Source organism: Aristolochia californica, unplaced genomic scaffold (assembly GCF_029961685.1).
Source record: "Aristolochia californica isolate CCGP_79_NKW_82.1479 unplaced genomic scaffold, dmAriCali1.0.hap1 SCAF_12, whole genome shotgun sequence".
Taxonomy (NCBI): domain Eukaryota; kingdom Viridiplantae; phylum Streptophyta; class Magnoliopsida; order Piperales; family Aristolochiaceae; genus Aristolochia; species Aristolochia californica.
In genome coordinates this window covers 17929469-17990416 of record NW_027181793.1, presented here as the reverse complement: position 1 = coordinate 17990416, position 60948 = coordinate 17929469, and the positions used below count along the sequence as shown (strand labels likewise).

General features: G+C 35.7%; 4 protein-coding genes across 9 annotated transcripts; 2 read left to right on the top strand and 2 right to left on the bottom strand.

The window, feature by feature from the left end:
- Positions 1-5762: 5762 nt before the first annotated feature.
- Positions 5763-6266, top strand: LOC137946632 (ferredoxin-thioredoxin reductase, variable chain-like). Its single transcript, XM_068792958.1, has one exon. The coding sequence runs from the start codon at positions 5763-5765 to the stop codon at positions 6264-6266; it is 504 nt and encodes a 167-aa protein (XP_068649059.1).
- Positions 6267-9952: 3686 nt separating this feature from the next.
- On the bottom strand, positions 9953-14770 carry LOC137945911 (putative methylesterase 14, chloroplastic). 3 transcript variants are annotated; one of them, XM_068792001.1, is made up of 6 exons: positions 14161-14770; positions 13741-14080; positions 12588-12827; positions 12362-12505; positions 11794-11928; positions 9953-10474 (listed from the first exon to the last, which is right to left on the bottom strand). In XM_068792001.1, exons 2-6 carry the CDS (start codon positions 13987-13989, stop codon positions 10202-10204), a joined length of 1041 nt encoding a protein of 346 aa, XP_068648102.1. In that variant the 5' UTR covers positions 13990-14080; positions 14161-14770; the 3' UTR covers positions 9953-10201. The 3 variants fall into 3 exon arrangements, with proteins under 3 accessions (XP_068648102.1, XP_068648103.1, XP_068648101.1); XM_068792002.1 differs by having other exon boundaries at positions 13741-13956; positions 14161-14175; XM_068792000.1 differs by having other exon boundaries at positions 13741-14770.
- Positions 14771-24194: 9424 nt separating this feature from the next.
- On the top strand, positions 24195-38081 carry LOC137946338 (pentatricopeptide repeat-containing protein At4g28010-like). 4 transcript variants are annotated; one of them, XM_068792596.1, is made up of 7 exons: positions 24195-24455; positions 27980-30390; positions 31603-31725; positions 32081-32158; positions 32855-32950; positions 36930-37001; positions 37222-38079. In XM_068792596.1, the coding sequence occupies exon 2, from the start codon at positions 28132-28134 to the stop codon at positions 30328-30330; it is 2199 nt and encodes a 732-aa protein (XP_068648697.1). In that variant the 5' UTR covers positions 24195-24455; positions 27980-28131; the 3' UTR covers positions 30331-30390; positions 31603-31725; positions 32081-32158; positions 32855-32950; positions 36930-37001; positions 37222-38079. The 4 variants fall into 4 exon arrangements, with proteins under 4 accessions (XP_068648697.1, XP_068648696.1, XP_068648698.1 ...); XM_068792595.1 differs by lacking the exon at positions 32855-32950 and having other exon boundaries at positions 37222-38077; XM_068792597.1 differs by lacking the exon at positions 32855-32950 and having other exon boundaries at positions 27977-30390; positions 37222-38077.
- Positions 34642-35773, bottom strand: LOC137946631 (uncharacterized). Its single transcript, XM_068792957.1, has 2 exons — positions 35410-35773; positions 34642-35006 (listed from the first exon to the last, which is right to left on the bottom strand). The coding sequence occupies exons 1-2, from the start codon at positions 35771-35773 to the stop codon at positions 34642-34644; spliced, it is 729 nt and encodes a 242-aa protein (XP_068649058.1).
- Positions 38082-60948: the final 22867 nt, after the last annotated feature.

The following is a 60948-nucleotide window of genomic DNA, read 5'->3' as shown; positions in this document are numbered from 1 at the left end:
GACTGACAAACTGATTAGCTCGGGCCAACCGTTCCTGGAAGGTCTTTTGATAGACCTCTAGTGATCCAGTCTACTTATAATTGATTAATTCGCCCAATGGATTGCTACTAGCTGGAGGACCAAACCTCATCATGCAAGATTGTCTAAAGGTTGCCCAATCCTTAACCAATTGGTCATTTCGGAATTGGTGGTACCATAGAAGTGCTTCATCGAGCATGTGGTAGGCGGCCAAATAAACTTTCTCATGCGTAGGTATTTTTTTATGATAAAAGAACTGATCACACTTGGTTAACCAAATCAAGGGGTTCTTAGACCCATCATATGTAGGAAAGTCTAGTTTTAAATACCTGGGAACCGTATTTGGTCCCTAAGCGGCAGGCCCCAGATGGGGATTGTGATGACGCATTGGTGGTGGTGGAGGAGGTGGTGGGTGGTATCGATGGTGGTCGGCCGGTGGAGAGTAGGCTGCCGGCGGTTGTGCTCGTGTAACACTGTCATCTTGTCGCCAGAGGAGAGCTTGGATGGCGGCATCCATGGATTTTATGGCCTCACGCAGGTCAGAGGTTGTCTGATGCACTTCTTCCCGGGATTGAGCCTAAAGGTCTGTCCTCTGGCGATTATCTTCAACTAATTGCCTCAAATCCTCGGGGGAAGAGGAATCCCCAAGGGTGGACCTGTCTGATACCAAGATTTTAGGTTCTTCCCATGGATAGAGTCACCCTTCTTTCCTCTCTTCCCTCCATATTGGTTCCTGACACTGGAAGAGGATTCTTGTTTCTTGAACGTGGAATGATGGAAATAGGAATGGAATGATTGAGCTTTGAAGGAAGTTCGACCTGGACCTCAGAGGGAGAATCCGACCTAGACCTCTGAGGGAGAATCTGACCTGTTTAATTCTAGTTTCTCAATACTTTATTTTCCTTCCCTTGACGTCCCCCTAAATAGGGTTGAGGACAGAATTACAAAATAGACCCATAGGTCAAGTGGTTCACGCCACATTACATCTAAACCAAACCAAACCAAATGAAATTACATTAAAAGTAAATTGACATAATTTAATTCTTATGCCTGTGGATAACTCGTGATGCTATGGAGTCCATAACACACTTCTATCAAGTTCTCTCGAGGGAGAGGTGGTGGCAACATTGTAAGAGGCAAGGAAGAGGGGGACGTGGTTGTAGTCATTGAAACCATAGTACAAGTGATTCAATAAATTTCAAAGGCAACACTAACACTAGTGATTCCATAAACTCAAAAATATGTATTTATTAAGAGTTGAACTATCATGTGATTCGAAGGTGTTAATGACTTCATAGTAAACTAGATTTTTTAAAGTCTAATCAAGTTAATGTCAAGAATGAGTATAAGGCTGCAGAATCCTCTGACTCCTCTCAGGGCAAGGTTGTTCTCGCAACTGAAGATTATGACACATTGTGAAAATTGAAAAGTATGTCGTTCACATCTTCCACTACTATTACTATGCTAGTCACTCCAAGTACATGTTCTTCTTTTTTTCATATTTCTATACTTCACAATGGATCATTGACTATGGATCTTCTGAACATCTCGCTAGTAAACTTGGGAACTATAGATAGATTTATTTCTATTGTTGTTGGTTCATAAACAATCTCAGTGGTGCTTGCACTGGCTATATGGTTGAATGGGAGAAGGTGTACCAATTTGCTAAGTCTATTTATAGGTTGAAGTAGTCACTTCATGACGGATCATTGACTATGAAACTTCTGAACATCTCGCTAGTAAACTTGGGAACTACAAATAGCTTTATTTTTATTGTTGTTGGTTCATAAACAATCTTAGTGGTACTTGTACTGGCTATATGGTTGAATGGGAGAAGGTGTACCAATTTGCTAAGTCTATCTATAGGTTGAAGTAGTCACTTCACGATGGATCATTGACTATGGAACTTCTGAACATCTCGCTAGTAAACTTGGGAACTACAAATAGCTTTATTTCTATTGTTGTTGGTTCATAAACAATCTTAGTGGTGCTTGCACTGGCTATGTGGTTGAATGGGAGAAGGTGTACCAATTTTCTAAGCCTATCCATAGGTTAAAATAGTCATCATGGGCCTAGTTTTGATAAACTCAGTAAAGTGGTTCTTCAATTTGGTTCAAGAGATGTGAAGTTGACCACTTTGTTTTTGTTAAACTTACTAATCAAGGTAACCTCTTATGACATTATATGTTGATAATATTATTATAACATAGAGTGATAAAAGTGGCATTCAAAAAAAAGGAAGGTCTAGCAAAGTAATTTCAAACCAAAGATCTCAAGCTATTGAAATACTTCCTTGAAATTGAAATGTTGTAGTCTTAGACATTATATAGTTCTATCTCAAAGAAAATATGTCATCAACCTCTTAAAAGAAATAGGTGCTTGGTTGTAGACCTACTGAGACTCCTATGGATCCTAATATTAGTTGCATGCTGATTTTGGAAATGAGGTAGATGTGGGCAGATTTCAGCAGCTAGTTGATAAGTTTATCTATTTAACTACCACAAGGCTAGATATCTCCTTTGTTGTTAGTATTATTAGCCAATTTTTGCATCAACCACAAATTCTCATTGAAAAACTTTGGAAAGAATCCTTTGGTATTTGAAGTAGAATCCAAAACAAGGATTGCTCTATAAATGTTGTCCTCATACTAATATTAAAAACTTTGTAAATGCTGATTGTGTTGCTTCTGTTGATGATAGAAAACCAACCTCTACCTACTATATAATGGTTGGAGAAAATTTAGTCACTTGACAAAGTAAGAAACAAAGTGTAGTAGCAACATCAAGTGTTGAAGCAGAATATCATGTCATGAGTCATGTTTTGAGTGCAATATTGTGGCTTAAATCATTATTAGTTGAACTTGGTTTTTCCATGACAAGAGTTTGATGTAGTTCTATTACGATAATCGACTAGCAATACACATGTAAATTTATTGTTGAGTAGGATGAAGGGTCTCCATACCTCCTTGGGTGGCCACCTCTATTTGTTCATGTAAAAAACAAAGGAGACAAACAAATTGAATTCTCAATAATCCCAAACAAGAGAATCAAAGGTGGAATCAAGTAGAGAAAAATTATTAAGAAAAAGTATTTTGATGTGGATAAGAATCCAACTAGTCAACTGAAAATTTCTCTACAATAGCAATAAAATCTTGGTAAAGTTCATCTTATTGCAAAGAACACCAACCAGTAAAAAGTTCATGTGGGCTTCAATTTAATGAAGACAAACTTATAATCCCCACTCAAGATATGCACATATAGAAATATGTCAAAATTAAAAATAAAAGTTTTTTAGGAACTCAAGATGAAAGTAGCAATTTTGGGGAACAAATCTAAAAATAAAGACACACACCAAGGTCCTCTAGTGTCCATGGTTCTCTTCTTCTAGTATTTCCATCCACCCCATTAGATTCATCTTTAGAATCACTTGGTCTCAGATCAAGATCAATACCTTTAACAATGGAAAGTATGAAGGCCTTCTTCAACACCTTTAACAATGGAAATAAAACTATTACGAAAAACTGACATAAAAGCATATTTAGGAAAAAAGAAGTTTAGTTGTTCCATTATCTTTGACATGCTCAAAAAGAACCACCTTTGTATGTAGGGGTGGCTTCGAACCAGCCGGCTCGCAAACGGCTCGAGCAGAGCTCAGTTCGATTCGGTATACCTAGATCTTGATCCGAGTTCGAGATCCGGGATCGACTCATTTAAATTAACGAGCCGAGCTAGACCGAATCAAGGTTTAGCACATAAAGCTCGTGAGACGGCTCGTTAATTTAACGAGCGGCGGGGGATTCAGGGGAGTCAGGACCGGGGAGCGGGAGTTGGATTGCCGAGCGGAGCGGGAGCGAGAGCCCCTCCCATCCATTGTTGTGGCCACCTCTGTCGTCGTTAATAGCTGTCTCACCGGCCGCCTTCTGCCTTTCCGTCGCTGCTCGATTTTTTCCCACTCATATGCCTTCACCTTTGTTTCAGTCATCGCCGCCTCCGTCGCAGCCGTTATCCCCGATGAAAGTTCCTCGCCGGCGCCGTTGGAAGCTTTTCCCACTGCGTTGTTCCTCGTCTCAGCGGAAACCAGAGGACCTAAGTTAGAAGGGAAAAATAATCTCACCCCCCCCCCCCTGCGAGAAGACTATTTCGCACATGCGATTTTGTACGTGCGATTTAATTATTTTGATAATTAAATTTGGAATTAATTAAATATCATATTAATTTACTTATGAGCGATTGCTTTTATATTTATCTTATTTTTCGTTTTCTATATTATTTGCTTCCCTTTATCTATTATGTTTAAACTTTTTATAAGATAAATTTAATTATTTACCTTGATAAATAAATTAATAATATATTTATTTTATTTTATTGTTTGTCGTATAGGAGTTTATTTTTGTGTTATTTTATTTTATTTATTTTCTTAAAGAATCCTTTCCTCATACCTATGTTGGTTAGTTGAAAGCTAGAAATTTTAAGTCATTGAAAATATGGAAGATAACCTATAATTCAAATTATTTTATTATTATATTTTGTTCTTTAGTTATTTAATTATATTTATTTATATTTATATTTAAAATTATTTTGTATTTGTATTTATTTTTATAATTCCTATTTTAATTTAAATTTTTATGTATTATTTTATTTTAAAATTTAGTTATATTTTTATTTTAAATTTATTTTACGAATTTTACCTTTCCTCTTTCAATTTTTATTTATTATTTTCTTAATTGTATTTTACTTTTTATGTGCATATTTTTAGTATTTGGTCTAATTTCTTTTTATTCTTTTAGTATCCAACCCCAAGCCTAAGATAATGCATATAGTGTTAATAAATTATTTTTTTAATTATATAATTTTCTCTTATTTCTGGCATGGGTTTCTGTAGCATGATGAGCTTCGAATGGAAGAAACTTAATATTTATTTTTATAGGAATGAAAAATAAATATCAAGTCAACAATGGTAATTTACTTATGAGCTCGATGTAGTCTACAGTGGTAAGTTCGAGATCGTTTCTATAGAATATAGGAATGAAGAATAATATTGTCGTGATTATTATTAATTTCATATACAAAAAAATTGAGGTGCAATAGAGAAAATAATTAACCGATGAGATCAAGGGAGAGGGGGAGGCCGAGCTGGAGTTGGACCACTGAGATAATTCATGTCAGGTCTTCTTCATAGAACCAACCCTCTCTCTTCTACTGTCAATATCATGTGGATTGTTTCTTTCTAATACTTATTGATATTTCATGTTGACAAATATTGTGGATAATCACTGTAGCTTATACTTTATCTGTTTAATTTTTTAGAACTTTTTTGAAAAAAAAAAGTCTGATAATAACCTAAACCTTTAATGAGTTAATCTTATAATCTCAACTGGGGTGCTTAAATTAATTAAGTTGATTTTAAATGCATTAGGAAAATCTATTTGATTTTTATTCAATTTTTTATAATGTTAATAGAGGCTTGATATTTTCAAGCAGGATTTGAAGATAAGGGTTCGTGTCACAACACACAAGGCCCAGGGTCCCAACCCAAAACTGGCAGACCTCCAGCCTCTCATCCCTCATCCACAAGCCGTGACGGCCACGAGTGAAGTCTTCTACCCGATTTTCTCAATCCTGGCTTCTGAGGAGGTGTATTTTACTGGTATTATTTTATCCCTTTCGTCTCCCCTCTCCTCTCCTCTCCTCCAGTAGGCCTTCACCATTACTCTCCCTCTCGGCTTCCCGAAGCACGACGTGAGGATGCCGATTACCTTTGTTTCAGCTTCTGCCTCTTCCTCCTCCTACTCTTTGTTTGATGTTCGCAATCACCGTCGCTTCCTTCCGTCCTGCAATTGTAGCAGAAGTGGCCGCCTTCCCGTTCCTTTCTCGATTACCTACAGCCCTCCGGACAGAAGCACCCGGAGGTGCACGACGAGGATCTCATGCGAGGTTGCGGAGTTAAAACCCACCGAAAACGAAATCTCCTCCTCCGAGTCGGATTTGGATTCCCCGGCTGCCAAGGTTGGGTCTAGGGTTCGGGTGAAGGTCCCTTTGAAAGTTTATCACGTGCCTAAGGTTTCGGAGATGGATCTTATGGGCATCGAAGGGGTGATCAAGCAATATGTGGTAGAATGGAAGGGGAAGCAAATTTCGGCCAATCTCCCCTTCAAGGTTGAGTTTCTCGCGCACAACGTCGCCGGTCGTCAGGGCCCTCTTAAGTTCTTTGCGCATCTCAGGGAGGATGAGTTCGAGTATGTCGATTGAAATAAGCATCCCTTGTGCTCTTCTTCCCCTACGGGCATATCAAATTGTCAACTCTGCCGCTGCTTGATGCCGAGTAAACCTTGTTACAATTGGCTCACGCTACTCGTGTAAGACTTGTTGTTTACGTGTATAGGTTAATTAGATACAAGGAAGGGAAGTCAAAGCTCATGTATATAGGAGAGTAAGTTTTTCTTCTTTGAGACTCACCTCAATTCTCTCTACCTCTCTGTCTTTTTCTTTCTCTTTTCTTCTCTTGAGAATCGTTGTCATGTTTTAATTCATATGGAACATCTGGGGATAAAGACGATGTATTAGGGAAGGAAAAAATTATTGGCCCGAGTTTCACACTTCCTCAGAACTTGGGACTCACTATTTTCTTTTGCTGTATTTTTCTTGAATCAAATACAAAACTCTTCGGCATATTCTCCACTGGATCTTGATTAGAACTAACAAATGAATACTATAGCTTTTATCCGCTAATTGTAATGTATTTATCTCACATGCTCTTTGCTTTTTCACCTGTTCTACTTCAGAGAACGCCTTTCAGTTGCATCACTTTAGTTATGTGTACTGGGAAATTCTTTTGTATATATGACAAGAATATCTACCTATAATCTGGCAACTCTTCATTGTGTACCTCTGACTAAAAAAGGAATTTCTTAAAACTTTGGGTTGCTTTAAGGTTGACATGTGTTTTGGATTGTCTTTATCCGGTTGAAATATCAGTTTAGCAGGGAGTTATGGCCATTATCAACCAGTAGAAGGATGGTAGTTGAGATCATGCTCATCTTCTGCTATGATTTATGTTTTTAGGACTCCAACATTTTGTCTAATATGTTTGAAAATCTACACATTTTTTCCCATATTCTCTAAATTCTCTGTGGTTTGTTTGTCTTAAGAGCAATGATAACAAGAGGAAATAGAGAGAGAGAGAGCATATGCCTATAACTAAGAATTTGATACTTTAAAGTTCTTTATGAATGTTGGAGTGCAAATTTCCACAGTTGCAGTTGAATAGAACAGACAGTTATAGTTATTAAAAAAATGAAGATTCAGTATGGACGACTTTGTGGGTCACTGCAGCTGGACTATTTCTACTTGTTGGTAGCTTTATAATTTGACAATATAATGTTTCTTTGTTACTGCAAAAATGTGATTTCATCATTGCTGGGAGGCAAATCAAGGATAAAGAATTGGCTGTGTAGTTGATTTCTGATGAAAGGCGTTGGACACTTGAACTTCCTTTTTGTTGGAGGGAAGACAATCTACTCAGATAGGTGTCAGTGGGTTTTTCTTAACAAGTTATATGCATATCAGATGACTAAATCTTTCTTTAGAAGTATATTTAAATGTCTAATTAGATATTCTTTTTGTGTAACAGCATAATATGCTGATGTTTCTCTTTATTGAACAGTCATAGCCTTGAAATCAGTTTTTGTAACATTGATTTCAATCTATTTAACCTTTGTCTCACCATTTCCAAGTCATGAATGAAGACCAAAGTGACTCAAGACTTGGTGGAGCACTAAGTGAAGAAGCAAAGGCTTAAAACACTCTCTATTCTGAAAAAATTAAGTACATTGGTTCCTGACTTGAAGCTCTCTGATTGTATGTAGTCTATATTATCTTATTATATTCGGTATTGGCGAGCAAATTTTTAATCCTCTTCTCATTTCAGTGGCTTGAAAAGTTGTTTTTAGTTTCAATCAGATCTGAGCTTCTTCAAAGGGCTTCATATTCTTAGAACAAGTTAAGTGGCATTAGTTTGAGCTTCTCCTCACTTTTATAGGCACATAGGATTGGGTATATTGGACACTTATTGCGAAATCATCCTATACAAGAAGCATTAAGTGTGTTTCTATTGTAAAGCTAATGTCCCTTGCATTGTACTTGACTAAGCCTTGTTACACTAGTCCAAGTCTGTTGAAGGCTAAGTGAGGTGGATACCCACTTTAAAAGGCATTGATCTCTGTAAGGTACTGTATATTTGTCTAGGGTAGTCAAAATTTGTGTTATGACTAGGATTGTGTAGCCTAATTTAGTTGTGGCAACTCTTGGGTATTGTTGTAATTGCCCTTTGTGGCCTTCTAATTGCAAATAAGAGGGGGGAGGGGTTTGTGAGCACTAATAGGAATTTTAAACTTTCTTCAAGTTAATTTACAACTTAATATGAAATTAAGACTTTGAGCAAATAAAGAATCAAGATACAAAAACAAGGGATCTTATAATGGTTCATAACACAAACTCAAGTCACTAATCCATTCCCTAGGCGCGCAATATATATGTTACTTTGCCACTTTGAGTTAAATTGACTATGTCAATAGTTATATGACATTTATATCAAAAAGTAGTAAAGACAATATTACATCAAATGTTCACAAAGGGAATTGCAACACCTCATTAAGCTACACAAGTTTAGACTCATAAAGGGATTTTTTTGCTAGAACAAGCAAAGTTAGTTTTCAAAGGAATTTTAAATTACTCAACTACAACTACTAAAATTCTTTTAAATGTAAAAAAGTTGAGAGTTTGATATAGCCTACACATGGGTTAACCAAACATAAAACAAGGGTTACTTGCTTACAATTTTCAACACATATTAAGCCTCTTTTATTTTCAAAATTCACGAGTACAATTATTTTTTATTTTTTGAAATATTGGTTCAATTGTACTCGATCCAGCTCAATCAAATGTCAAATTTGAAAATCAAAACCCAAATTCACTTGTTGGAAAATATAAAGTTGTTTAACACTATAGAGGATCAATTCCAACACAACTATAAGCTAAGACAATTCAAACCCCAAAGATGATCTCAAAGAGTGAGAATGCTTTTATTATGGTTGTTGCTAGTGTGGCAAACTTTGTCACACATGAATGAGATAAGAACTAGCATAAATAGATGAAATATGTTCTAAGAACTAGTTGTTAGAGCAAAAAAATGGACTTTTTCTCCTCTAGCAAAAAGATGAAAACCATATTAATTTTTTTATAAAATACTTAAAATTTTATCATTGAACTACTAGTTATAGTGGTAGGTCACTTACATCATTTTGTGACCTAACAAACCTAGATCAAAACTTGGAAGTACGCCTTTGTACTTTCAAGGCACTCTTTGTTCGAATAACAAATATTGTTAGATCAAAAAATTTCTTCTTCTATTGTTTCATTTTGATCAATCAAGGCAACTTGGTCGATCAAGTTAGGAAGTTTGAACTTTGGTCGATCAACATATATTGTTCAATCAAACTCTCATTTGAACAACTTCCTTCCAATATCTTTCTTTTGATCATTTCTTATTCGACTAATTTGTTCGTCTAAGGCCATACAATGATTTAAAATTTTATTCATCACCTTTCTTAAACACATAATAGTGTACTTCTTCTAGTTACTCGATATATTATGCTACCTTCTTCACCTTGAACAAGAAAGACGTGGTTCTTTACCCACTTGTTATTGGATTAATCATGTGTAATTACGTAAATGTAAAAAAGGTTACCAACAGGGGAACATCGGGAACAAAATTTTTGTGTTCTCTTCTAGCGTGTACTTTATTACTTGCATTAATTTTTTATTAAGCACCGACATTTTATTTTGTACATCTCAATTCACCCTCCTCTTGATAAATTACCTAGGCCAACAAATGGCTTAATTTTTTAAAATAGGAACATTAAATACAAGTAAATAAATAAATATTACTAAATTGTGTTAACTCCCATAAATCTGAGGTGTTTCTAGTCACATTTTTAAATATTTCACAACACATGAACAATATGAAACAAAGGAAAATACTCTACAAACCTCTCCTTATCTTATAAAGCTCGTCATTCCTGGAGCTCACCCCTTCTATCTAACTACATAAAACAACAATGCATAAAAACTAACACTTCTGTGGTCACTCCAAGCGTCTTTGAGCAAGGCCTGTATGGAATCATGTTTCATGGTGTCTGGGCAATTTCAAGCAAAATTTTGTGCAGGGACTGTGGCTTTGAAAAGAAGGGACAGTGATCACTGCCTTTGATCTTGAACACCCCCTGAGGTGGGTTTTCTCTCACTAGCTTCTCTTGAATGTCTGGGGAGAGAGTGTGGTCTTCCAGTGTCTGGATGTAGTAACGAGGTACACTACCATATTTCTCCTGTGAGAGAGAGAGTTTCTCCATGATGGGTCCCAGAGGGATTGGCCTAATGGAAACCATAGCCAATGCAACATCCTGCAAACAGACCTTCCAGTTAATGCAGAATAAATGCAGGTAATTTACTTATTAGCTGTTTAGAATCATTTTCTCTGGCTCTCTTTTCCTGCAACTTTTCTCTCTTTTTCCCTTTTTCTTTCTCCTATCAATCTTTTTTATTTCACCATTTTACACTTAACATACATCAGCACATCACTTACAAAAACTCTTTTAATCATATGAATGAAAACTTCACTTCCAAAAAGAATGAATGAGAACTTGTTTTTCAACACCAATAAATAACAGCATTACTGAAACCTGAGAAGGGGAAAACCAAGAATCTTTTACAACTAAAACCATTTTCAATTTTTTTTTCTCTTTTTATTTGACTTTATTTTATTTTTAAAAAGATGGATACCCAGGAATTGACATTTTGATTCGCTTGCCGTGAGCCATGTAGTGCCATGGTGGATGGAAAAGTAGATAGTCAAAACTCAAATGCCAGCCTTAATCTTTTCTATTAAAAAGTCAGATAGATATTTGGTCCTATTTACTGGGAAAGCTAGATGCTTCCTTGTTTCTTAGTTTTGTGTTGGTCTTCTAGTACATTTGCAAAATCAGTTGCTTGTCATATATGACTAGGCAATCCGGGCAGCTCAGACAAATAAGTCTAAAGCTAAAGGCTTATGCTTTCCAAATCAATCATCATAACTTCAAGAACCTTCTAATTGAATTTTTCTCTACCAATTCCTGTGCTGGTCAGAAATTATAGGACAAGACAGCTTTTTTTTGGGGGGGTCACAACAGAACTGTGAATGAGAGTTTCTGAGAAACGAAGTTCAAAGTGCGTGACATGCTGCTGCTTCAGCATAACATACAAATGGGAGTTCTGAACTTGGATTACTCGAACCTGTCAATTGCAATGCATGATCGTGTTGACTTGTGCTCAATCGAAGGTTTTCTTCATGTTTACCAGTTGTTTATTAGACCTACAGACTGGCTCTACACTTGGAATTTAGTGCTTAAGTGGACAACCTGTTGAGCAAGGTGGTGAAAGAGAGCATTTTATATATTTCAATCATCACTCAACATTAATTATTAACTGAAATATCAACGGAATTTGGGAAAGTTAAAAAAAAACTAGGCTGCAAAATGTTGAACCAAAATACCAATGGCTAAAAAGTGGTTAATAAACAAAACTGCAGCAGAGACTAGTAAAAATAGCTAAAATGGATTGTCAAATGATTCAGCTTAAAGCATTCAACAAATGTATGCAAAACATTCCAATCATCCCAAGAAGTTCTCTGCCCCTAAACTTTAAAGCTCAAGAAGGAAGAAAATTTTTCAAAAAATAATACCTTGGAGGAGCTCTGGCTGAAATATAGTCCTCTGATCTGTTGTTTGTCCAGCATGAGACTTGTAGGAGACTTGTCCTTACCATTACCATATTTTAGAGACTGTGACTCCTGCATAAATATTTCAGCTGATGCTAGCTGCAAAGTGCCAATTTTTACATCAGAAAATTATGATTTTAAAGATGATGTAGCAAAGCCTATAGGTATAATTGTTACCATCATCTGTAATCATGTTTTTTTAGTAATTTGTTATGTTAAATACAGTGGAATGAGCAGTGAAACTAATTCACATTTGAGAAACTTAAATTTTCAGAGATCTACTATAAGCAACATGCTAGATACAACTGCTCCAACCCTTTTATGTAATGGTCATCTGCCGGCATAAGCATTATGTCAACAGTTCACTTTGCAAGGATGTTACCTTAAAAATAAGTTTAATAAAGCAAAGGCATAAGACAGAGACCATAAGAAACAAGACAGCATGGTAACTTGAAAGGTAAGAGTTTGCAATGTAGCCCCTTCACGTGGTGAGTTGAACAGAGCAAAAATGCCTTGCATGAACATAACATACCTCTTCTGTGAATACATCGAAGGGTCTCTGCCCATCCGCCACCATTGTGGCACTTAAGTAAACTGCCTTTGAAATTTTCTCTGGACAGCACTCTAGAGCATAAGATATTGTCGCCCCTCCACAACTGTGACCAACCAAAATAACCTGTAGGTCTAAAAGGATCATGACCCTGTTCAAGAAAATAATCCAAAAAGATAGGGCTTAAAGGAGTTAACCCACTGAATACCTTCTCATCCTCAGGGAGTTTTCTTAGATAGTCAATTAGTGGCTTTGAATACTCTGCCAGAGTTGATACTGAATTTGGATCTGTGTGGTCAATCCCTGAACCTGTGAGATCTAAAGCAGTGGGAAACAATCCTGCTTCCTCTAACAGAGAAATCGTCTTGTACCAACACCATGCTCCAAATCCTTCTCCATGAATAAGAACAATTTTTTTTATCTTAATATTCTCCAAAATATCTTGATCCTGCACAAATGTGTTTCAGGATAAGAAATGCATGCTTTTTAACATGCCACAGAATCAATACCACGCATTCAATTTTATCAATGGCTGTAGGTATCCTGACATCACAAGACAGATCCACTAATGCATCTTAAACTGATTCATACAGCCTTATGGAACAGCAAGAGTTCAATCTATTTATGATCTTTGAAGTAACAAAATACAGAAAATGGGAACTACAATCCCCTGTTCTGGCCATACTTTTTGAACTCATACAGATCAAAGCATCAGTGCAGGGCACTTCTGTCCATTGTCAAATCCAATTGATTTCCAACTAAGTTGAAAGTGGAATTATAACCTTAAGAAAGAACAATAATAATATGTGCAACTTGAGATTTTACGACCTCATTTCTAAAAGGATGATGTGAAGGCTAAACACAAATGCTGCGACTAAGGTGGAGTTGTCAAATTAGCAGCCTACTTGATCTTTAACAGTTCTGAGGTACTCTACTGCTATCTCATTGTAGACTTCAACTCCCACAAACTGTTATCAACTTATCCTATCAAGCCAATGACCAAAACGGATGATGTTTAGCCCCTCTTTGTTTCACCAATCCCTCATAGTAAAATCACCACTTCTTTCATTGAATTATAGCCAAAAGAAGGCTTACAAGGTGATACATCTAGCTGAGTGATTAGTAAATGCAAAGCTACTTTTGCAGTGAGAGGGGGATTGGCCTACTAGTTTTCATCTACACCAGCAGAAGTCGGTCTTGCAAGTCTAAGTTATTTCCATGTTGCACACATTATCTCTAGTTTTTAGTCGAAATGCTTAAATTGGCAGCAGAATCACTTTTTTTTCTCGCAAGCAGAAACACGTTTAAAACAAGAACTGCGGAAACAAGACAATCAATAGAAGAAATCACGCAACACCAACCTGCTTCCCATTGGAGAATGTATCAGACATTGTCCTCCTTCGAGAGCTTGTAGATCCGATTCGGCGTGACATGGAGCCCTCAAACCTCTGAGAGAGCTGCTGCTGCTGAATTGCCATGGAAAGAGCTTGACGGTGCAATAGTTCTTCTTCCATGGCCATCTTTCTTTGTGATAGACGTCCGCTTCTCTTGCTCTTGGATCCAATATCTCTGCTTCCCTTCTTTGGCATGCAAATCAGTTTATTACCCATTTGTAAACGGGAGAAGAAGATCAAAACACAAAGGATCTTTACGTAAATAAATTGAACTGCGTTCCAGTGAACTCGGAGGAAGGATTCAAATCTGCTATAAAAAAAAAAATTAAAAAGGAACAAGTCGGCGGAAAATCGTTGCAGGAAAAAGGTCAAAATTCGTACGCATACCGGTTGGAAGAGGAAAACGAGTTCAGAAGAGGACCCACATGAGTGTTGTCATTATTAGCTTTTTCTTTTCTTTGCACACTATTCAGTTAGAATATCACTGGATTCAGCACAGAAGAAAAAAAAAATACCACAGGAAAAGCGAACGCAGACCCAAATATAAATCCCGTTTTTCTTGGATACAACAAGAAAGAGATCGAAACAGAGTGTCGCTGAACAAAAGCCAAAAAGTCAATCGATTCTGCGAACAGAGAATCGAGATGTTGAACAGACCAGACGAGAAAAGAACAAGTACTTAATACGAACTAAAGGAAAAAAAAAGTAGCGAGCATCACTGTGTCAACTCGAATTGCAAGAACACGAAAATAAAAAGAATACAACATATTATCTGTGAGACATTTCCACAATGTCACGGAACTCATCCACAATTCCGTTTCAAAAAGTCGCAGAAACGAAATTCAGCATCGACCCAGATGCGAACTATCTGTACACGAAAAAAATTTCGTGGGAATTCACAAAAAAATAGAAAGTCAACAAGGGTGATAGAAATCAGAGCGGAAAAAGAAAAAAAAAAAACCAGAGGAACTGAAGGAGATTTGCAGCGAGTGGAAGACGTTAGTCAACCGTAGATAGCTTCCAATGCTCTCATCTCTCACCAATTTTATCAGAAAATTTTTATTTAGTAGCATCTTCAATTATTCAATTACCGAAGCTGGAAATTTTTTTTCACAAATCTCGATTTTCCGGTCGTCCTCCCTCTTCCCTCCTGGCTTGCAGCTGTAGCTGTGCGCGTAAGCGACGTTTTTGGCTGCTTCTGTCCTCGCTGCTAAATTACACTGGGTACGTACCTGCTCCAGGGTCTGTCCCACGTGGACCCATGAAGGTTACAAGACACACTAATGTTAATTTAATGTAATATGTGATAGAAATCAATATTAATGTAATATAATATTATTAAAAGCTTATGATAAAGAGGGTTTTTTGGTTGCACCCTGTGGTACAATTTTAAGGCATAACTTACAACAATCAAATTTGTCATTTCTATAAGAATTTTAATGAGATTTTTAGCATATTATATATTAGGACCTCCTCTATTCATACTTGGAAAGGAAATCATGATTTTAATACATAATTTGGTAGAAAATTAGAAAAGAACAAAGATTAGGGGCGAACGAACTTATTAGATCAAACTTTGTTATGTGATGTCTAATGCTTAATTCGAGTATTTTTAAAGAGGTTTTCGGGCCAAAAATCTGATGTATCGATCGATACGCTTGTTTGACCATATGTAAATTGTAATGTCATGTTACTGGCAATTTTGAGATTTAATCTAAGTATATAAACATTAGTTGTCAATGACAGATACTTGTTAAAAAATTTAAATGTTCTTTATCGTAACTTCGCTCTCTACTCTATCATCCTTTCCCTTCATAAAACACATTTTCAAAATCAGATATTATCAAATATAGTCAAAATTAACAAAATATTTATTTTTTAAAATATTTTAAAATTATACTTGTAACCCTAAAATCTTCGCGAGACTTGAACCCAAGACCTTAACATTAGAAATCCCCATGTAACCATCATGATTTTAAAAATCGAAACATGTTAATGTATGTTGGCCGACACATTTTCATTTACAAGAATCAAATCACAGATGGATTTCGTTGAGTTTCTTGATTTACGAAGGAAACTCGTTGAAACTGTAGGTTTAAGAAACACCAATAGAAAAAGCTTGAAATGTTCGTTTCACAATGATATTCTAATTTCTTAGGCCTTGTTAATACATTTTTTAGGAAATATTGGAAATGCATTTCTAGGTAGAAATACGTTTTTAGAGACTATTAGTGTCCTCTTATAAAAAAATCATATATTAAAAAAAAAAAAAGGCTTCGACCTAATCTACGACCTCTTCGTCGTGTTCCTCATGCAACTTCTCTCTCTCTCTCCTCCCTCTTCTCCTCTCTCTTGTTATCTCTTTTCTCTCCTCTCACTACGAGAACTGACCTTGTAGCTAGAAAGTGATTTTGGCACAAATGTTCATGGAAGTGGAAGATCTCAAAGATTTTAGACTGAATTGAAACGTTCCCTATTGCCACCTTTCCATTTTGATGCATCATGACAATCTCTAATTAAGGCTAAATCCCAAACCCTAATCTTGGAATTAAAATTTAAGGCTGAATTGATGCACCATGATCAAACGGTGGCCCCACAAGACAAAGAAAAGAGACAATAATCGCATTAAAACGGGCCACCAAACCTGGAAATGAGATGCCCTAATATTTAAAATTGAAGTTTGGTGGTCCCTTCTCTATACTCTATTATTTGTGTCTCGGATTTGTTGAAACGCAGTAATGACGCCACCTGCACGTCCACTTGGTGCATGCCACGTAGATTTGACGTGGCAATGACTCACAAACACCGCCAATAGGAAACGGGCACGTGACATGTTTTAGCATGTGACTAAGCCAGATTTGATTTGCGATGTGTATTACTAACATATCTCCACAAACACAGCTGCTCCCATACGAAGAGTCATTTGGAGCGAAATATATATATGATCAGATGGTTGAGATAGTTGTTTTGCATATTTTGCACCAAATGACTTTTTGTATTGGATCAACCCTCTTTTCACATAATACTAACATATCTACTTTTTTTTTCCAACGGGGCAAGGGCTTTTAGGCCATAAACTCTTAGAGAGCTTGGGAAAGAACCTCTTTAGTGTCACTTGAGATCATTGGAACTGTAGTTAGTGTGTTTAGGGTTTAAGGAGATAGGAAGTAGGAATTGATCTCAGTTTAAGATCATTCTCATTAGAGGTGGCATCAAACCGAGCCGGTTGTTAAGAGGCTCAAACTCGGCTTGATTTAGTTTAACTCGATCTTGAACAGAATTTGAGATTGAGATCGAGCTCATTTAAGTTAACAAGCTGAGCTTGAGCGAACCATGGTTCAGTTCAGAAGCTCGCGAGCTGGCTCATTAACTTAATTAAGGCCCGAGCGACGAGCTAGCGTTGAGCGATGCTTCTCTTCTTCGACTTTTCGTGTTTCATTCTTCGGATTAGTATGGATTCGGCAGTGCAGCAGGGAGAGGAAATGGGGATTTGGGGCTTGGGAAGATAGGAAGAAATCGGAGTGCAATATGCTCCTTTAGGTAAATTTTAGTTTTTTATTCAATTTCATCTTCTTATTCTTTGTTTTTTCTCTTTGATTTTTTCCTCTTTGATCTTCTTTCTCGCCGAAGGAAGTGAAGGAACGGAGGTAAGTTCTTTCATTCTTTATCTTCTGGGTTTTTTTTTGTCGCCGGCGGAACAATGATTTTTTTTGCATTTTTATCTACTCTAGATATGTTGTATTCCATTATTTTTTCTTTGATCTCGCGTTAAAATTGCTATGGACGAATGCCTCATACTGTGTCAAGAGCTTCTTCCTACTCATTTCTCGAAGGTAACAGTTCTTACCATTCTATTGATTTTTTGTTTTTCCATTGTATTGTTTTGTTTTTATATATACGCTATTCACCGAAAATGGATGGGTTGGTTATTTCTATTTTCATCATGGGATATGCAGTGCCTTGTTATTTGATTTTTACAATGCTAGTATGAATTATTTGATTCTTTTGACTCTTTTGTTTGTATTACCCTCTTATACCTATTATTTGATTTCATAGTGCCAGTATGAATTTTTTTTTTTTTTACTCTTATGTTTGTATTGTGCCTTGTTATAATGTTATTTGATTTTCATAGCACTGGTATGAATTATTTGATTATTTTGACTCTTTTGTTTGTATCGTGCCTTATTATAAAGTTTTACAATACTTATAGAAATATGCTCCACAATTCTCTTGAATGAGACACTTTCAAAGTAAGAATGTTGGACTTGTATTGTTGTTTAACATTTTAATGAGTTGACAACAACAATTGGACATACAAAAGCTACTTTTACTGTATCATAATAATGAGACATGCATGTGATCCTGGTCTTGTGTTGACAATAGTAGGTGGACATGCAAAAACTACTTTATGTATCATAATAATTAGACGGTGATGGGATCTTGGTCTTGTGTTTTCTTTCTCTCCTTGTTGCTTGCTCAATACCTTCATATTTTTAATATTTTCTGCTAGTTAAAAGGTTTTATTTATTTTTATTTATTTTTTTAAAGTTAGTTTTGGAATGTGTAGTCAGCGGATAATTATCTACATGACCAGTACTCTATGCATGTTGTTATAATCCTGAGTTAAGTGTTTGGCTTTCCGCCACCTACCAGGCATGTCTTTTGGATAGTATTGGCTAGGTGCTTAACATTTGGTATCAGAGATATACCAATGTTGCGAGTTTGAATCCCGGAGGGGGCGACCTAGAGACCTGTGTAGTGCAAAAAGGCGATCTGGGTTCATGATAGTAAAAGAGGAGGGATTTAATTTTGTAATGAAGATGAAAAATGTGAATTATAAAAAAAATATCTCGTAAGACCATTAAGAAGGAGATTAAAAGAGATTAAAAATATTAATCTTACCACAGATCTTTGGACGTCCCAAAATCAAAAGATTGAATACATGGTTATTACTGGGTATTTTATTGACAGTAATTGGGAGCTACAAAAACGAGTCTTAAGTTTTGTGCATGTTCCTCCTCCTCACCATGGTGTTGATATAGCATATATTATTTACAAGTGTTTGAAAGATTAGGAAATCGAAAATAAAGTATTTTGTATCTCAATTGATAATGTTGCATATAATGATGTTTGGCAATCTTGCTTGATTAATGCAATTGATTTATCTTCCCTTGATTGATGTACTTAGGGATCCTAATTGATTGAGAAATTTCCCTAAATATGTAATAAAAATAGTATAAATAGGGGTCTTGGTTGAAGGATTCAATCAAGTTCTCCTCTTCTCAACTCGTGGAAGAATCTCTCTCTAGCCTAAAGTTTCTTTTCTCTTTTTTCTCTTCTCTCCTCTCTATCCGATCTCTCTCTCTCTCTCATCTTGCTCGAGATTTCAAGCATGGGGTCCTAAATTCAACAATATCCAGTAGTTTATGGACCACCTTATGATACTAGGCACATTGCTCTTTACAAAGAGCCCCACTCCACTGTTGTTATACTTCCATCTACTTCACACCCTATCTCTCATTATGTTTCTACTCACCGTTTGTCTCCAAATTGTATCTCTTTGTTGTCTGCAATATCTTCTTCCACCATTCTTAACTATTATGAAGAGGTTTTCATTGATCCAAAGTGGACATCTACCATGGATGAAGAGATTCAGGCTATGTACCACAATTACGCTTGGCATTTGGCCACACTTACACCAGGAAAAAAGGTAGTCGGGTGCAATGGGTATTCTCCCTATAGTATAATCCAGTTTTGGCTTCTCAAGAGATCCCAGGGAGGGGGGGGGGGGAATATTCAAATAAAAATGATTTGTGCATGTAATCAAAATATCATGCATAAAAGTAGTTCAATATAAGTATAGACATGCACACACCACAATGACAAAAAAACATTTCGTTCTCAATGTTGCCCTAGTGGTAGTCACTGCTTAAGAACCATTGTTTGGAAAAAAATTCGCTATTATGCTCTAATAGCTAGAAAAATACAAAGGGATTTCGGCTCGCTTTGGCCACATGTAGCACAATACATGATTTTTACACCAACCAATCTCCCCAAGAGATTGCTGCTAGATTCTAGTACTAGTAAACCTTTCTATCTAGATTATCAAGTTCTAGATCAACCTTTCACAAATACATAAAAGAAAGGGAAAATTTACACCCTTACTTGGAGAGATGTTTCTCCTTGAGAGATTCAAACTGCCTCCTTCTTTGTAGCATGTTGTGGAATAATCAAGGAGCTTGTACTATGATGCATGCAAGGATGATTGAAAGAGAGAGAAGATTTTCAAAGATATGGCTCTCTCTCTCTCTCTCTTTAAAGCACTTTTGGTGGGAATTTGCAAGGTAAATCTTTGTGGCTTGAGAATATGCCAATCAATGCTCATTTGCTTTTTTACTCATGATTTGGTGGGGGTATTTACAGCTTCCCCTACTCAAAGTAACCGTTATTTGCCTGTTGGCAAAAATTAGCATGTTGATTGATCAATCATGGTAAGTGATTGATCGATCAATCGATCATAACGACTACTTTTCTATTAGACAGTGATTTATTGATTGATGGATTGGTCAATCAATCTGTTACTGTTGGTCCAAAAAAGATAATTTGATCGATCATTGCCAGTGGTTAATCGGTCAATTGAGATTCCCTCTGACTATGCATAACAAGTATGATTGATCAATGTATTTTCATTTGATTGATCATGCTTGAAGTCCCTTTATGGCAAGGTTCTTACTGAACGATCGGTTTGGAGGGATGATCGATCATTCCATGTTAATTCAGCTTGCCTGGACAACTATGATACATCAATCTCTGAGGGATGATCGATCATACATTATAGCATGAAATGCCCATGTCATGGATGATCGATCAATTGACTATGGTTGATTGATCATGCTTCATATTTTTGGCCTGCACATTTTTTGATAATCAATCACAGTCAATGACTAATTGATCATTCCAATGCCAGATAAATATGTATATACTTATAATGCATTGAAACTTCTCTCTAAGTGCTTTAACATGTTTCTAACTGATATGTATGATGATTCTAAACATGTCTATGTATAAATTGTTCCCTAAAGCTCCGATCTCACAGGTACTTAAGGAATAGGAATTTAGAATACTCTCTTACAAATAATGACTGAATTTTAAATATATGTCTTTGATGTTTGAACTCGAATTTTCTTCCTTGTGGGTGCTTCTTCAAGAGATGTTCTTCAATTGTGTTTGAGGTCCTCATTTTGGCTTTGAAGCTTTAGACCATGAGATGCTCTTGAAGGTAAAGTATCTGAAATACTAGATTTGCAAGTTATTAGCTCAATTAAGTTTTGTTATCATCAAAATGAATGTGGGAGTCAACCGACTGTTAACATCCAAATGATTTTATTGCTAGGTATAAGGGTCGGTTCGTTGCTAAAGGTTATACTCAGTCCTACGGTGTTGATTATGATGAAAACTTTTTTTCCTGTTATCAAGATGAACTCGATTAGTGTTCTTATTTCTCTAGCAGCCAATTTTAAATGGGATTCACATTAGTTAAATGTCAAGAATTCTTTCTTGAATAATATACTCTCTGAGGAAGTCTACATGTACCAACCACTTGGTTATGTAGTTGAGGGGGAGAAAATATGTCGGTGCAAACTTGGTTTGATAAATTTACCATTATGGTTAAAAAACTTGGGTTCAAAAGGTGTGAAAGTGATCACTCAGTGTTAACCAGTGATAAAGGGCAACATTCCTTAGGCGGTATATGTGAATGACATTGTTATTATGAGCAGTGATCTTAGTAGTTCCAAACCAAGGACCTCGAGCTTCTCAAGTACTTCCTTGGGATTGAAGTTCTACAATCCAAACATGGTGTAATCTATCACAAAGGAAGTATGTAATTGATTTGTTGAAGGAGACCGGGATGTTTGGATGCAAACATGCGGATACACCTATAAAACCTAATGTTAAGTTGTGTGTAGGAACTGATAGTGATGTTGATGTTGGTCGGTTTCAATGGTTAGTTGGGAAGTTGATCTATTTCACAGTCACAAGACCTTTGATCTATCTCGCAGTCACAAGACCAAATATTTTCTTTTCAATTAGTGTTATGAGCCAGTATATGCATCAACCCCAATAATTACATTGGGAAGCATTGGAAAGAATCCTTTTGTATCTCAAGAAAAGTCCAGGTCAAGGACCGCTATATAAGTATCATGGTCATACAAAAATTGAAGGCTTTGTCGATGCTTATTGTACTGGGTCCCCTGATGACAAAAAATCCACTTCTAGTTATTGCACAACTATTGGGGGCAATCTAATCACCTAGAGTAGCAAAAAATAAAACGTAGTAGCTAGACGAGTGTGGAAGCCAAATATTAAGCTATGACACTTGTAGTAAGTGAATTGTTAAGGTTAAAATAATTCATGATTGAACTTGGGTTTTAGATAACCAAACCTATATAACTTCACCGTGACAATCTGGCTACTATCCATATTGTGACCAATCCTGTTTTTCATGAGAGAACCAAACACATTGAAATAGACTGTCATTTCATATGAAAAAAACTTCAAGCCAGAATAATATCTATGCAATATATCCCTTCAAAGAATCAAATGGTAGACATCTTCACAAAGGCTATTACTGTAAAGTTACTCACAAATACATGCTCCAAGTTGGGAATATTTGATGTTTTCTCCCTAACTTGAGGGAGGGTGTTGAAGTAGTTTGAGTGGTATTCTAAGTAATTATGAGAGTGAGTGGTATAAGAAAGAGAAGGGGAGGAGCTCATTCACATGCTCTCTCTTAACCCCTAAAGTTTTTCTCCTCAACTTGTGTTTTTCCCTTCTCCTTCTCATTTTCTTTTCTTCTTATTCCTCTTCTTCTCAAACCAAGTTGTCAATGGATTAAACCCTTGAATTCAACATAATGCAATTGAACTAGACACATTATGATAGGATCTACCTCTTATGTGGCTGAGACCTACATTTTCACTTGGTCATATGGTCCAATCATGTCATGCACACTATGGGGGGGTTAGTGCACATGACTCAGGACATGATCTTCATGCGCATTACGCAGTTCATGTCCTGAGGTCGTTAGGAAACGCCGAAATTCATGTCATGTACATGAACATCCATGACTCAGGAGTTCATGTGTCAAGAGTAAATGGCGAAAAGTGATTTCCGCCCGATTTTGAGAATCATCTACATGACTCATGCGCGGGGCTATCTCTCGGCGAGCGGGGTTGTCTCTCGGGGCTCTCTCTACCGCACACCCTCTCTGCCATTTCATTCCCGCAACCCTCTCTCATTCCGCAGCCCTCTCTCGATGTTGCCGCAGCCATCTCTCGTTCCGCAGCGCTCTCTCGGTGTTGCCCGCCGCCGTCGCCGTTGCCTACTAGCCCGTCCTCGTCGCCATCGTCGTTGCCCTCTAGCTCGCAGCTGAAGAAGACGACGATGGTTTAATTTTTCCTAAGTTAGGAAAAATTAAACTATTTTCATAAAAATCATTAATTTATAATTTTTATTTATAAAATAATTATTTTTATTTATAAAATAATTATTTTTATTTATTTAATATATTTATTTTACAATTACTATATTAAAATAGTGATTTAATAGTCATAATTAAAATTTTGTTAAAATAAATATTTAATAAATTATTTTTGGCATAATTATCTGATTGCTATAGTTAATTAAACCAATAATTTTAAATTTTGTGATAATATATTATTAATTAATAATACATAAAATATATTATGTATAAATATATAGTGTGTTAAAGTTATGATTAGATCAATTTTTTCTCTTAAATTATTCATTTTTAGGTTAAAGTATATCATATGTTATTAATAAATTAATAACTCAACGTATTACTTTCGTTTTTGTTATTTATAATGTTATTTATTTATTATTTGTAATTAATCATGTAGGTATTTCATTGGCTCATGTAATTACCATATTAATGTAAAATAAAATATCTAATTCAATTAATAAATATATTAGTATATTTAATTATACATTAAATAACTTATTCGTGTAGTAATAATGGTTGTTTTACCTAATTTGGAGTTTAAGGATTATGTTGTAATTAAGTGCACTGTAAAGGTTTAGAGATTCTCTTGTTTTTTATGTTTTTCTCATGTTGGGGCACTAACACTGGAAACTGTTTTCCAGTGCACATGAAGTCGTCAACACTAATACCAAGTGCAATGATGATCTTCATGTACATGACTGACATGATTTTCATGTTGGATATGAACTTGAACTTCAAGAATCCATTTAGGGCACTAACCCCCATGTACCCTTCAACAAAGTCACGTGCTTCCGTGGATTTGGGATATTGTATATGCTTTGTGTTATAAGTAACAGGATAAAAAGAGAAATAAATTTAAATAGGGGCGTTTTAGTAATAAAAATAAAGAGGAGAGATGGAGAAGCTTTAGAGGGAACAGAGAAAGAAAGAGGAGACGGCGGAGGGAAAGTGAAGGGAGGAAGAAGAGAGAGAACGCGAGAGAGAAAGGAAGAGGAGACGGCAAGGAGGAAGAAAAGAGGAGGAAGAAGAGAGACAGTTAGAGAGAGAAAGGGAGAGGAGACGACAAGGAAGAAGAAAAGAGGAGGAAGAAAGGGAAAACGATGAGAGAAGAGAGAAGAAGAAACAGTGGACAAGGAGATAGAGAGGAAAGGAGGAAGAGGTTAGTTGGAATTCTAATTCACCCTTCCTGTTTTCTCATTTCTTCTGTTGACTTACTCGATTTACCCTTCTATTTCTCATTTTTATTCGTTTTCTTTGATAAATAGAAAAATTAGAACGTAGAGGGGGACGTTTTGAGTTCAGATTTGGGCCATTAGGGTTCTGAAATTTAGGTTTCTTTTCGGTTTGGGCATAATAGGTCTGATGTTGAGTTCTATTCGTCTTTAAAGAAATTAAGATTTTGGGTTAGGTTTGGGGATGTTAAATTCTGAATTTCCTGTTATATTTTTGTATTCATGATTAAAATCTTATCGAACTCGGATTTGTTTTTGGACCAAATATTTGAATTAAATAAGAATTATGTCGTGCTCTAAAATTTCATGGTTTCTCCTATTTTACGTATGACTAGTTGAGTGTAAGTTGGGATACTGAAATTGAAGGTCGGAGTTGGATTTTAAATTGTTTGATTTCCGAAATTTCATATCTTTGTTTAATTTTGGCACGATTAGTTGAGTAGGGAGTAGGGAGTACTAAAATTGAAGATCTGAGTTGGATGAAGGTTGCTTTAATTTTTGAAATCTCATGTTCTGTAAGATTTAGGCAAGATTAATTGAGTATGGGGTATGGATTACTGAAATTGAAGGTCTTGAGTTGGATTTTAAATTATTGGATTTCTGGAATTTCATATCTTTGTTCTATTTAGGCTTGAGTATGGAGTAGGGAGTACTGAAATTGAAGGTGGATGAAGATTGCTTTAATTTCTGAAATCTCATGTTCTGTTAGATTTAGGCAAGATTAATTGAGTATGGGGTATGGATTACTGGAATTGAAGGTCTGAGCTGGATTTAGGTGGTTTGATTTCTAGAATTTCATATCTCTATTCGATTTTGGCATAAATAGTTGAATATGGAGTATGGAGCATTGAGATTGGAGGTTTGGGTTAGATGAAAGCTGTTTTAATTGTTAGAATTTCAGGTTTATATTCAATTTAAGCATGATTAGTTGAGTAGAGAGTATGGATTACTGAAATTAAAGGTTTGATTAGATTAAATGTTGTTTAAGTTTCTAGAATTTTAGGTGTTTGATTTAAGCATGATTAGTTGGATATAGAAGAAGAGTTGCTGAGATTGAGGGTTGAGTAAATTAAATGTTGTTTACGTTCCTGTAATTTCATATTATGTTTGATTTATGTATGATTAGTTGGATATGGAGGACAAATTGATGAAATCGAAGGTTTGAGTAGATTAAATTTTGTTTAAGTTTCTGGATTTTTATGTTATATTTTATTTATGCATGATTAGTTTGATATGGAGGAAGAGTTGCTGAGGATTGAGTAAGTTAAATGTTGCTTAAGTTTATGTAATTTCATGTTCTGTTTGATTTATGTATGGTTAGTTGGATATGAAGGAAAAATTGATGAATTTGAGGGTTTGAGTAGATTAAATGTTGTTTAAATTTCTGGATTTTTTATAATTTTTTTATGCATGATTAGTTGGATATGGAGGAAGAGTTGCTGAGATTGAGGGTTGAGTAAATTAAATGTTGTTTAAGTTTCTGTAATTTCATGTTCTGTTGATTTATGTGTGTTTAGTTGGATATGAAGGAAGAGTTGATGGGATTCAGGGTTTGAATAGATTAAATGTTGTTTAAGGTTCTAGAATTTCATGTTTCTGTTTGATTTATGTGTAATTAGTTGGATATGGAGGAAGAATTGCTGAAATTGAGGGTTGAGTAGATTAAACGTTGTTGAAGTTTGTTAAGTTGGGTCTTAGGCCCATCCCAAAATGACTAGCCAACTTAGGAAGCCTATTTTCCAACGAATCAACTCAAGATCTTTGTACTCACTAATCCATGTGGGACTATTGCTTAACACTCCCCCTCACATGTAGACCCTCTTTTGTGGCTCTACAAGTGGATAATTTAGGTGTAGGCTCTCTTTTGTGATTCTACAAGTGGATAATTTTAGGTGTACGCTCTTTTTTGTGGCTTTAGAAGTGGATAATTTAGGTGTAGGCCCTCTTTTGTGGCTCTACAAGTGGATAATTTAGGTGTAAGCCCACATATGAGTACCTGCTCCAATACCATGTAAAGTTGGGTCCAAGGTCCATCCCAAAATGACTAGCCAACTTAGGTAGCCTATTTCCCAACTATTAAACTCAAGATCTCTGTACTCACTAATCGATGTGGGACTATTCCTTAACAAAATTTCTAGGATTTCATGTTTTGTTTGACTTATACATTTTTTTTGAGTAAATGTTTCACTTATACATGAATAGATGGATATGGAAGAGTTACTGAAATTAAGGGTTGAGCATATTAAATGCTATTTAAGTTTATGAAATTTCATGTTCTCGATTAATATATGCATGATTAGTTGGATATGGAGGAAAATGATTGAAATTGAGGGTCTGAAATAGATTGAGTCTTGGAAACATATTCTGGATTTGATGCTTCTGACTCATCGCTACATGTGTTAAGAGATGGATTGACAGAAATTCCACTGACATGTCAAAAGCCATTAAAATTTTTCAAAACAGGAAAGAAAATGGATTTCAAAACAAGATAGTTGGTGTGGTTGAGTTCCATTGGAGCTAAAGATTTTATGTTGACTAGGAGAAGGGAAGAAAGAGAGGAAGATAAAGAAGCATTAGAATGATTCAAGGTAGAGATTGAGTCTTTGGAGGAAGCCATGGTGGAGAGAAAAGAAAATTTTTCTTGTCATGGCTTGTGGAGACCCAGAGCTTTGATTCCATGAAAGACCTTAGGCCAAGATGATCCTCATAATGTATAAGGATAATATATTACTAATAGATTTCAATGTGGTACTCGAATATACAAGCAGCTGCATCCCCATTTATCATAGTAGGAGACCCTTTGGTCATAATATCTTAGTTTTCTTTTGGAAAGTCGCCTTTGTGGTGTTTTTTGCACATTTTTGAAGAGATTGAGGACGTTACCTCTTTTTTTTTTTTTTTCAAAAAAGGAGGAGTTATATGGTGTGCAGTGCCAGCTCAATCGTGGATTCTATGGCTAGGCATGGGGTTTCTCTAGATGGGATTCAGGAATGGGACTTGTTTCCCTTTGATCTTCTCCAATTGTATTTTCTTATTCTTTGTTCTTCATGTGATTTCTTGTACTTTCGGATTTCTTGTATTCTTGTAGAACTCACTACTCTCAAAAAAATAAAATAAAAAAATAACAGACCGAGGATAAGGTTACAAGTAGTTACACCTACAGACTTACAACAAGTACAGTAGCTAGACTACAGTAAAACAGATTAACCAACAGACTTGTAGCAAGTACAATTGCTGGACTACTATAAAACAGTAAAAGTGCTAAAATAGTAAATATAAAAATAAGAGACATGTGTTCGATCAATTTATTTATTTATTTTTTATCTCTCTTGATTGGTTACACAATAATATAGAATATTATCTTCAGTGTTAAAGAAATTTTTTATTATGTATGTTATTTTAATTTTATTTGCTTATTTAGGCCCTAATGCATCTTATTTCTATGTAGCAGACGGTTGAAAGAGTCACTGCTGTTTACCTCATCAAATAAAGGACGGAGTTCACCCATGTTGTTGTTGCTTTGCTTTTTGACCTGCCTTCCTTTTTTCCTTGCATATAGACTTAATTTTGTGTTCTAAAGTTTTTTATTTAGATCTCATAAAAATGGTGTTAACCCTTAATCTCCAGTGCCGCCTTCATTTACCCCCCAGAACCCTCCTTTATTCTTCCCTATCTGATCTCAATTCAGTGGGCTCTGGTTTTGATTCTGGTGGTGATTCAAGAAGTTCCCTTGATTCCCGTCTTCAATCTCTCATTGCAAAACCTAACTGCCAACTTGTTGAAGCATTTGCTCTCTTCAATCAGGCATTGGAATCTGCCATTTTCCCATCTGATTCCACCTGTAATTTCCTCATCCAGTCCCTTGGAAAATACCAAGAGTACAAATTGGCTTTATCAGCTTATAAATCTTTGAGCCAGATGAAAATCACTCCGAATGAGTATACATTGACTACACTAGTTCATTGTTTCATCAATACCAATAATTCAGAAATTGCATTTGGAGTTGTGGGATTGATTTTAAAGCTTGGTTTTGACTGTAAGATTTATATATTAAACCTTCTCATAAAAGGACTTTGCAAAGAAAGTAAAGCTTTGGAGGCCCTGCAGCTTCTGCATGTTATTGTGAGAAACAGAATTTCGCCTGATATTGTAACTTTTAATACAGTTATAAATGGACTTTCTAAAGTAAAGAAACTTGAAGATGCATTGAGGGTTAAAATGGAGATGGCAAATGCAGGTTGCCAGCCTAGTGTGGTTACATACACAACACTTATGGATGGTTTATGTAAAAACGGGAGAGTAGATGAAGCAACACGTTTGTTGCAGGAAATGTACGAGGGAGGCCTTAATGTGGATGTCATAACATATACTACTCTCATAAGTGGTTTTTGCAGCAATGGAATGGTTGATCAGGGAATTCAACTCTTTCATGCAATGTTGAATGAGAAAATTGCACCTAATCACATTACATACAGCTGTCTGATTCAGGGGTTGTGTAAGATAGGTTGTCTAGAAGAAGCTCTGAAGATGTTTTATGACATGGGTAAACATGGGCTACACCCGGATATCATTACCTATACTAGTTTAATTGATGGTTTTTGTAAAGATGGAATGACTGAGCAGGCCGTAAAGTTGTTTCATGCAATGATGGAGAAGGGTAAAGAGCCTAGTACAATAACTTATAATGTGATGATTAATGGGTTATGCAAGGAAGGCCTCATAGATGGTGCTTTTTCTCTTATGGAAAAGATGGTTGAGAGAGGGAAGAGCCCTGATGTGATCACTTACAATACTTTAATACTGGGACTCTGTAACACTCGGAAGGTTGATAAGGCTATTGAGATACTTTTAACAATGATTGATGGGAAATGTAGTGTTAAATCAGATGTGATGACTTATAACACAGTAATCCATGGCCTCTGTAAGGAGTGTCGTCTTGATGATGCTATAAATCTTCACAAGAAGATGGTTAGGGAAGGAAACACTTGTAATTTGGTTACTTATAATATGTTAATTGAGGGTTCTTTCAAGGTCCATGACATGGAGAAGGCCATGGAGCTTTATAAAGAATTGATCCAGATGGGTTTTATGCCAAATTCTTTCACCTACAGTATCATGATGGATGCATTGTGCAAAATGAAAATGACAGATGATGCAGAAGCTCTTCTACAGGAAATGGAAGGTCATGGTCTTTGTCCTTCTTTGGTTGATTATAATATTTTGTTGGCTTCTTTCTGCAAAAACCATAAAGTGGAACGTGCGATGGCTTTATTGCATGAAATGAAGAAAGGTGATAAGTGCCGGCCTGATGCAATATCTTACAATTCACTAATTAATGGGGCATGCAAGGTTGGTGACCTTAAAAACGCAAAAGAATTACTTACAGAAATGTGTCAGAAAGGTTTTCTTCCTGATGCCATTACCTATTCGATTTTGATTAGCAAGTTCTCTAAACTTGGTCTGCTAGCTGAAGCCAAACATATGCTTGAGAACATGATGGCAAATGGGTTTTCTCCTGATGCTATTGTGTATGATTCACTGCTTAAAGGTTTTTGTTCGAAGGGTGAAAAAGATGAGATCTTCTCATTGCTTCATCAGATGGCATCTAAGAATATTATTCTTGATGTAGAGATAATTTCAACAATCTTGAATTGTCTTAGCCAAGATACAAAAGATTCCAAGTTTATGGCCTTTCTTCCATCTTTCACTCAAGAAGCTTCTACAACAGTAAGCATCTCTTGTGGGCAGTTGTGGACAAAACTGCAAGAGTTTCAGCATATTGTCCCGAAGCAACACGCTTGATATTTGTCACCCTTGTTCGGAACTGCGTTGGGTGCTTGGGTCATATTTTGTATGTTTGAGGTAAGTCACTCACTTTTTACATGCTCATATTTTTGGGGACTGTCTTGATTCATAATATCCTTGAAGTCTCATTATTTAGATCAGAAGTTCAAAATACACTCAAATTCTGAATAGTTGTTGACTGGGATGAATTGCTATTATTTAAAAGATTTTCAACGTTTTTATACACAAAATTCTTCCACTATGTGATTTTATGTAATATAATGCACAAAAGGTAAAAAAGCAGTGCCAAGTATGCCTCTCTAAAGGATTGAAACTAAAGGAGTGGTTGGGGGTGATGGAAGGGAGCAAAGGTCTCATCAAATGTTTGATGGTGGCCTTAGAGAGATCCCCAGAGAAGGTAGTAGTACTACTTCCTACTTGGCTTAAAGTGACAGTATGGGCTTTTTTTATTAAGGTCTGGCTCGGATTTTTTCTTCTCTTGATGTTCAATAAATCTAAGGTCAAAAAAATAAAAATAAATCTAAGGTCCTTGTGTTAGTGAAAATAATATATTTTGCCCAGTGTTACTTTTCTGTAGATAAAAAGGTTTAGAGCAGTAGTTCAAAAAAGGTTCTCAGATTTCTTTCTTCCTTATTTTTTGTTTTTTGTTTAATATATTTCCCAAGTGAGTCCAATGATATTTGGTATTCATCTAACGTTGGTCTAACCGCTAACATTTATGGAATTAAGTTTCTCCTACTTTGGACGAGCATGTAGATTGAGGTCTTCACAAAGGGTGGGCAGATTGTTGATTTTGAGTACCCCCGGCATGAAGGTGCAGGTTATAATAAAGTTTTCCGCAACTTGGTGTCAGGCACTATATTAGTTAGTAGAAGAATTGTGTTTTTTGTAAGGATATTAACGTAACTCGAGTGTAAGCAGGACATGAAGGAAATTACTTTAGTTTTTAAGGGTAATAAAGTCATTAATAACAATTAAAGTTAAGCTTGTGGATGTAATTCAATTATTTAAAAGAAGCTAAAGTTTAAGTAGGGCAATCAGAACCCTAACTGGCTTTTGTGTTATTTTCTTTTTGACACCAAAACTCAAACTTGAACCCAGTCTTTCTCTTCTCCCAAATCAAGGAAGTTTTATAACACTTGGTCACACATTTGAACAACAAATGTTGACTCTAAAATGTAATCTAACAAATTTCTGGAATTCTAAGTGGTGGTTAATGCTAGAGTGCATAGTGTAGCTAATTTACTGCAAAAATGTTACTCCTTCCAGGACTTGGTTGTTCAACTGGAATTGGAGTCTTCATACCATGCTGGTGTCTGGTGTCCAGATGTTTAGTAAGCCAAAAATTATGGAATTCCAGTATAGACTTCCACTCCAGATTGGCAATGAGAGGTAATGTTGCTTGACTTCCATCAAATTTGAGGGAAAGCCTCAGATTGCAATTAAGTTTTAATTTTTAAAACTGAGCCACACATCTGACATGCAATTGTTGACTCTAATTTATGATATTGAAAAATGCTATGAATTGAATTATGCAATCCTTAATTTGCATTTGATAATATGCAATTAAACACTCAAAAAGTCCATAGCATATTTCTGGTCTTAACTTCTCACCAGTCACCCATCCACCGAAACTGTGTTATAGATTTCATATTTTTTTCATTTAACCTCTTATCTACTATATTTTCCTTTTCCATTCTGCATGCAACTGGTCATGCTATAACAGTAAATTTCTTGGTTTCTTCAGTCAGGTTGTAAGAAAACTGTTCTAGATTTGGCAAAGTTAACAAGGGTGTTCAAGTCAAGTTCATTGGTGGACATCAAGGTGGGATGCTGGACTTTCATCATTCTATTGATTTTAGCAAATTTAAATTGTGCTCTGGGATGTAGGGAGTCTCTTTAATAGGGTGTTTCACTCTTACGAAACTTAAGTTATTTGTTCCAAAAATTACTGTTGAAATTGGCTATTTTTATTTTTTTATTTTGATAAGATCATGGAATAGATTCTGTTGGCTGTGACATGCAGGAAATTCTTCTATTACTATTTTTTTTTTGTTTTTCAAAAAGCTTCTTCTATTTTTGGTTTCTATACCTATAGAATAGTGTTTTTTAGTTTTTCTTCTTCATTCTCTGTTTTGCCAAGCTTGCCTCATCAGTTTTTCTGAGCTATGGTTGATATGATTCATAATTAAATGATGTTGAAGAGCAAGTATGGAAGAGTTGTACATGACTCTCATAGTACGAAACCTCATAGAATTAAAATTAATGTGGTGAAGTCTTACAGAAGTTACAAGAGGTCTCAAAGAAGAGTCTCAATTAAAAGTGTTTTAGTCATGTTAGTCTTCTATTTATGTTCAATTGTTCAATTGTTCAAAGACTTATCTTTAAGTGTTTAACTTTGGGTGTAACTGGGACGAATGTAGTTTAATTGTAATTGGATTCTAGTTGTTACCTCTATTATAAATAGATGCTCATTTTACTCAAATTATAACAAGTTAGTGAAGTATTTTATCTTTTCTAGAAATTCAACATGGTGTTAGAGCGGGTTCTATGAGTTGATTCGGGCAACCCACAGAGACAATATGATCTTTTTTTTTGTTGATCATCTCAAATTTAGGTTCGTATTCTACCTTTTATTCTTCCTTTCTTGTCCTAGTACCCATTGTTTCCTTGGTGTTCGCACTTTTATATTGAAGTTTTCATATTATAAATTACATATTAATAGAAAAATATTTGAGTCTATGTTCCAACACAAAAAGAATTTTAGCAATTGGAGTTTTCTATAAAGAGAAATTGATAATTGAAGTATCAATGGTTAGACAACAAGAGAGGTTTAAGCAATAGCAGAAAACTTCAATTTCCGTGTTGTTTTATGCCATCAAGAATGAGACTTTTATGGAGATTTATATCTCAAAAGAAAGATTTGTAAGTCTATTTTCTATCCTATTAAACCAATTATCAGCATGAGTTTTCTAGAGGAATATATCAATTTTAGAAGAGTCATTGGTCATGTTGGCCGAAGAAGAAAGAGTACTTAGTTTGACTAGATTACAAAGTCCAAAATTTATCAAATTCTCTCTCAAACGAAGGATATTTTTTGAAGTAATATTATACTGGAATGAAAGGTATCGAAGTCTAATTTAATAAGGAGCAAATTTTATGTCAATTTGATCTATATGTAAAGAAATATTCACATTGGAGTCGGCAAAGGTCAAACTAAAAAAATAAGCAAGTCAAGAGTCATAATAGATTAAAAAATGAAGCTTTTTAAGTCAAATTAGGTATCAATTTAAAACTATTTGAGTCTAGTTTTGTGAGCAACAAACCGTTTTTAATTCTTAGCTATATTTTGGGAGATACCAATATAAAAAATATAAAAGGTCAGTTTTGCCAAAAATCTCTCCTTTTCCTATTTTCTCTCCTATTATTTCTCCATGCATTGATGTGAATTGAGTTTTATTTGCTCCTAGAATCCTAGTTTTTTAGCCAAATTCTCTTTTAATCAAAGGGGTTTTGGTCAGACTTGATCACTTCATTATGTGCTCGTTCAAGGTATACGATATCCTGCTTCAATGTTGTTTTCAAGTTTTATATTTTTGTTACTTGGATGTATATCTTCCGCATCGTCAACTCTAAAAAATTCTGGTCACCCTAAAAAAGTTATACTTGGTCAAATTTATTAAGTTTTATCATTATAGTCTCCCCTCATTTAAAAAAAAAAAAAAACAGTCACATTTTAGATTTGTTTGGAAGTATGAGTGTTGCATGGTTGCCTCTTTCTGGTTAAAGTTGTTTTCATCTAGTATTTCTTCAGTTTATTGTCTTGTGTTTTCATCACTTCAGAGCAATGTTTAGACCCAATGTATAGGAGTGTACCCAACATCTAGCTTTCGTCAAGTATTTTATTCTTCACCCAAGAGGTGATTTGTGTTTAAGCTACCCTTGAAAAATGAGTAGTCTCTTTGTTAGATTTTTTTTCGCCTCTAAAATTGAGCGGTGTGTTTTAGATTGTGACCATTTTAACTGGTGTATGGAGCTTTGTTTTAATGACTAAAAGTGATTTTCTTCTCCCATATGGTGTTTTGTCCAAGCCGGGTCTCTTATGTTTTTTTTTTTTTTCTTGAAAAAGATGTATTAATAAAACTAGAGAAATTACAAGATTTGAGGGAGCAATTCCCTTACAACCAGCGATTGTAGGGTAACTCATTGCATGGAAAACACATCTGCTGCCGAATTTGCGGATCTCGGAATGTGAGACCAAATAAAAGATACAATTGAGGTAATTTCTAAAATTTTCCTAAAGGTATCCTAATGCCGCCACGGGGGAGGGGAAGCATTCTCACACCATCCAATAACCACTTTTGAGTTTCCTTCGATATGAAGAGGATCATTGCATTTGTCTCTGAAGACACGGAAACCGGAGAGGAGGCCATGAAGCTCTGCAGACGTAGAGTCGGATATGCCTAGAGGGCCGACATAAGAGAAAAGTTGATTGCTGGAATGATCTGAAATAACTCCTTTGAAACTAGAAATCCCAGGATTACCGAGTGACGAGCCATCAAAGTTTAACTTAAGGTAACTGGGTTCAGGAGGAGTCCGTTCTTGCAAAACCGGGATCTTTGTCCCAAAGTGCATCATAGCCAAATTTCTCCAGTTTTCACGGATAGGGGTGCCTAAAAAAGAAGAGAAAACTTTCTTAGTCAGAAGCCAAAGTAGATATATGACCCACCACTCGGTCTGCAACCCGATCTGCAGATTCACATTTTGTATCAAATCGTCTTCTATTACGCTCATTCCAAAGCCCCTACGGGATGAAACTAACACAAGCAGAGAGCATCATTTTTCCGAGGCCAGGCAGAGGGGTATCAGTGAGCGACTTACTGAACAAGAGTAGATCGACCGCCATGCAGAATTGTAACCTAAACTTACTAAGAAGGAAGGTCCACACCTTCCAAGAGAATATGCATTGATGTAGAATGTGGCTTGTGGTTTCAGTATCGGAGTTGCAGAATGGGCACATGGGGTCAATTGAGGGGTGACCTCTTCTTCTAAGCACGTCTGTTGAGAGAATCTTGCCTTGACACACACTCCACATGAAGAATTTTATCTTTGGAGGGACACATAGACGCCATACGAAATTGATCTCATTCTCCCTCCAAGACGCATTCCAGCCTTTTAAGAAGCCATATGCAGATGAGATAGTGAATGTGCCCCTTTTGTCTGACCACCAAATGAGCTTGTTTGCCACTGAAGGACGAATTTTAACCGAGGCAACTGAGTCCATCAAACGACTGTCCTCCAGATCCTCACTATCTGAAAGACCACTTTTAGGATGAAGGCCCATACCATCTCCCTCAAAAGCTTCGACTACTGATATGTCTTTACGAGATGTGAGGAGAAAAAAACTTCTGAAGGCAACCTGTAGTGGCACCTGCCCCATCTAAAAATCTTCCCAAAACTTGAGCGATCTGCCATTACCAACATAGAATCTACTTGTAGAAGAAAATTTGGAAACAAAAGGTATAATGCTCTCTATATTGAGGATAGACCTCTCCGATTACCACCTGACATCCACCAATGAGTGTCCCCACCAAGCTTAGCAAGAACCATTTCCTTCCAAAGATTTGAAGAATGGGTATTGAACTTCCATAGCCATTTTAGAAGCAACACTTAATTCATATCCTTAGATTTCCGAATTCCTAGCCCACTTATATTCTTTGGCAAACATACATCATCCCATCTAACCAAATGATACTTAAAGGCATCGCTTGATCCCCTCCATATGAATCTTCTTTTGAGCCTATCTCTAGACTTACAAATGGAAAAAAGACAAGGCATAAAAGATAGTGCATAATTAGGAATTCCTGCTATGCAAGACTTAAGAAGGATGAGCCTCCCCGCTTTACTAAGCAGACGCCCCTTCTAGGATGCAAGCCGGGATTCAATATTCTCAACCACCGGATTCCAAAGACTCTTGCATATATGGCCATTGAATTTTTTATCCCTAATTTGAGGGGGAAAAGTAGAAAAAGAAGTACAGGAAAAAGGTATTTTGTTCTACATGTTCTGGTAATTTTTATGTGGCCAAAATATTCAAGGGGGAGAACAAAAGATGAAGATTTTACATGTATGCAAAAATTTTAGCCAATGAAGATTGAAGACCAAGATTGTAAACCAAGAATCTTTTTCAATACAAGAGCTTGAGGGGGAGTGTTGAAGAGCAGATATAGAGGAGTCTTATGTCTCTCATAGTAAGAAGTCTCATAGAACCAAAATTAATATGGTGGAATCTTACAGGAGTCTCACAAGTGGAGCTCTCAAAGAAGAATTTCAGTTAAAAGTGTTTTAGTCATATTAGTCTTGTATTTATGTTCAGTTGTTCAATTGTTCTAGGATTTATTTTTTAGTGTTTATTTTTGGGTGTAATTGGGACAATAGTAGTTTAATTGTAATTGGATTCTAGTTGTTTTCTTTATTGTAAATAAATGCTCATTGTACTCAAATTATAACAAGTATTTATCTTTTTAGAAATTTAACAAATGACATTATTAAAGTCCACTTGAATGGTACATGACAAGTGGTTTTCCTATCTGCAGTTACAGTAACTTTCATAGGATATCCCCAGTTGCTAAATCTTGTGCTGGATGAAGCCGTAGAGTTTTTGAGAGGTATTAGATTGTGGTACTTAATTGCTCGTAATGTTCTGATAGTCATAGACAGGTGGAATTTTTCTTTGATTATGATATACTATTTTATAGTCATGATTATTAGTGGTTGGTTAGTAGGTTATATATCTTTACAAGAAAACAGGTACATTTGTTTAAGTGGATTTGTTATTTCTGGCCAATACTATAGTTATGTTGTCTGCCTATAAATTTGTTGTTTCAGGAAGGCTAGTTTCAGCAAGAGCAGTTGGAGCAAAATGGTTGTTAACATGAAGAAGGTGCAAGAGGAAACGCAGGAGCTGTAATTGTTAGTAGAAATAATCTCACAAATGTTAATGTCAGATGCTTAAAGAAACAAAAGGTTAATGTTAGGAAAACTTGTGGCTGTTAGTAATTTTGGGATGGAATTGTACCTACATTTAACATGGTATCAAAGCAAGGTGTTTATTCTGTTGAGCCTAAATTGGGCCCCGTTTAGCTTGTACCTTGTTTATGTTGTCTATATTGGAGTTCCGTTGTCTGTTTTTTTAGGTCCAGACACGAGGGAGGATAGTCTCATATTGGTTAATATAAGGAAAATTCCTGTGGTTAATGTTGGAAAAAAGGTCTTTGAAGTTTGACTAGTTATTTTAGGGTGAACTTGAACCAAAACTTAACATAAATCAACTCAATTCCTACTTGAGTCGTAAACTTGAAGCCAGATTTTGGAAAGCCCTCGTACTATATTTTTGTTGAGGCAAAAATGTTGCAAGCTTGGTTATCTCTGGTGCCTTTGGTAAATGAGCAAGTTTTTTCCTCGTTGAAATACTTCAGCCAAGGGCTTGATATGTGGAAAGAAAGCCCCTTATTCAATTGCTTCATCATAGTTGTTTTCCTCACTATTTATAATCCAATAAATCCAATTCTTACTTTCAGTAACAGAGTTTATAATCATTTTCAAGGTCCAAGTTGTTTCAGCTCCTAATATTGGTATGATCATCGCCTCCACAATCTCTAATGATGCATTTACTACTAAATTACAAACCCTTGCAATGTGCCATCACACTTCCATCTAGTCTACTGGTATGTTTGGTTGAATTGAAGTTTGGAGGCTGTTTTGCTCAGTGGATTGTAGAAGTTCATATTTTATGATGTTATATCATTGTTTTAGAGGAGGAAGTTGAAGTGGTGAATCCCAAATTCTTTGGGGTTACAAAATATTCCAAACAACTCACTCTGAGGTAGGTGTTTTAACTCATCAAGCATTCTAAATTTCCTTCTTTGCTGTCTTTGTTGCTCACACATGGATTGTTCATTGTATATTCTTTGAAGATTGATTTTTTTCTTATGCTTTTGCAGGTCACAAGCTCTAGACAAACCCAAGTCACTGACACCCCTGTTAATAAGTTCAATAGGCATCTGCGAATTTTAGCATAGATCTTTTGGCATGGTCTGAGTTGTAGGCTCTGGGATTTGCTTTCGTTGTAGAAGAGCCCAGGAAGAGGATATAACGGACTTTGATGTAGTGCTTATTTAGCCTATATGCTGTCAGTGTCCAAAGAAATTTATCATTATGATCACTCACAATGGATCCAAGAAACATCACGAAGTCTCACAACTTCATTTAGAACCAAGTTTGTAACATTTGATGGGTCCAGTACTTTTTTTCTTTTTTTTTTGTCTTGTGTGAAGTGAGTCATCTTGCATTAAAAGTGGGTTGCTGATATGTGAGGATATTTTTCCTAACACAGCCACCGTGCTTCAGTCAGAGGTATCACTTCACTCTTTGTTCCTTGTCTTGAGAACCTCTTCGCTACTTTTTAGAGAAGATATCATTGGTAAGTAATCCCCATTCAAGTTACATCCACATATAGCAATAGCAAGGAAAGTTAAAAGTGTCACAATTTTGCTTAAGAGTCTTAAATAGAAAGGGAGAATAACAAAACAATTAGGCTATGAGAAGGTACCACCTAGAAGAATATGGAACATGAGGAGTTTTGAAGAATTAGATGGGGCAAGGGTGTGTTGGTAAATAACAGGAAAAGAAAGGGGCAAAGAAGAGATAAAGGAGAGGTTTCGAGAAAGTCCTAGAGACAAAAAAAGAGAGAAACAAGAGAGGAAGCGCTCAGTGAAGGGAGGAGGAGAAGAGAGAAGAATAGAGAGTAGGAAAAGTTCTAAGAGAAGAAGAAGAGGGAAAAAGATTCATGTGTCTCCCCTCTCCTTCCTCTGAATTTCTTTTCTTTTGTGCTCTCCTCTTTCAGTTCTTAGGAAACAGAACTCCAATCTTCCTCTTTTCTGATTTAGGCGGGGTTATTGATGTTGAATATGAGGTGTTATGGCTCAATACAGTAGAAAGATATGAGGTTGGGTTGTTAGATTTTTATGGTGAATGTTATGCTCCTCTTTTACAAATTTTCTTTCAGTTAAGTATTTGTTAATGAGGGGTTCTAAATTTCTGGGTTAGTTAGAGGTTAGGGAGGAAAAGTTTTAGTATAACCAAAAGATTTTGAGTGTAGGATAGGAATTTTGGATATGCATGTTGTATTATTATTTTTATATAGAAACTTTCTTGTTAGATCCTTGTTAAGTAGGATTTCAAATTTCTGGGTTAATTAAAGATGTATTTTCTCTAATATAACCGAAAGGGTTGGCGTGTAGGTAAGAAACTGTAATTTGCATATTTTAGTACTAACTTATTGCTGGAAGGTTCCTGTTAGACCCTCATTAAGGAGGGGTTTTAATTTTTGGTTAAGTGGAGATTAGAGAGGTTGGAACTCAGGCCTTTCACCTAATATAGCTGGATGATTTTGAATTTATGTCTGGAAATTTTTATCTGTATGGATTGTAAACTCTTAAAAAAATTATCCTCTATTTGATCCTTATAGAAAGAGGTAGTTTGATTTCTAATTAGATGAAGATTAGTGATACTAATCTTGGAACTTTTCGTTTAACTTAATCACATGAAGATTGGTAATTTTGCGGTTATTAAGGGTATAGATTAAGGTCTTCCTTGTGGTTGTTGAATTCAATTGCATGAGTTATAGATGGTATTGTGGGTTCTTCTCTATTAAGCCTTGTTGTAGGCTATTTATTTAGAGGGAATGAATTCTGGTTTGGTGAACCTAATGATGTTAAATTTGATATCTTTTGTTTATATTGACAAACCATATTAGTTAATATTGCGGGATTCTATTTCACGAGTCATAAATTGTTTTGCAGATTGCTTCCCTATTAAGCTTTGTTGTAAGCTAGAGGGATTGAAAGAGTTTGGTGAAGCTAATAATATTAAATTTAAAGACTTTGTTATAATGACCCAATAAATTAGTGGAAGCTGAGCTGCTGAATCCAATTGCATGAGTTATTGTTTGTTTTTGCTGCATTTACTTGCATGAGTATGTGCATCCATCATCTCACTATGTGGCATAGTAGTGATGACTTGTTTGGATTCTCCTCTTAACTAAGGCAATCCCTAAACTACTAGGAAGGAGAAATTACCAAATGGTACACTCAGTATCTTTGGTACAGCCATGCATAGTAATATACTTAAAATGTTGATACACTGTTTTGTATTGATAAAAGTATTCATCACCTCTTTGAAGATTGATTTTGTAGTGTTAAATATTGTGTTATGAAATTAGTGGTTTGTATTTTACCTTCAATATTTAGTAAACCTCCAAATGGATTGGATGGATCTAATTTGTTTGAGGGTAATTGAATTACAAAACTAAGTCATTGGTATTATGGACCTCACCTCACATAGAGGCCAGGGATGTGAAATCTACCTATTGGGTTGTTAAGAAAAGTTTTGGCCTTCAGTATCTAAAGGTTATATGTGAACTTCTAAACTCAAAAGTAAGACATTGCCCTGGTGGGGGGGGGGGGCGTTGGGCCTTAGCTGGGTAACTAGAGGAGGAATAAGTGAACCATGTGGGAGTAATGACAAGATGATGTGGACCTCACTTGGGATGCCAAGTGAGATGGATTAGGATCTCATTCGTGATGCCAATTGAGGGATAGTGTGAATCTGTTAATTTTGTATTAATAACATTCCAAGTTGGCATCAAGTGTGTTGTGCCTCAGCTATAGCGAGGATCAATGACCTTGTTGAGAAATCAATGAGGGTATGATCGTGCTCAACTGACACGAATACGTGATGAGTAAATACATCTTGCATGTGCTATCATTGTGACATGTTGTTGACCCGGTAATGTAGAGTAATGTCTAATGATGTTTATGTTTCCATGCTCATGTTTGTATTACATTTGAGTTTAGACTCAATGGTGATTCTATACTGCTGAGAATGGAAAGGTAATGATAATGATGTGTGATATTGTGTAAAGGGGTGTAATGCTAAAGTGTTAGTTGAAGTATGAACTGGTTGAGTGATACAAGGACCACTGATATTTTCCTCTTAATACAGATAAATAGTTTGATTCATTATGTGTATAACACATAATATTTCCATTTTGACCACTAGTGGAACTTATTGGGCATTATTGCTCATCCTTTTTTTTGTAAACATTTTTTTAGAAGAGTGAGGAAGAAATATATCTTCATTGATGATACTGACACAAAAGTGTTGAAGGACTATCAGTTGAAGATTAGGGTAGGCAGATTTCGAGTCCTATTAATTATGAATTGTTGGTATAAGTTTTGGAGGGACAATGTGTAAGCAAGTATATTGGTATTGTATGACAAATGAAATGTTAGGAAGTAGTTAGGGTAGAATGAGTATGATATCTGTCAGCCTAGGGTAGGACTTAGTAATATTCTGCTACAAAAAAAAAAAAAATTTACAGGTCTCATCATTCCCAAAACTTTGTAAATTTTTGGTGGTTAATGTAGTTGGAATAAATTTTTATTTTTAAAGTCATGTGATGTCAAGATGAGCAAAGAGTACTTTTGGTAGTTTTCATGCTTGAAGGAGAAGAAGAACATTGGTGGGCGTTGACCAAGAGAATGGTTGTGGGAAATTTGATGTCATGGGAGAGATTTCTTGCAAAATATTTCCTGGGTAGAAGTAGAATTCCTAGAATTGATGCAAGGAGATATGACGATTGTTTAATATGAAGCAAAATTTGCTGAGCTAGCACAATAGTCTCCCAACATCGTTGCTGATGGATATCATGATTACATTCATCAATTTAGGTATTTATAGGTTACAAAGAGATAAAATTTTACATGATAAACATTATCACTAAAATTATATATTTATCTAGGGATTTGAGATTACCGATAAATATTATCGGTTATCTCTATTAATCATATGGTTAAAAAATTTGAGAGGGTTTTTTGACCGTATATCAAAGGTAACTTCCAGACTTATGCAAGAAATGTTAGATCATAAATGTTATAGTTGCTTTGATCATGATTGGTGCCAAAGGGGACAAGAGTCGTTTAAGAGGAGAGAAAACAAAAGCAACTCCTCAAAAACATGTCCCAAAGTGGGAAGAAGCATGGAGGAAAACCTTATAGGTTTTAAATGCATGGAGATGGGATACCAAATAAAAAATTATCCTCACATGTAGCTACAACCATCAGCTACCTTATACTCAAGGGAGAGGTTTTGCAATATCAACATGATGCACATGCCTCCAAATTGTCTTTGAAGGTACTCTTTTTATTTTCCAACATCAGGCTCAAGTATTGATTAATGTGGGTTTGATCCACTCTTTTGTGTCAATACCTATTGTTTGTGAGGCTTCATGCGAAACCGCAAAAGTCGGACTATGAACTCTAGTGTCAACACCAATATGGACTTCAAGAGTTACCAAATGGTGTACAAATTATGTATTGAATGATGAAGAGTTAAGAGGTTGATTTAATATTGTTGTGTTGGCCCATGTGGCTTCTCTGGCGGTCGTGGGAGTGGGGATTGAGTTTTACAAATTAAATCTTTAGTGTGTAAGAATTTAAGTGAATGAAAAATAAAATTCACACGTCACAAATAACACCAAATATTTTGTTATCGATGTTTCTCTATTAGTATTCATTGCTCGAGAACTCGTGTTTGGGAAATTTCATTAATATTAACACTATTAGTTTGGAATTTACACGAAAGAGATTAAAAGATAGAAAAATAAGGCATAATTTCATCATAGAATGGGTTCAAACCAAGGTAGTTAGAATTGAATTTGATTCCATTGAAAATCAACTAGTGTACATTGTTATGAAGTCATTAGGATTTGATCATTTCTCAAAACTTTGAGGATAACTAGGTATGAGCAACCCACCTTGATCCACTTGGCCGAAAAACATGAGCTTAAAGAACATATACAACACCACTAGTGTTATAAGAGTGAAGTGAAAATCAAAAGATTACATTTCAATCGCTCTGCATAAGTCATTGATCGATCAATCAAAATAGAATGATCGATCATTCACAATAAAAAATGAGAAGTTGAAGAATTTTAAATGGACTTTCACTTCATTTTTTCATTCTAAATCATTCCAAACCTCAAACCCTAGCCATTCATAGAGTTACATAACCTTCAATCACATTCCCTTTAGATTTTTTAGGCACCTGACTTTCAAATCCAAGGTAAGACCCTCCTTTTTTCTTACTTTTTTCACCAAATCCAAAATACAATAATTGTTTGTACAAAAGTAATGGCAAATAAGAAGAGTCCCACAAAGGAGGTTGACGTGTGCGAGGAAATGACAAATTGGCACAAGCATTTCCAGACTCAGCAACAAAGTAGTACTTTCAACAGTTTGCCTTGAAAAGTATCGTTGAATAGAGCAAGGTGGATGTGGAATTTGAAATGGAGAAATAGAAGGTTTTGAGAATATGTTTGCCCCCTACATGGGCTTGTTGGAGTGAGAGGAGGTCATTTACCCACTTTTGGTAAAGGTCTGCTACTCGAACTTGGAAGTGGAAGAGCTTAGCCCCAACACTTTGAAGTTGACATCATATGTCAAGAAGACCACAATGTCTACACAATCTATGGAGCTCAATGACTTACTTGGCAATACCTTTATGGGGATGACAAGATACGTTAAGGAGAATTGACTGGTGAACCTCCACTGTGACTGCCCCTAGAATATTCAAGATGCTATCTTATTGGTGTTTGGGTAGACTATCGGGAACTCATATGAGGTCAAGATTAAGGACCTCACCATGGCACAGTAGGTCGTGATGGAAATTGTCGCCCACGTTCTCAACCCGTGGAAGGAGATATTCTCCTGTCTGACCACGACTGACATCTTTTGGATGTGGGTCATTATATAGAGGATGAGACTTAATTTTGAATATTTCATGGTATGTGGGATGATGGATATAACGTTGAGTTCAAGAGTGGACGACCTCCTGTTTGCTCAAGAGATTGCCACCATCCTTTGATGATGTGGAGTGGACCTCATCGATGAGGAATGTGTGGACATAACGAAGAAAATTTCCATCGGTGAGACAAAGGTAGAAAGTTTGGCTTTGCCAAGTGTGTAGAAGATGGGCTCAAACCCACATACCAAGGAGAAGGCCCACACAGTGGTGATATGATGGTAAATAAAGATTCATCTCATAAAGTTGACACTGATGTAATTAGTTTATGATTTATGTTTCTTATTCACTCTTACTATGGTGAAGGGTATTCTTGTAATATTAGTACTTTTGATATCTATAAATATATCTTAAGAGGGAGAGTTTGGATAAGTCCATTACCCTAATCTTTCTCCTCTTCTCCAAATTCTTCACTCTTCTTCTCCTCCTCCTAAAACCTTATCTCTAAAACTATTTTTCTTCTTCTTCTCACTTCTTAATCCTCCTCTACTGTGATTATACATCATGGCATCTTGAGTTACAACATAGTATCAGAGCGGACAACGATCTGAGATGTAAAAGGAGAAGAAGATGGAGAGGAAAGGGAGGAAGAAGAAAAAAAAAAAAAAGGGAGTTTCTCGTTTTTTCTTTAAGTCTTATTTCTCAATTTCAATGTTTCATTCTCTTGATGTATTTTTCATATAGAAAATTATATACCGTTGGAAAGATATTTGAGTCTAGTTTCCAAATCAAAATGAGTAATTAAAATTAGATTTCTTTAGAATGATAAATCAACATCTGAAGCAGCAAAGGTAAAACATCAGAAATGTTTTATGCAGCAACAAAAAGCTTCAACTTTTGAGCCATTTTATGCCATCAAGAAAATATTTTCTATAGAGAATTACATATAAAAAGAAAGAATTGTAAGTTAATTTTCTTAAATATTCAACTAGTTCCCATTCTAAGGTTTTTATTTGGAGATATCAATCTTGGAAGAGTCAATGGTCATATTGGCCAAAGAAGAAACAATACTCAGTTCGGCCAGATTATAAAGTCCGAAATCTATTAGATAATTTATTTTAAAGAAATATATTTTTTGAAGAAAAGTTATACTTGGTTGAAGTGTATTTAAGTCTAGTTTAATAAGGAGAAATTTTCATGTCAATTTGATCTATATTTAAGGTGATATTCATATTGGAAGAATCAAAGGTTATGTTGGTATATTGTTACATGCGAAGATCATTTAAGCCAAATTTTTTGCTTCTTTTTGAGTTGCTGTTATTGATAAAAAAAAATATCAAGAAAATATCTCTTTATCTACCCTTGGAAAGTTTTTGTTTGTTAACTAACAATATCTGGAAAGAATCTTTAAAAGATCATCTTATTTTTAGAAACTTTACTTGATTTATTTGTCAAAGATTGTCTTGCCTAAAGATTTCAAGAAAAAAAAGGCAAGGAAAAGTGTCTTCTTTGATTGCTAAGTTGGCACCAATTGGAGGAAACTACCTTATTTAGAATATTTTTTCAGCCACGAATTTTGTGAGGTTTTATTGGTATTTCAAAATATTACAAAGAATTTGATTTGGTATCCTTGCCTAAAAAATCAAGGTAAGAAAATATTGAAATATTTGGCTTGGCTTGAGTTACTTGGTTTACAATATTTGAGCTAGTGACGTTGTTGATACTAGCCTTCTTTTACTTGATCATACAAGCGGTGGATTAACACTTGAACTTGCAAAATATTTGTTAGACTTCAAGATGGGATCATTGACATTATCTCCCAACTTGAGGGGGAGAATAGAAGGAGAACTATGAAGGATGAGCACATTGGAGATTGTTTGATTTATTGATTATCAAGTAGCATTTGGTTCAACTTATTATTGGCAGCCTATTACTCAATTCACTCACTCACTGTGTTATCTGCTATCTGCTATATGCTACCGGCTTGACTCCAGCTTGATTATTACCTTGGATTATCCTTAACTTATTACTTAGTGCAAAACTTCCTTATTCAAGGATGAACTTGTTGCAAATTATCTTATATGTCCTTATTGCTCTTAAAGACTTTTACTACCTATTGGTTATCCACTGCTATATAACAACTGCCTATTTGGTACGTGTTATTTGGGCCCAGGCCCATTTCAGCTGCTACTATTGTGTTTCTCTGATTAAGATATTATTATTGAAGGAGGACTTCACAGTTGCTGATAGTTGTCTGCATTAGTTATCCTGATGAAGAAGAAAGCACATAGTGGCTCTAAAATATTATCTTCCAATGATTACTCTTTACCCCCTTACTTGTAGTTTTACTCCTACCATTTGAGAGTCAGTGCTCTATGTTGGGACATTGTGATGGAGGAACTTATTAATACACTTATGAACAATGCATATAGACCCACTACCTACAGAGGAGAAGAGTGTGCCCAACATCCAACACGAGTCAAGTCTATTATTCACCCAAGAGGTGTTTTTTTTAGCTACCCTAAGAAAGTGGGTAGTCTTTGTGCCCCACAGTAGGGCTACTTTTCCGCGTGTGAAATTGAGTGGAAAATATTTTTGACTATGACCATTTGACTGGAGTATGGAGCGATGTCTTATGGCTAGGAGTGATTTTACTTTCTCTTATATTATGCCAATTGGGTCTCTTGGAAAAGAACAAAGAGACTATCAACTTGAGAGGGAGTATTGGAAGATATAGTTAACTGCCATTTTATACGGGAAGAAGATCTTATACACCATTTGCAGCACAATACTTGGATGAGATGAACCCCAAACCCCAAGCCAACCAATTTGAATTCTCCAAGAGGAGGAGGACTACAAATGAAGCCTCTTACTCTATGGACCATGTGACTGCACTTGAGGAAGCGATAGACGACATTCGGGCTATACAAGCTGCCATCCCTTGAGCACCCAAGAGCAATTGAAGACCGGTAAACAGAGATTCAAACTAGTTTTGAGAGGCTCGAGAGTATGTTTCAAGCTATCATTAGTCAATCTACTTTGCCATCCTAGTTGTCCTCAAATACTTTTTTTGTTGACTCCAATGTAGTTACATATCCTTGTATTTACATTTGAATACGTGTACTTACATACCTTTTGTAAATATGAAAATCTATATGTGAAATGGCATTTGAACCAATCTTTTTGCTACTCATGTTTCTCATTTGACTATCATGACAAAAAGGGGGAGAAAAAAAAATTTAGACCCACTAGGCACACTAACAATTACAAATTGAAACGTAAAAGCTAAAATGATATATGCATAGCTTAAGGGGGAGCCATTTATCAAACTTGCTAAACATAATGGAAAATGGCTTACAATTTATGGTGAGCCAGTTGTCCAGTTGACCTTCATGTTTTGTTTCTCTCATTTCTTCAAGGCGTTCGTTCAATAAGCTAAATGAGTTCTTACAAAGCCTTTCCTCTCTCATCTCGTCCAATTGAGGCCTATATCGTTTGTACTTCTTTGTCATTCCTTCTTCCCTTTAGGCCTATTTGCATGGGTCACCTGATCTTATGCCTCCTTTTTCGTTACACTTTTGTACATTTTTCTTGTCCAATTGTCCAAGTGAATGATTACAAACAAGGCCTTTTCTCTCTCCTATCGGTTCGAGTGGCCATCGGATGGTCGACCGTCGGTATCTTTTATATGATTGCTTAGGGTTTTTCACATGCATTGGGTGTACTACCAGAGACTTTTTTTTGCCCAAGTTGCTCAGTTAAATTTTACAATTGGTTACTAAATGTTTGTCATCAAAGTTAACTTTATAAGGATCTTTAGGACAACAGATTACATGTTTGTCATTAACATAAACTCACATTAGGCAATTCTTTAGGACTACAATTTGTTGGCAGATGCCACATAAGATGGATAAGCCCTTCTAAAGTGATTTTTCTATTCCATCACACCTGATCATCACTGGTCTGCTATGCATATCAAATTTTTGGTATTCAATACATTCTCAAATTTTTTCTAATCCCACCATGGCTACAGCATCACATCTCACGTGAGTTAGCTTTTCAGTGTGAAGAGATTTCTGAAATATAAAGAAAGCATGCAGAGGGTGGATGGTGGACATAAAAGAATTTGTTAACTTTGTCTATTCAAAATTCATTTCATGGAAGAAGCTGATTCGACAAGTGAGGCCTATCCGACATGTTTGAAGACATTTTTGGAAGCGAAGGACACTTCTGGGGCTCACCTTCTCCTCAAGGATTAGATATGTTGCAAGGGATTCTCCTTTTATCTATTAACCACAGCTCACACCCAACGTGTCTCTTTGTCTATTCTTTGGGCTCCATTTTTGGTTGAGACTATAACTTTTTCTGTTTATGTTTCTTCTGTGCAAGTTCAGAGTTTTTTTGTTTCTGTCTCCTGCAATATCACAACATAGAGACCCACCCATCAATTGGATAAGATGCTGAAAGGTTCTTCTCCTCTGTGAAATTCACAGTGTACTGACCATATTACATGATTTTGCTTTAGTTTTTCTTGAGTTGTTTTATTAAGACTTGATAATGTTATTGAATTATTTCCTTCACGATCTTACAAACTTTGTATAATGTAGTATGGCTATAGAAAATGTACCTTGTACAAACAATACAAGCATTTGTGCCCAATTTGAAGTTGTATATCCTATAAAGCTTCTCACTCTTTTAAAAAACACTTACTTCTTATTAGTTTTATCGAAATACTTAATTCCCAATTTACTTCATCTATTTTGACTGGTGTTATGAGACTTCAACCAGATTGTCAGGTTGATTCAATTGCACCCAATAGAGGGATAAAACACTCCATGGCCCCAAATGGGTTAAACCTTGTTGATCACACCAGGTTTGTCAGTTCGATCAGTGGCTAATTTGGCTTAATTAATTAGGTCATGGCTGCCCCAAGTGCATTGTCCCTACACAATAGAGAAGTCCAACCATCAACATTGTAAGGGGGACCTTTTCTATATCCAAAACTTAACCAAACTTGTTTTCCCTTGTTCTAGTGGGTTACCACAACTCTTTCGGTTGTTTTGAGTACCCAACGTTGTTTGATGCCATTGGCGTTCTTAATAGGCAAATGTGGGCATAATGATCCATTTCATTATCATAATAGCATCAAATGCAAGGAATGGCAGTGAATTTTTTAATTTGCCTTTTCTTGTTCTTCCCAACTTTCCTCTTGGGTGTGATTTTTGTGATGGAGCTTTAACTTGTTGTTCTGCATCTATGTTATTCATTTCAAAAGCAAGTCTATCACATGATAGCTTGTCTATTAATCCACTTTACCTTGAAGCATTGGCCATATGGCTCTCATTTGCTTCCTTTAAGGCACTAATCTCCTCCTTGAGCTTTGAAATCTCATGTCTTTGAGCATTGCACTTTTTTTTGTATCTATTTAGACTATGAATTAATTTTTATAATAACAATTTAATCTCATTTTCATAATCTGAGTCACTTACCTGTTCGGAAGTGATAGACTTATCATCATCTTCAATAGCCATGAGTCCAATATCGCTTTCTTCTTCTTTGGAGTGGTGGCTTGACTCATCATCCATAGTATCCCAAACTGAGATCAAAACTTTCTTCTTCTTGATCTTGGGATCTTTGCTTGAGGAAGGGCTTATTCCTTCTAGGTTTGGGAAATTGTTCCTTCTATGCCTTGGTCTATCACAAAAAAAACACACATAAGATTTCTTGAATGATTTGTCATTTTGAGTTCTGGTTTGGCCTTTTCTAAAGTTTTTTGTTTTCATATACATTCTTTGTAAATGTCTAGTAATGAAACTCATCTCATCGGAGCTTTCTTCACTAGAAACACTTTTAGCACTAACTTTGGCCTTTAGAGCAATGGTTTTTCTGTTAGGTTGCCTTTTCTCAACTTCTTGAGGTCCTATATCATATGTTAGAAGGATTCTAAGAAGCTTTTCCGAGTTCATAGTTCTAAAATTTTCATTCTCACGAATGGTTGTCTTTTTCATGTCCCATGACTTTTAAAATGCCTTGAGAACCATGTCATTTTGTTTATACAATAAAATTGTTGATCGTAGATTGACTCCCATATTGCTTTTGATGATAAGAAAACTCAATTGATATAAAATTTTGCGAATCTAATATGTCAGATACTTTACCTTCAAGAGTTAATGCATCTCAAGGTCTAAAGCTTCAAAATGATCAAGCCTACATAAGGCCTCAACATCATTGAAGGAAGTCTCTTGAAAAAGTACCCAAAAGGAAGAAGACAACGAGAAGACTAAAGTTCAAATATTAAAGTCAAATGTCCAAACTCAATCACAATGTAAGAGATTATTATAAACTTCCTTCTTTGAGTACAATTGTTAAATTGGAGCTTTAGGTCCTAAATTGCGCATAGACATGTTTAGGAACATCATAAACATTACTTAGAACATGTTAGATCACATAGAGAAAAATATTCTCATGCTTTAAAATTCAACATAGTTGAACTGACATTGAAATTATCGAACAACCTCTACCAATGATCGATCATCTAGAAGTGTGTAGGCCAGAACGTAAAGTATGATCGATCAACCATAGTCGATTGATTGATCATCCATAACATTGCCGTTTCATGCTATAAAGCATGATCGATCATCTCATTTGGATTGATCAATCAATTTTGCCCAAACAAGCAAATTTTATATGGAATAATCAATCATCCCACTTGATTGATCGATCAGATAGAATCTTGCCAATCAAGAATATAATGCATGATCAATTATAGGAATTGAACTGATTGATCATACTTGTATTGCACATTAAGAGGGTATTCTGATAGATCTATCATCCCCTTGTCAATGATCAATCAACTTAACTTTTCTGGATTAACGGTAACATATTGATCGATCAGTCCATCGATCAATAAATCACTATTTGACATAAAAGAAGTCGTTATCATTAATTGATCGATCAATCACATTACAATGATCGATCAATCAAAGTACTAATTTTTATAAATGGGAAACTAATGGCTAGTATAAGATGGGGAAGTTATAAATAGGCCACTGAACTGTGTATTGAGATGTTAATGAGTGTTTATTGTCAAATACTTCAACTCTTTACTCTCAATCTTGTAAAATCTTTCAAAAGTGCTTTAGAGTGAAATAGTGAAACATAATCTTTGAAATTCCACATCTCTTTCCATCCCATCCTTTCCTTCATATAGTCAAGAAAGATCCTTCAATCATTTGACATTGTGCTGCTAAGGAAGAGGAAACTTGGATCTCTCAAGGAGAAGATCTAACTGAATAAGGGTGTACATTTTTCCTTTATTTTTACTTAAATTTGTGAAAGGTTCATCTAGAACCTATAGAATCTAGATAGAGAGGGGTAAATAGAGCTAGAATCTAGCAGCAATCTCTTTGGGGAGATTGACATTGTAAAAAGCGTATATTGAGCTACAAGTGGCTTAATGAGAGTTTTTTAAATAGTGGGATTTCCCAAGCAAGTGTGCTTGGGCGGTGAATAAAATATGAGAAAGAATGAAATAATATGTGTAGTTTTGGGGGTATTTATAGCTTCCCCAACTCAAACTAGACTCTATTTGCCCTTTTGCAAAAATCAATACTTTGATTGATCGATCATTGTTAAGTGATTGATCAATAAATTTATCATAACGACTACTTTTTTGTCAGACAGTGACTTATTGAATGATGGACCGATCGATCAATATGTTACCGTTTCTCAAAGAAAAGTTAAGTTGATCGATCAACCACTGGCAATGATTGATTAGGGTATTTTTATTTGATTGATCATGCTTGAAGTCCCTTACTGGCAAGGTCCTGATTGATCGATCAATCTGGCAGGATGATTGATCATGCGTTATAGCATGAAATAGCCATGTCCTGGATGATCGATCAAGCGGCTATGTTGATTGATCATGCTTTATATTTCTATACTCCATAGTTCTGGATAATCAATCATAGTCAGTGACTTTTCGATCATTCCAATGCCAAAGAAAAATGTATATATTGATAAAGTATAAGAATTTCTCTCTAAGTGATTTAACATGTTTCTAAATGATATGTGTGATGATATTAAACATGTCTATATGCAATTTAAATCCTTAAGGAACGAGAGTTAAAATACTCTCTTACATAAATTGATTGAGTTTAACTATTTTCTTTTGAAGCTTGAACTTGAATCTTCATGTTGATTTCTTCCTTGTGGGTGTTTCTTCAATAGATGTTCTTCATTTAGTGGTTTAGGTCTTCATTTTGGCTATGATGCTTTAGACCTTGAGATGCTCTTGAAGGTTAAGTATTTGAAATAATAGATTTGCAAGTTATTAGATCAATTAAGTTTTGTTATTATTAAAAGTAATGTGAAAGTCAACCTATGGTCAACAAAGGGATGCCTTCTCCAAAATTGTAGGAAAAAAGGGAGGAAGGAGAAGGGAGGTGTTTGCTGTCCTCAAATGAGAACAGTGAAGGCTGAAAAAGGGAAAAGTTTCATTTGAGTTGGCACTTGAACACTAGTTAGTTAATGCTAAGCGATAGTAAAAGTCTGTTACATAGTGAGTGCAACACAAACTTAAAAAGGTAATTGGGCTAAATTTTTTTAATTGAGACTTAGTTGTTACTGTTAAATTGGGTCCAAGGTGCTATCCCAAAATGACTAGCCACTTAGGAAACCTCTTCTGCCAACTAATAAACTCAAGATTTTTTATCTCACTAATCCATGTGGGACTATTCCTTAACACTCCCCCTCACGTGTAGGCACATGGATAATATGGGTGGAACGCCCACATACTTAGTGGTTGCTTTGATACCATGTTAAAAATAATTTCTGATGATTTTATTATGTACACCGATTACATATTTATATACATATGGAAAATAAATCGAATCAACTAAGATGTCTATATTCAATAGATCTATGATGGATGTTTATCTTCAATCTAGAGTTTTAGCTTCAATAGATCTTTGATGGATGTTTATCTTCAATCTAGAGTTTTGGCTTCAATAAATCTCTGATCGATATCTGGTGGATGTTTATCTTCAATTCTCCCCCTCAAGTTGGAGTGTATGTTAATGATACCCAACTTGTCGAGTAATATCTCAAATTGGGACGAACTCAACGCCTTAGTGAATAAGTCTGCAGTTTGGTCGTTGGTTTGTATATGGGCTGTCTTAATCACCCCTTCTTGAATCTTTTCATGAACTAAGTGACAATCAATTTTGATGTGCTTGGTTTGCTCATGAAAGACCGGATTTGAGGCGATGTGTAAAGCAACTTGGTTGTCACAATACACATGATTGGCTGAGTATGTATGATTTCCATGTCCTTCAAAATATTTTTCAACCAGGTAATTTCACAACATGTAGTAACCATAGAACGATACTCTGCCTCGGTAGTTGATCGAACAACCGTTGTTTGCTTCTTTTTTTTCCAAGAAACGAGTGATTGACCAAGGAATATATGATACCATGTTACTGACCTTCTTGTGTTCCTACAACGAGCCCAATCTGCATCACAAAATGTATTTAATTGGAGTGTACTTGTCGAGGATAATAGAATACCCTGTCCTGGAGTTTGTTTCAGGAATCGAAGTACTCATGTGTTGCCTCAATTGGTGTATGTGGTTTTTCATAAATTGGCTTAGAACATGGACGGCGTAGACCAGGTCTGGTCTAGTAATGGTCAAGTAGATCAATCTTCCCACTAGACGCCTATATGATGAAAGATCTTTTAGGAGTTCGCCATCAGATTGTGTAAGAGCCAAGTTTTGCTCCATTGGAAACCTTGAAGGTTTTGCTCCTAGAAATCCAGCATCTTCTAATATTTCTAAGGCATATTTCCATTGGGAGAGGGAAATCCCCTATGAAGACCTTGCTACTTCTATGCCCAAGAAGTATTTGAGCTGACCAAGATCCTTAAGTTTGAACTGCTTTGATAATAATTGTTTCACATCTTTAATATGTTGCAGCTTGTTGCCTGCCAAAACTACGTCATCAACATACACAAGTATTGCTGTGAAATTGCCATTGTTAGATTGGACGAATAAAGCATAATTAGCCTTTGATAGATGAAACCCAATAGTCTTGAGAGTTGTAGAAAACTTCAAAAACCATTGTCTAGAAGCTTGATTTAACTGCATATGGACTTGTTGAGTTTACACACTTGAGTCTCCCCTTTTCGTAAAAAATCGGGAGGTAGGGACATATATACATCTTCATCAAGATCACCATGTAAGAACGCTTTGTTGACATCTAGTCGGTGGAGATGGCATCCTTGAACAACGGAAATACTAAGTAGAACACGTATAGTAACCAACTTGGCAACTGAGGCGAACGTCGCTTGATAATCAAATCCTTCAACCTAGTTGTATCCTTTGGCAACTAAGTGAGCTTTGTAATGCTCGACGGTGCCATCAGATTGGAGTTTGACTTTGTACACCCATTTACATCCAATGGGTTTCTTACCCTGTGGAAGAGAGATGAGTGTCCATGTGTGGTTAGCCTGTAGTACTTGAATTTCATCATGTATAGCTTGACGCCATTTAGGATCCCTCATGGACTGTAAGAAACTAGTTGGTTCTTTGATAATGGTTAAGGAAGTGGTAAAAGATTTATGAGATGGGGATAACTGGGCATAACAAAGAACTTGAGAGATTGCATAAGGTGTACTTGATTTGATGACCACGCTAGAGACAGATGCTTGTGCAGGTCATGACGGTAGGGTTGCTTCCACATGAAAATCTTGAAGGAAATTGGGTCGCTTAACTGGTCTAGTAGAAAGGCAACGAGCAGGAGGTGGTATGGGGGGGGGGGGGGGGGGGGGGTTGGGTTTGGTTGTTATCTACATTTGCAATATCAAGACTTTTTTACTGAGTAAATGTGTCTAGTATAGGGTCATCATAGAAAACAGACATTATGGGAGGAGGAACCATGAGACTTTTATTTGCAGCGGGAATATGTTTAAAAGGGAATTCCTTTCCAAAGAATGTAACATCTCAGGAGACAAATACTCTATTGAGTTCAAGATCATATACCTTATATCCTTTTTGTCCACAAGGGTACCCAAGAAAAATGCAACGGATGACATGCACATCAAATTTGGATGGTTTGTAGGCATGAGTAGAGGCAAAACATAAATATCTTAATACTAATAAATGTGAGTAAGTGGGTAAAATATTAAATAACTAATCATAAGGTGTTTTATCTTGCAAGACTGGGGTAGGTGTCTGATTTATTAGATAAGCAACAGTTAAAATGAAATCCCCCCAAAATTTTTTAGGAAGATGACTTTAAAAAATCAAGGCTCAGGCCATGTTTAGCAAGTGTCGATGTTTGCATTCTGCTACCCCGTTTTGTTGCGGGGTATGAACACTTGTTTGGTGGACAATGCCTATGGACAAGTAGTAGGTTGCAAGAGTAAATTTAAGGCCATTGTTACTACGCACAACTTTCACCTTGGAAGAAAATTGGGTTTCTACCATACTAATGAAATTAGTCAGGTGAGTCCGAGTTTCAGATTTGTGTCAAATAAATCCATGTGCATCTAGTAAAGTCAATAACTATAGTAAAAAAATATTGGGCCCCATAAATAGATGCAATTTTGTATCCCCCTCAGATATTAACATGCAACATTTCAAAAGATGATTTGCTAGAGATTGTGCTCTATGACCATGTTAAATTGGGTCAAAGGTCTTATCCCAAAATGACTAGCCACTTAGGAAACCTCTTCTGCCAACTAATAAACTCAAGATCTTTTATCTCACTAATCCATGTGAGACTATTCCTTAAAAGTTACGATAATGGTAATTTGAGGACCTTCATCTACCGAGGACGTGTCTTGAGTCAGCAACCTTCAAGACTTTCATCTACTGAGTAAATCAAAGATTTGGGCAATGAGCCTCCATCTCCTAGCACTGTGAGTTTAGAAATTTCAGCCTACCCGAGCCATGAAAGTGAGAACAACTTGAACTTTGGTCGATAAACATGGTCTCAGAAACAAGGGTCTCATACGTCCACCTTGTGTTAAGCCTACGTCTAAAGAAGAATCAAAGAATGAAGTCTCCACCATCTCTAAAGATACACCTCTCTCTCTCTCTATCTGAAACTTTAATTTTCAAGCCATGATTCTCAAGAAACGAAGTCCTTTGGTCAAAAACATTTTGGAGTTCACAAGAAACTGAAGTCCAAAGGCCCCGCTAGTAGTGACGATGCTGTAAAAGATTTTGCCAAGAAGAAACTTTAATGTAAGAGGACAAGATATTCACCAGCAAAGTCTGCCAATGCCTGGTCTAGAGATCCAATTCATTCAGGTTTAACTGAAGGGAGTAAAGCATCTCAAGTAGCTCCATTCTCCAAACCTCAAATACGAAGTGTAGTAGTAGGGTCTGAAGATAATTCACCAAGGTTGGGTTTGTTTCCTTCACAAGAATCTAAACTTACCGAAGCTTCTGTTAGAGAAGCCAGAAGCTAGTGAGATTCCAAACTTACCAACCAGATGGGATGAACAAGTTGCATGCTCGTTGCTCAGTTTTACTACTTCTGGGCAGGTGTGTTAATGAATTATATATCCCGGTCTCTCATCGTTCTTCCAAGTCTGTCACTAGTAATATCTGCAATATAAAGGTTTTAAGTCCTAATACCTTATAATTTTTAAATCATGGCTAATAATTCAAAAACACTAACAAACACACCAATCCTAAGTATTTATTTAATATAAATAACAGTTCCATGGTCATTAATTGATTGGATTTAAAAATCAAAGTTTGATGAAGGCTTGGTTTTTAAGTGGGGGTTTTCGATAAAAAACAACTTGACCCAAATATGGTTTCACAATGTAGTCTAACCAGTAGTCGGGGATCTAAATCTTTAAGTTTAGATTTTCTAGCCAAGTTCAATTATATGATTTTAAAATATAAGTGAAATGAAACTTTGATTTAGAAAACTCTCCCAAAACAATCAATTATATGCAACAATCCTTAATATTATTTGCTCTCCCAAAACTCTATGATCAAATCATTCAATCAAATATATTAAAAAAAAAAAACTTTATATGGGCATAGTAGAAGAAGTTTATCTCTTGAAGTAAGCTTGTTCAGTCTCTCATCTATTCGTTAGTCTTTTTACTTTGGTCTTAGTTAGAATAGGTGTTAGAAACTATGTAGTCATGTGTAGTTCCTACATGTGGCATGAGATTCCAATTAATGAAGCACAACTATTCATTTAGGATAAAAGATTATTTAAGTGTCTTTGGTCTAGTCTATTCCTTAATAGTGTTTTGATCCAAGTGAGTGAGGCTTGCAAAAAGGGTGAACATGTTAATGATAGCCATGACTTTTGCAAAGGTCATTCATTACCTATCTTACTTTCTTAATAAAAATAACTATTAACCCTAGAGTCTTCATTCTATCCTTAGTGTCATACATGTGGCCTATTCCATTCATGTACTATCCAACGTGTCTTCTCTAGAGTCCTAGTCCTAGTCAACAAGCAAGAGTCAAATTTAGATAATTAATTGTAGTGAAATTGGAACTTCTCTACTTGATTATCTTCTAATTTAATTTAAACTCTTTACTATACCAATCCTAAATATCCATGAAAAAACTTCAGAAAAAGAGTCCATTTTTTTCCTAGAAGTTCTCTATGAGTTTGAGATAAAATAGGAAAGTATCCCAGTTTAGAGGAAAGTAGTCTCTAAGTAAGTTACTTCCTTGTTGATTCCAAATCTTGGTTTCTTTTTCCTACCCAAAGTGTTCAACATTATTCTAGAGTTTTTTGCAATCCCAATGAGATTCCAATTGCCCAAAACAAGTGTCCCTTATTTCCCAAGTTTGGTGACATAAGTAACTTAGTTTGGTCTACTTGTTAGCGCCAATCAAAGGTAATTGCTTAAATCCATCCTTATCAAATTTGAAAAAATCTAGAGATTCTAATAACTTTAGAAATTTCTTCAACACCCTTTGAGTCTCCTTAGTGTTGACCGTAGGTTGACTCCCATGTCACTTTTGATAATAACAAAACTTCATTGATCTAATAAATTGAAAACCTAAGTATTTTAGATACTTCACCTTCAAGAGTCAATGTATCTCAAGGTCTAAAGCTTCAAAACGATCAAGCATAAATCAAGGCCTCAAGCATCATTGAAGGACATCTCTTGAAGAAGTACCCACATAGGAAGAAGACAACGAGAAGACTAGAGTTCAAGTATAATTGTCAAATGTCCAAACTCGGTCATAATGTAAGAGAGTATGCTACATTCCCTTCTTTTAGTATAATTTTGAAATTGGAGCTTTAGGTCATAAATTATATATAAACATGTTTAGAAGCATCATAAACATCATTTAGAATATATTAGAGCACTTAGAGAAAAAAATTCATACTTTAAAAGTTTGCATTGTTGAACTAGCATTGGAATGATTGATCAACCACTGGAAATGATCGATCATCCAGAATTGTGTAGGACAGAAATATAAAGCATGATCAATCAATCATAGTTGATTGATCAATCATCTAGAGCATGGCCATTTCATTCTATAAAGCATGATCGATTATCCCATTTAGATTGATCAATCAATTCTACCCAGGCAAGAAAATTTTAGATGGAATGATCAATCATCCCACCAAATTGACCGATCAGACTAAATCTTGCCAGTAAGGGACATAAAGCATGATTGATAATAGAAAATGTTCTGATCGATTATACTTGCATTGCACATCCAAAGTAAATTCTTATTGATTGATCATCCCCTTATCAATGATCGATCAACTTAACTTTTATGGACCAACAATAACATATTGATCGATCAATCCATCGATCAATAAGTCACTGTCTGACAGAAAAATAGTCATGATGACTGATTGATCAATCAATCATTTTATACTGATCAATCATTCAAAGTATTGATTTTTTCAAATGGTCAAATAACGGCTAATTTGAGTTGGAAAAGTTATAAATACCCCACCAAACCGTGTATTGAGAAGTAAATGAACATTTAGTAGCACATACTTCATGCCTATATTCTCAATCTTATAAATTTCTTCAAAAGTGCTTTAAAGTGAAAGAGAGAAGCATACATTGAAAATTCCACATCTCTTTGATCCCATCCTTGCATTCACATAGTCAAAGCTCTTTCAATCATTTCACATCGTGCTACAAAGGAAGATGTCGCTTGAATCTCTCAAGGAGAAGCATCTCTCCAAGTAAGGGTGTACTTTTTCCTTTCTTTTTACTTAACTTGTGAAGGGTTCATCTAGAACCAATAGAATCTATATAGAAAGGGTTAGCTAGAGCTAGAATCTAGTAGCAATCTCTCTGGGAGATTGGCATTGTAAAAAGTGTCTATTGCGCTACACGTGGCTTAAAGAGAGCAAGAATATCTTTATGTAATTCCAGCTATTAGAGTTGTTGGCCTAGGTGGCTTATTAAGCAGAGGATGGTGAATTGAGGTATTCAAATTAAAACTGACTTGTGCGTGTAATCAAAATATCATGAATACAAGCAATTCAATATAAGTAGAGACATGCACAAGCCACAAGGACAAAAATAGTTTTTGTTCTCGATGTTTGCCAGTGGTAGTCACTGCCCAAAAATCCAAGTTTTGGAAAAATTTCACTATTATGCTATAATAGCTGCAAAAATACAAAACGATTTTGGCTCTCTTTGGCCACATGTGGCTCAATACACAATTTTTACACAAGCCAATGTCTCCAAGAGACTGTTGCTAGATTCTATCTCTAGCTAGCCTTTCTATCCAAATGAATAGGTTCTAGATGAACCTTTCAAAAGTACATAAAAGAAAGGGAACAAATTATACCCTTACTTGAGTAATGCTTCTCCTTGAGAGATTCAAGTTGCCTCCTCCTTTGTAGCGCATTGAGGAATGATCGACGAGTTTGTACTATGATGCATGCAAGGACGATTGAAAGAGATAGAAAATTTTACAAAGATATGGTTTTCTCTCTAAAGCACTTTTGAAGGGAATTTTGAAGATCATGGCTTGAAGATATTCAAATAAATTCCCATTCTCTTCTTAAATCACAGTTTGGTAGGGTATTTATAGCTTCCCCAACTAAAACTAGTCGTTATTTTCCTATTGGCAAAAAAATATATCATTGATTGATTGATCACTGGTAAGTGACTAATCGATCAATCGATCATAATGGCTTTTTGTCATACAGTGACTTATTGATCAATGGACTGATCGATCAATATGTTACCGTTGCTCTAGAAAAATTAAGTTGATCAATCATTGCCAGTGGCTAATCGATCAATCGAGATTCCCTCTAGTTGTGCATTACAAATATGATTGATCAGTGTATTTTCACTTAGTCAATCATGGTTGAAGTCCCTTACTGGCAAGGTTCTGACTAATCGATCAATCTGGAGGGATGATCGATCATTCCATGTTAATTCTACTAGCCTGGACAACTATGATCGATCAAATCTCTAAGGGATGATCGATCATGCGTTATAGCATGAAATGGTCGTGTCCTGGATGATCGATCAATCATGTATAAGTGACTACTTGATTGGGTAATTAGACCACGAGACCATGAACTCATTTATCTCCTTATTTCACTTATGTTGATCATAGGAATTGGCCTAACTTGTGTGTGAAACACATGATTCGTTTGGAGCAAAACGATCACATAAATACATTTATTTGATGCATCTAGCTACTGTAGAGTGTTTGTATTTTCGAAAAAGTTGGGAGGTTTTTATTCCAAGAGAAATCCATTCCATGGGCAAATT

Coding starts and splice junctions, on each gene's coding strand:
- LOC137946338 (XM_068792598.1), top strand. CDS start 28,132: ATGGTGTTAACCCTTAATCTCCAGTGCCGCCTTCATTTACCCCCCAGA.
- LOC137946632 (XM_068792958.1), top strand. CDS start 5,763: ATGCCGATTACCTTTGTTTCAGCTTCTGCCTCTTCCTCCTCCTACTCT.
- LOC137945911 (XM_068792000.1), bottom strand. CDS start 13,989: ATGGGTAATAAACTGATTTGCATGCCAAAGAAGGGAAGCAGAGATATT. Junction 12,828..13,740: donor CATTCTCCAATGGGAAGCAG/GTTGGTGTTGCG, acceptor ACATTTGTGCAG/GATCAAGATATTTTGGAGAA. Junction 12,506..12,587: donor AACTCCCTGAGGATGAGAAG/GTATTCAGTGGG, acceptor TTAGACCTACAG/GTTATTTTGGTTGGTCACAG.
- LOC137946631 (XM_068792957.1), bottom strand. CDS start 35,773: ATGGGGCAGGTGCCACTACAGGTTGCCTTCAGAAGTTTTTTTCTCCTC. Junction 35,007..35,409: donor CATGTGGAGTGTGTGTCAAG/GCAAGATTCTCT, acceptor CTTCTTTTTTAG/GCACCCCTATCCGTGAAAAC.